The sequence below is a fragment of the Miscanthus floridulus genome, chromosome 4 (genome assembly GCF_019320115.1).
Source record: "Miscanthus floridulus cultivar M001 chromosome 4, ASM1932011v1, whole genome shotgun sequence".
Taxonomy (NCBI): Eukaryota; Viridiplantae; Streptophyta; class Magnoliopsida; order Poales; family Poaceae; genus Miscanthus; species Miscanthus floridulus.
This window is the reverse complement of record NC_089583.1, coordinates 14,940,804-15,010,688: the sequence shown is the minus strand read 5'-3', so window position 1 is coordinate 15,010,688 and position 69,885 is coordinate 14,940,804. Positions and strand designations below refer to the sequence as shown.

The 69,885-nt window shown below is 47.1% G+C and overlaps 1 protein-coding gene and 1 pseudogene across 1 annotated transcript; both read right to left on the bottom strand.

Annotated features, from left to right (window-relative positions):
* Positions 1-13,089: 13,089 nt before the first annotated feature.
* On the bottom strand, positions 13,090-14,469 carry LOC136551003 (D-amino-acid transaminase, chloroplastic-like; annotated as a pseudogene).
* A 1,246-nt stretch (positions 14,470-15,715) lies between these two features.
* LOC136548097 (uncharacterized) lies at positions 15,716-41,098 on the bottom strand. Its single transcript, XM_066539737.1, is given in 4 exon segments — positions 15,716-15,795; positions 38,391-38,634; positions 39,380-40,211; positions 40,978-41,098. Coding segments are annotated over 3 exon segments (1,179 nt in total). The 3' UTR covers positions 15,716-15,795; positions 38,391-38,408.
* Between the last annotated feature and the right edge of the window lie 28,787 nt (positions 41,099-69,885).

The window sequence follows — 69,885 nt, the reverse complement described above, 5'->3', positions numbered from 1 at the left end:
CAAGAATTTTGATCTATCTCTTTTCTTCAATGTTGCTCCCTCTTTGTCCATGTCCATGTCCAATCTCTACTTCTTGTCTCAATCTTTCCCAAAGCTTTCATATCTTTGTACAATCTCTCCCCCTTTGTCATCAATTTCCATAAAAGGTGTGCTTCTCATGATGCAAAGGTATGCATTTGGGGTAGATGGTTCAGGCTTGAATCTTTCATTTTTGATGGACATCACTTGATTATTGGAATGCCACCACTTGTAGATACCTCTTGTAACTTGTACCACTTGTATCTAGTGTAAGGCTTCTTGAGATACCACACACAGAATCTTTGATCTTGATATCAATTTGTGTGGCACCTCCCCCTATGTGATAGCATGGGTCATCCATTTGATAAACTTGAGCTCTTGTAGGTGAGGGATGCATTCTTCATTTGATGATCACTTAATATTGAGGATCACTTGTGGAACCATCGTCTTGCATGATTGATACCATGTGTAGATGTGATACCACTTGAAGGAATCTTCTAGTATGGAACCACTTGTTGGATTTATCAATAAAAACCATTTCTTGAACATTTGCTATCTTTATGAGTATCACTTATAGGATATCACTTGTGAGTTGATCTAGACATCACTTGTAGATTCTTGATGAAATACTTGAGTCTAGATACCACTTGAAACAAACAAACAAACAAACTAGATATCCATTTGCATTGTTGTCTTGTGCTTGTACTCTTATCACTATCATGAGCTTCTATGGTTGACTTGAACTAAATTGATTTGCCTAAGCTTTCAAGTCCGGTTTGAACCAACGACAAGCTTCTTCACACCTCTTGCAAGGGTTATCTTGCCAATATTGTACTTGTCACTTGTTGGCAATCCAAATTAAATCAAGTACTTGGGTTTACTTAGCTCATGAACAAATTCATATACTAACCACTAGATCAATTAATCATTCAAGCAATAGTGGTAGGCTATGAATGTAAACATTTCATTTGTTACGCATGATCCTATGAAGTATGTACTATATGCACTAACCGCATACTAGTAAGGGATGAAATGATCATGCACATTATAATGATACCTTTGCTATGTCGGAGTAGAGGATAGTCATATAAATTCCAATTCATTACTCCAATAGCAATTCGAAGTCCAATTATAAGCTTGGTGAAGACCAATAGATACCATTTTGAATTCCATTCTTCACCCATATGAAATTAATACCACTTATGATCAAGTGCACTTTCTTGTTGTGGTTGACTTGCTTCATCTTTTGATCAATGCTTACATAAGAGCATCAACGTGAGAATATCAATTGAAATATTATGATTAGCTCTCTTTTGGGTGTTGCTTGTTTTTCTTGGTCAACCCTTTTGATTGCTTCAACTAAGCATCTCAAATATTTCTCGGATCACCACTTCCATATTAGCCTTTCAAGTACCACACTTTGTTTACCTACTCATAGGCGGCAAGCCCCTACAATAGGGAAAAGTGGCCTCTCTCCAAGAACCATTCTTGATACTCACTTGAAATAACTTGATTGATTGTTCCATGTGATGGACTTAACTTGATGAGTAACCTTGATTCCTTCTTTAAGTCCTTTTCTTTCTACTTGTTTAAGTCCTTTTCTTTCTACCAAATGATTTCCAATAGTCACTACAACTTAAACTTCATCTTCATCTTGAGTTTGCTCTTGATCTTCCAATTTCAGTATCCAATGTGTGCAAAGTACACTCCACAATCAAATGGCCTTGTACTCTTTGCTTGTAATGCTTAAAGATCATCTCAATACCAAACTTAGGTGCCTCAATTACTTATAAACATGTTTCCAACTTAAGGACCTTTCAAGCAAAGTGACTCTAGATCAATCCAAAATTTATCACTTTTCTAGCAGATTTTGTACTCTTCAAATAAAAATGCATATCTCCCAAAATACAAATCCAAATGCCACAAAATTTGGTGAAGATGTTATTAACTAAGTTATATAGCAGCTGTAAAAAAAATTTAGATTCATTTGAGCTCTAGATTGCTACCAGATTTCAATTCTTCCACCACTGCTACATGCTGAAAACTGCTGCACTATAGCTGACAAGATTCACTCCAAAACTGAAGCATCTCTTATCCAATTCTTATAAAATTTGTAAAAAATCTTATACCATAAGTCTAGAGCATGTACACCAATTTTTATGCCAATCCAATAAGTTTTGATCACTCAAACATGGCTAAGATCACAGCTGGCTCAGATTTTGCAATATAGGACAGATTTCAATAATTGAGCTATACTTCATCAAATATGAATCAAACTTGAAACTCACTTGTTTGAATACTTTCACAAGACATAAGTCCATTCAATCCATTTACTAAATATCATCTTATGAACATATCCAACACAAATCAATTATCCAATTCAATCATCTTATAGCAAGCAACATTGCATATTTATCCAATTCAATCAACTCATATGCACCCAAATGAAATGATCAATAAGAGATATACCTTGGTTAGCTCATGATCATCCAACTAGCAAGCTTTAACTCAAACATTTGTAAGCCATCTAATATCTCTAATGGATCATCAACAACTTGAATATGACCCTTGTATGTTGTAGCACTTTTGGACTTCACTAATTGTTGACTTGGCATTGGGATAGGAATGCACTAAGTTTCATAACTTGACTCTATATGTGATGATCAATGTGAAATCAATTGAATAAAGTCTCCAATGCCGATGGTACCTACAATCAATCATCCATCTTTTGATGGTACCCAAACAAGTTTGGGTCCTCTCAAGTTAGGAGCAACATACTTAGGCAATGCCTTAGTATGAGTAGCGGGATGTTTTGCAATAGCAACCATAGAGGTACCATTACCATCCTTTCTAAGCACATCATTATCAACAATTGAAATAGGCTTATAAATGTTACCTAGAGGGCATAAATGTGCCATGTGTCCCCTTTCCCGGCATGAGTAGCACTTTCTCTTTGATTGAGCCTTCTCTTCCTTGCTCATATGGTGCTTCTCATTGCCTTGCCTCTTATGAATTTCTTGAGCCTTCTTCTCAAGCTTGGTAGGACACTTAGAGGCAAAGTGTCCCGTACTTCTACACTTGAAGCGCTTGATGTGAGCATAATCTTTCTTCTCTATTTTCTCTTCTTTGTTCTTGCTCATTTGCTTTGCATCTTGATTCATCCTTAGATGCATTGCTCTTTCTCTTGCTTTTTCACCCCTTCTAGTTTTTTTCTTCTTTGTCACCAAATCACTACCATCATGGTTGGTCCTGATTTGCTTTTGGGGTGTCTTTTCTTGCTCAACTTGTGGCTTTGGTTGAGGCTCTTCTAGTTGCTTCACCAATTGCTTGGTTGGGCATATTGAGGTAAGATGACCCCAAGTGCGACACTTGAAGCACTTCACATGCTTGAGCCTCTCTTCTTCTTTTATCTTCTTGAGCTTCTCAATGTTAGGGCAACCATTTGCAAGGTGTCCCGCTTCATGACACCGGTAGCACATGGTATGAGAGAGCTTTCTTTGTTGTAGCTTCTTCATCTGTCTTTCTCTCTTTCTTTCACCCTTTGTCATCTCCTTGAAGCCAAGGCCACACTTGTCACCATAGTTTCTTTGAGTCTTTAACATGTGCTCAAAGGTGACTTTTGAGTTGTAGCACCTCTCTATCTTATTGCTCAAATTCTTCACTTCATTTTTCAGCTCATTGTTCTCCTTTAAAAGGTTAGTCTCACAAGACATAGAAGTAGAACAAGCATCTATATGTGAAGAGCATGGCATATCTAATAAATCATCACAAGAGGTGGATACATGCTTCTTGCCTACATCACAAGGGTTAGCAACAATATGTGATTGATCATTGAACCATGTGATGAGCTCTCAATAGTTTTAGATTTTTCATTTGAAAGTTCTTTAGTGAGAAAAGCATAGTCTTGTACCAAGTTATCATGAGCAACACTAAGTTCCTCATGAGCCAATTTCACCTCCTCATGTGAAAAAGTAGTAACATAAAGTAGATGCTTTTGTTGTTCACATGTGTTCTTTAGAAAAGAGTTATCATTTTTCAATTTCTCGGTTTTAGCCATCTCTTTTTCTAAAGCTTTGATCATGCAACCATATCTATCTAGAAGCTCCTCATATGAATCAAGATCAATCACATTTGCATTAGATACCTTAGTGTCACCTTGTGACATGAAGCAATGTGATGTAGTTGGAGAGCTTGAAGAAACATCACTCTTATAGCCCGAGCATGATCCACCATTATCACCATCAAGTGTGCATGGAGTAGCATCATCATTGGCATCACTTGTAGCAGCATCATCAATCTAGTCAAGTGATTTTATGGTATGATCATCGTCATCATCATCACTTGAACATAAGGTGGAGCAATCTTCCACAATCACCAAGTCATGGTCATGCTCAACACACTCATGTGCCTCCTTGGGCTCATCATCATCAACGGAGACCATCCCATACTTCTCATTGAGATAACTCCAAATCTCATGGGCGGTCTTCATGTCAATGATCTCTCCAAATATGTTATCATCCAAAGATCTATATATAATGTCAATTGCTTGGGTGTCGAGATCTAGGCATTTCTCTTGTGCTTGAGTTAGATTATTTTCATCCAACACATGAGAAAAGACTACATCTACCATCCACCACATTTGAGGGCAAATAAACTTAAAATTGCGTATCATCCAATTTTTCCACCGTGCAAAGTGTGTGCCATCAAAAATATGTGGACAATCAACATCTAGCCCATAAGTCGCCATCCTCTTGGGTCGGTGAAGACCACAAATGAGAGACCTAGCTCCGATACCACTTGTAAGGTCAAGATGGTGGACTAGAGGGGGGTGAATAGTTATTTCTAAATTTAATCGAGTCGGCTAACTGAAATAAATGCAGAATTAAAGCTATCGATCTAGCCAAGACTACACCCCTCTATTTATGTTCTCTAGCACCTTCCAAAGATACTAATTAAGCAACAAAGGTGCCGGGCTAGCTAGAGTTCACCTAACCAATTCTAGAAGCAAGGCCACACAAACCTATGGCACTAGTACTTTAAGCAACAAGGGAGCTCCTACACATGCTAGTAAGCAAAAGCACAAAGCCACCCAAGCTCACTAGCAATGCTCAATAACAAGGCAACCAATTGCCAAATTAGAGAGCGCAAATACTAAGCTACACAAACTAAGCAATGTGACTAACAAGGTTACACAAACCAAATTAGCCACGCAAGGGATCCACTTCTATGCTACACAAGCAAGAAGGTAACTAGTGAGCTACACAAGCTAACTAAATACAAGAGCAACTACACAAGCACAATGTATATCAAAGTAATTACAAGCTTGTGTAACGAGGATGCAAACCAATGGGAAGAACAAGGCTGATACGGTGATTTTTCTCCCAAGGTTCACGTGCTTGCCAACACGCTATGTCCCCATTGTGTTGACCGCTCACTTGGTTGTTCGGCAGCTAATTGGCATCACCCGTCAAGCCCGCACATCGGGCACTGCAAGAACCTACCCCGAAAGTGAGGGTAGCTCAATGACACACTTTACTAGAGTTGCTCTTTGCGGCTCCCGCGGGGTGAGCACAATGCCCCTCACAAAGCTCTTCTCCGGGGCACCGCACAAGCTTCTTGCCCGCACATAGAGGAGGAGGGGTTCTCCCTGTTCGGGAGCGACGAGGATTGGGGCCGATGTCAGGGACGCTCTGAGGCTCTCTAGAGCCTACTGAGGTTCCTCGGTCCAGATTAAGCCGTCTATCTTTTTGAGGAGCTTGTAGAGTGGCATCCCTCATTCACAATGCCGAGAGATGAACTGGCTCAGAGTGGCTAGACAGCCGCTGAGCCTTTGCACGCCCTTGACGTTGCATATGGGACCCATGTTAGAGATGGCCATGATCTTTTCGGGGTTGGCCTCGATGCCGTGCTCAGATACAATGTATCCAAATAGCTTCCCCTTTGGAACTCCGAAAACACATTTCTTGGGATTCAATCTGATGTTGAACCTTCGGAGGTTCACGAACGTTGCGGCCAAGTTTGCGATTAGGTCACAAGCTTGAGCCGTTTTGACCACTATTTCATCAACATAGATGGCGATTGTTGGTTTCGGCCACTCGGCTTGATCAGGCTGATCAAGCGGGTCGATTTGGTTAGCGAAGCATTGTTACATGCACCTTTGGTAGGTGGCGCTAGCGTTCTTTAGGCCAAAAGGCATGGTTACGTAGCAGTACAAACCATACGGGGTGATGAACGAGGTTGCGAGCTGATCGGAATCTTTCATCGTGATCTGGTGATCGCCCGAGTAGGCATCCAGAAAGGAGAGGATCTCACAACCCGAGGTGGAGTTGACTATCTGGTCTATGCGCAGCAAAGGAAAGTGATCCTTTAGACACGCTTTGTTGAGGTCAGTATAATCAACGCACGTTCTCCACTTCCCGGTCTTCTTTTTAACAAGAATGGTATTGGCAAGCCAGTCGGAGTGGAATACCTCTCTGATAAATCTGACTGCCAGGAGTTTGGTGATCTCTTCGCCTATGGTCCTATGCCTCTCATCGTCGAAATGGCGCAGGCGTTGCTTAGCAGGCTTTGAGCCCAGGATGATGCGCAGTGCATGCTCGGCGACATCCCGTGGTATGCCCGGCATGTTAGATGGCTTCCATGCAAAGACATCACGATTAGCATGCATGAAGTCGACGAGGTCGCATTCCTATTTGGCCAAGAGCTGGGTCCTGATCCACACCATCTTGGTTGGGTCAGTGGGGTCGATTCCCACTGCCTTGGTTTCCTCGAGTGGACGGAAGGCCATTGAGTAGGTTGGTTTGTTGCAGTCTGGGACTGTTGGGGTCGATGACTCTCCAAGCCATGGGAGCTCGAATGAGTTGATGACCATAGTGGTGAGCTCAAAATGCTCACGGTCGCACGTGAAGGCGTGCGAGAAGGCACTGCTCATGGTGATGACGCCGTTTGGTCCTAGCATCTTTAGCTTGAGGTAGGAGTAGTTGGGGATTGCCATGAACTTGGCGTAGCATGGCCGCCCCAAGATGGCATGGCAGGACCCTGGAAAATTCACCACTTCAAAGGTGATGACCTCCGAGCGGAAGTTGGCTCGGTTGCCAAACATGACGGGCAGGTCGATCTGCCCGAGCAGGTATGCCTATGCTCCTAGGATCACCCCGTGGAAGGGAGAGCCCGCTAGGTGGAGTTTTGATCGGGGGATACGTATGGCGTCGAGGGTGTCGATGTAGAGGATGTTGAGGCCACTGCCTCCGTCCATCAGCACCTTGGTGAGGCGCTTCTTGCGGATGATGGGATCGACGATGAGTGCGTAACGTCCCGGTCTCACGACGTGGGAGGGATGGTCCCTCTGATCGAAGGTGATTGGAGATTCTGACCAGTTGAGGAAAGCAGGGGATGGCCGTCTCGGCGGCGCATGCCTCCCTATAGCGCACCTTGTGCTGGCACTTGGACTAGATGGCATCGGATCCACCAAAGATCATGATGCATTCCTCAGGGTTGGGGAAGCCGTCTCCATCCTTGCCTGTCGCGCCTCCTTTCTTGGCTGCCGCCTCTTTGTCGTCTCCTTCTTTCGGCCCGTCGGCCTATCGTAGGAAATGTTTGAAGAGCTCGTAGTCCTTGTATAGGTGTTTGATGAGGTAGGCATGGTTGGTGCACGAGCTATCCATGAGCTTGATGACGTGGTTAGGCAGTCCCTATTGGGGCTGCTTGCCCATGCGATCAGCAACGGCGACCAACGTGGTGTTGTCTGGTCGGCGCCGTTCCTTTTTGTTCTTCTTGCCCCTCTACGTGGAGGGGCCCTCGTCTTGGTCCACGCGCTTGACCTTACCTTTGTCCTGGCCTCCGTTGAAGACCGCTTCGACTGCCTCCTCGCTGGAGGCATGGTTAGTGGTGACATCGAGCAGGTCAGAAGCGCTATGGGAATGGTGCTCTCCAGATACGCCTGTCAAAGGCCTATGATCCTAGGCCCTTAGGGCTAAGACTCTGGTCATCTGGCCAGCGACCATGCTCGGGGCGCGTTTCACCACTCCCCTCGAAGGTTCTGCCGGGACCCATGTCGCCTGCCCTCATCGCCGCTCGATTGACATCATCTTCGTGTTGGGCCTGATTTCGGTTGCTGATGACGCTGCAAGCATCTTGGTGTGGACCGGGTCATTCACGTACCGGCGGACGGTGTAGAGCAGGCGCCAGGTCAGGCCACGGCGTGGCCGCTGCCTCCCGAGCCATGCTTGGCGGTTGTAGCGGCGAGCGTATGGAGCGATATGTCTGGCGCGTCCCCACTCCCCCGGTTGGGAGAGAAGGCGTGTGCTAGAGTCATGATGTGGAGCTTTCCGCCTGTTGAACAGCGGCGGCTTCTACCGCCGCCCGGAGGTTCCGACAGAACGCTCGCCCCTAGGGGTCAACGGGCTCAGGTACGCTGTGTAGAAGCATTGCCGTAGCAGCGATGTTCTGGCTAGCCCGAACGAACTGTGGGGGATCATTCCCCTCATTCATGATGTCATGTTGGACCTGGCGGGTGTGACCTTGGGCGCCGCCCGTCGGGTCATGCACATAGGGCGCAACGTGCTGCACCGAGCGTGCCGACGAAGGCGGCGGCTGGTTCTGTCGCCGTTGTCATAGTTCCTCAGCGTGCTCTTCCACAAACACGAGGGCCCCCGCACGCGGGTCCAGATGGGTGTGAGTCTACACAAACTCCTCAACCACCGGTAGTTGTCCCGGAGCGTCTACCATACCGCACTCCTAGGACGAACGGTGGCTAGGTGCCTCAATGCTAATGCTGGAGTCATCGCTCTCACCCTCGTCATCTGGGAGTTTTGTGGAAAGTGGTAGGAGCATAGTTTGCCATTCCCATGAATTCGAATGTGAGAGGGGATGGCGCTAGCGTCCTTCGGAGCCCTTGAGCGCACACGTCTGGGGGGCGCGAGGCCATAGGGGAACCGATCGTACGGTGTTTGCGGTGCGGTAAATACGATACCTCCGGATAATCGGTGGGAGAGAGTAAATAACAGTACGCACATTACTCACAATAGGGTTTGAGCAGAGAGTTTGCTTAGAATGAAGCATAGATGCCTCATCGTTGAAGTCGTCGTGTGTTCCAGAGCCGATAGAGGGCGCCCCTCCGACGGGCGCCAGAACGAGTGTCTCCTCGTGGAGGTGTAGTACATCGAGCCAGTCGGCGATGAAGTCTAGGATTTCAAAGAGGAAGGTCTGGGACAGCTCAAAGACGAGTGGAACCCACATCCCAATAGGTGGGAGTGCGAGAAACTCCAGTGAGCCAAAGCGAGTCGTATCGCTTGAGCCCGCCATGGCGAAGGTGGTGGAAAAGTGGGCCATCCGATGACCAAAAAGTGTTGAACGTATAGCATCTTCCCCACGGACGGCGCCAACTGTCGGTGCAAAAAGTGACCAACACATAAATATTTGAAGTTTTGTCATACGTTGTGATTAGAGGTGGCCTAGCACTCAATGACACAGGGTTTATACCGGTTCAGGCAACATGCCCTACGTCCAGTTCGAGTCGGTCGGTGAGTTTATTCCTGAGCCCAGGTGCTCAAAGTTTGCAGTGGGGTTACAAATGAGAAGGAGAAAGATGGGAGTACAAGAGGTTCGGTCGGACTCTGGTAAGAGGGACCGAGAGTGACGGGAGCTCCGCTATGTGCTAAGTGTTCGAGCGTATGCTCATGGTTTGAATTTGGTGGTTCTATTGTTGTGTACTAGTGAACTTGATCGATCTAAATCAACTTATCTGTTGGAAGAGAGCGCATCCCCTTTTATAGATGATGGGGATGGCTTTACAAGTGAGAGGGAGGGAGTGCGTTCGCTGCTTAAGTCTTGATGCTCACGCCGATAGGTACAAGACGATGGTAGGCGCCCATAATACTGTTGAATGTCATATGTACGTGGGAGTTTGTGTCGTCTTCTTCAGGTATGGCAGATGTCGGTACCTGTTATATTGTTGATGCCTAGAGGCATCTGAGGGGTTTTATCATGTTCCCTTGCTACAGTAAATGCCGGTGCCCACAACACTATCGATGCCTCAGAGGCACGTGGGGGAGCCTTACCGTATTTCTCTGGTATGGGAGTTGATGGCGCCCACAACACTGTAGGGGAAAATATCGGCGCCTACAACACTACTTGGGCTCTGCCATGCCAGGGAGGTCGCAGGGTACTATCATGTAGGTGTATAGGGTACGATCCTTGGTATTGTAGTTAACTTGGGTGCCCTATCTTACCTTCTCCGCTTGTTTCCCGGTCCTTACCAAGTGGGCGTCTCCGGTCGGTTGGTCCCAGTCGGCTCTGATTGTGTAAGCCGGAGCAAAGTTGTAAGCAGGGGTTTGGTGCATCCCTGATCGGAGAAGCGGGTCGAAGTCGGAAGTGGTGTTGGGCCAAGCCTTCCGGTCGGATAGGCCATCCGGAGGTGGGCTGAAGACCAAAGCGAGCTCTCTGGTCAGAGAGGCGGGTCGGAGTCAGAAGCGGGTGTCGTTCCTCCTCGGCCAGGCCTTTCGGTCAGAGATTTGGACTGTCCTTCTGGTCTATCGTTTAGGTACTTGTGCCAGCCCAAGAGCTGCGTGTCATTCATAGCGTTTGTCTGTTGGGCCGAGCCTTTGCTGGGAAGCTGGTCCATGAGGGACCTCGGGTTTATGAACCCGACAGTTTATATATATATCTTAACATTAGGTTTTCAACTAAATACATATCACGCAAGAAAAAGACTAATACTTGAAATTCCCCAATGGACCCCAAATATTCTAAGTAATGATACATACTCTCCAATGCTATATTATATATCCACATAGATGTCAAAGAAACCATTTAATTGGTTAGAGCAGCTTTTGTCATCATTTTTTACTAAAATGATTATTAGATAGAGTGGCCAACCAGAAATGAGCCAATGGACTTGCAAAGAATGTGGAATTTACGGTAGTAGAATTGGACTTTAATTTGTTTAAGTTTTTGTTAACTTATCAAAAAAACTAACGGTGATGGGCGTAATAGTAGAGTTATTACTGTAATAAAGTTTCAATGTTACTAGTATAATAAACGGACTTGCTAGTGCCCGAACGTCCGAGCTAGAGCGCTAGTGTCGGAGGGTACCCGCTCAGTGAGCGAGCAGCACCCCAGCACGTCGGGCTTGCGAGCGAGCGACACAATAGCGAGCCTGTGCCATCCCAGACGTCACCCGCGTCGCTAGTCGCTTCCCACGTTCATCCCATATGCAACACCCGATCTACTTTTAAAACATCCATATGTAACAGCTGCAAACATACAAAAGAAGACAGATGAAACACGTAAAATATGAGTCTGAAATACTTGCAAAAACACCTAAAAAACTTAAAAATCATTGCAAACATATGCAAAATCCTGATGAAACACTTGTAATAGACATATGAAATATCTGAAACACTTGAAACATATGATTGCAACATGCATATATATGCAAGAGCCTTTTACCTGTATGCCATTATAAAAGATGGTCCTGACCTATAGGCCGCTAAAAAATTTGATCGCACCTAGGTGCCAGTAGGTTTAACTTCTTTGTCTCACGTGCCATTTCGTCCACTTTAGGTGCTAACGGTGGCTAACTGTAGGATCTCTGGTTGGCCTAGAGAGGGGGTGAATAGGCATATCAAAACAAATATTCAAACTTTTATCAAATTCACCCTGCGGCACTGCCGCTCTGGAGGGCAGCACTGCCAGACTGCGGCACTGCCTGGCCAGAACAGCGGCACTGCCACACCTACAGACAACTTCGAGTCACAGTTCAAAATCCATGAACAAAAACTTAAATTGGAGAAATTTTCTAGCTTACTGCAGGTATGACAATCACAGATCAAGAGGTAGAAGTGGTAGAAACACCACACACAAGTAGATCGGCTAGAAACCCTAGAAATCACCTCAACCACAATATGTTATGCAAGTAATGTAAATTAAGCATAAATGACACAATGATTTATCCCGTGGTTTGGCTCGTCACCAAGACTTGCCTACCTCCACGTTGTTGAGGTTAGCCACTAAGGCTTAGGGCTTTCCAACCCTTCCTCGTTCTCAAATTAAGAGACTTAACTCTTGAGATGAGGGGTGAGTTTACTAACTTTCAGAGATGGTTACAAACCTCCCGGTGCTGCCACACAAGTTGGAAAACTCCACGAGTGACGCTCTAGCCGGCTAGGAGCCAAGCTCCAAGAGTAACAAACACAACCGCCGGCCAAAACTAAACCAAGTGCCCTTTAGAGTTGGAGAATCAATGGAGCTACTCTCTAATCGAGTTTTGGACCCTTTTTCCTCAAAGATTGATGGGGAAATCAATGGATTTGCTTGGGGGATTAAGGTCAACAATGGAGGAAGAGAGAGAGAGTGGCGCCTTTCTGTCTTGGACGAGCTAGAGTGAGGAAGAAGAGGCGGTAAGCCGTTGGGAAGGAAGAGGAAGGGTATAAATACCCCCTAGCCCCCAACGGTCACTTGAGTCGCGGCAGTGCCACGGCTTAAGTGCGGCAGTGCCTCTCTTCAAGTGCGGCAGTGCTACACCACGCAAGACAACAAGGGTAAGAGTGAAGTGTAGACTGTCTTGGCTGTGAATCTGAGGATGTATATGTATGTTTGAGTACTTGGTAGCACATATTAGCTAAAGCATTGGGTCCCCCTTTATAGTACAACTTTTCCTATACTTAAATTCAAAATATAAAAAAAATTAAACCTCCTTTGATTTTGAAGTCATTTACATTTGTAATTGGGGGCTCCTCCATTTCGTGTAGCATCCTCGAACATGAATTCCTTGCTTGTCATCTCGTTAAATCTCATTAGTTCTCTAATTGCGTGGTCATTAACACCAAAACCCACAATTAAGGCTTGATTGCACTTTCACTAATGGCATTGAGAAAAGACTTAAATGCCCTTAGGCTAGAGAAACGAAATAAAGTACTGTTTTCCCATGTGTCATTCCCTGGCTGAGTGTTTTGGCACCAAACTGATTGTCGTTGACCATTTTTTACCGCACTAATTTGTATTTAAATTATTTGCAATATTTTTTAATTTTGAATATCACAAATTTGAAAATCTCACACTCTTATATTAAACAACATATTCCTACAATAATATTTTCGATCTAGCTGGTATGACTAAAATCAAAATAAAATAATATTAAGATGCATGGCGCCAACTTCCTCGCGTCGCTGCACCCTGCACGCGCCTCCTCCTCGCGGCCGCTGGAGCGCCAACGCCGGCGCCGGACGATGACGGGTACGGGTCCGCGGCGAGCTCCTGCATTTCCACGGCCGAGTCGGCGGCGTCCACGGCACGTAAGTCACAACCGTTCAGGTTCAGCTTCTTGTAAATTGTAACGAACGACCGGGATTGCATTTCATTGTACGTATACGGGAAGGGAAAAAGGCGGCTTGCTGCTGCTTGTATGGAACGGCGATATATCCTGACAGGACCAGACTTCATGTCCTCCCACAGCAGATCAGACAGCGCCTGCATCAGCTGCCCAATCTTCCCTGCACCACCACGCATCGTTGTTCATAATAATTTCAGTCAATGATCCTTGATCCATGCATATGGTTCAGTTCATTCCATCAATTCAATCATTCAAATTAAGTACCGTATCCGATGGGTTTGCCGTCCCACTCAGACGACGGGCAGCACGGATAGGCCGCTGCCGACGAACGCCATCTCCACGCTGCGTTCGTCCTGGTGCTGACGCCGGCGAGCAGGCCGGACTCCACGAGCCTAGGCGCCAGCGCGAGCATCCTCTTGGCGGTGACGAACGCCACGTTCACCATGGGCCCCTCGCCCCCTCGTCGACGAACCCATCGTCGTCCGCCCACACGGACGCGCAGGCACCGCGGTCCTCGGCGTCCATGATGGACAGCACGTTGGGCAGGGAGTTGACGTTCTTCATGGTGGCGAACAGCGGCGGCTTCATGGGCACCGTCGCCGTCACAGCGCGCACGCCGTCGCGACCGCACTGCTCGTACTCCGATGCGATCACCACGCCATAGAAGGCCGGCCTCGGGCAGCCTCCGGAGAAGAGCAGGAAGTCGCCCGGCCCGGAGCTGAGCCAGTACCGGATGGAATCCGTGCGGAACCCAGAGCAGGAGGCGGCGGTCATCTAGATCAAGATGCGCCGCAGCGTGTCGCGCGGGAACGGCGGGGTGCCCACGCGCGCTGTGGCGGTCGACCAGAGGAAGTGGTCTAGGTGCGCGTCCAGCTCGTACAGGGCGCTGTCCAGGATCATGGCCGTGAAGACACCATGGCCCCGGTGCACCATGTGGTCGTCGATGGGGAGCACCATCCTGGCCCGATCCAGGATGATGCCACCGAACATGCTTGAGTACATGGCCGTGTACGGCGGAGGGCCTGACGCCACCGCCCATTTCTCTGGCGGCTGGAGGCGTGCATGCACGCGCCGGCGAGGCTCGTGGTGGCGGTCGCCACATCCCTGGCGCGCGCACTCGCACGAGCGGTTGGGTGGATCGGGTAAAGGAGAAGAGGAAGGAGAGGATAACGTACGAAATGGAGAGGGGAATTTTGGACATCTTCACGGGTAGGTCCCACATGTCAGAGTTCTTAAACTGTGAAAACCAAACATAATGGAGACAAAATGGCGTGTGGGACAAAGAAGTTAAGGTCAGTGGCACCTGGGTGCGTTCAAACTTTTTAGTGGCTCGTATGTCAGGACCATCTTTTATAATGGTATATAGGTAAAAGACTCTATATGCAACATCTAGATATACTTTTGCTACATCTAGATGAAAAACACTTGCAACATACGTCTGATACGGATAAAACATTTAGATCATACACTTGAAACATACGTGCATAGCCATTGCAACATGTGCAACATTCCGATCTACTTTTGCAACATTCCGATCTACTTTTGCAACATGGATACAAAACAATTGTAACATACCTCTGAAACAACTAAAACACATAAAACATATGTTTGCAATATGCGTTGGCAGTGCAACATCTCCTTGCTGCTTGGGAACAGAGGCTCTATTTCGTCTGCATAGAGCTCATTGGTGGCGCGAAGCTCGTCGCTTCGGTGGAGAGAAGGCCGCGACAGGTCCAGTAAAGAAGGCCGTGATGGATCTGGCGTGAGCTGTCATCGCTCCGATGGAGACGTATAAAATATCTAAAACACTTGAAACATATGCTTACAACATACATGTATATGAAACATCTAGATATATTTTTGCTATATCTAGATGAAAAACACTTGCAACATACGTCTGATACACATGAAATATTTAGATCATACACTTGAAATATACATGCATAGCCATTGCAACATGTGCAACACCTCGATCTAGTTTTGCAACATCCCGGTCTACTTTTGCAACACGGATACGAAACAATTACAACATACCTCTGAAACAACTAAAACCCAAGAAACATATATGCTTGCAACATGCGCTTTCAGTGCAACATCTCCTTGCTGCTTGGGAACAGAGGCTCTAGTTCGCCTATGTAGAGCTCGTTGGTGGCGCGGAGCTCGCCGCTTCGGTGGTAAAGACCACGACAGGTTCAGTGGTGGAGAAGGTCGTGATGGATCTAGCGTGAGCTGTCATCGCTCCGATGGAGAAGGCCGTCCCCACATTGGAGAAGGCCATGGCGGAAGGGAGGCGCGGCGGAGATGGAGGAAGGCGGGCGGCCACGACGGGCTGGAGGCTCGATGGAAATTGTGGAAAGGCGGGCGGCCGCGCTCAGACGCGGTGGAGATACCAGCTGGCGGGCACTCGGATGTTTTGGAGAACGCTGAGGCGGAGTGCGGTCACGGCGCTGCAGAATGGAAGCGTTAGAGTGTTGGAAGCCTTCTGGAGAACGAAAGTGTCCGAGTGTTGGAGTGGATACAACTGTTGGGCTGGTGTTGCAGCCCACGAATGGGAGCGTCCGGATGATCGGACGCCCTCGGCACAGTATTTTGGTATAACAAATCTAGATCTTTTGATGGCAATAATAAAACAAACATTTCCGTATAACAAATCTGGATCTTTTGATGGCAATAATAAAACCATAGATCGATCAGTTTACATAACTGACATTTTAGAACTATGATAGAGAAACAAAACGCATGCGATGACCACGTACACATCAACAAATTATTAAAAACAAATCAAATGGTAAAACCAAATTATTAAAAACACATCAACACTTTTCCGACTGTTTTCTACTTTTCTACTTTTCTACTTAAAATTCGGAATATCCCGAATTCGAAACACATCAACACAGAGGGCTAGCCGTGCCGAGCTCGCCAGTCGGGGCTAGCCATGTCGTGCTCTCCAACCGAGCATGTCCACGCCGCGTCGGCCTGGGAGGCGTGGGGGCGGAGCTGAGGCGCATCGTGTTGGCGGTGGCCGAGTTCGTCGGAGGTGTGCGGGAGGCAGCGGGGCCGCGGAGGTGAGGCGAGGGTGTGCGGGAGGCAGCAGGCTTCACCGAAGATGAAGGGGCAGCGGGCCACGACATCCTCTGTGTTGGATCTGCAGTCGCACCTGCCGCCAGGGCTGGGGCCTGAGTCCCGAGCGATTCGCCGCGTCGCGCAAACCGTGGCTACCCGCGCTCACTAGCCAGGGCTCCCGCGCTCGCCGGAAGCGAAGGAGGAAGGGAAGGAGGGAGGGAACGCCGGTCGCCTGCCGTGCCATTAGAGCCGCGTCCGTGCGACCGGAGCAGGTACCACCGCTGGGATAGGACGCGCCACCGCTGGGATAGGACCATTCCGCCGCCGGGGATGGGGCAGAGATGCCCGCCGCCGGCAGGAGAGGTTCTGGAGGGAGTAGCGGTGCGCGGGAGGCGAAGGAAACCGAGCGGGAGTCGAAGGATACATGCAAGGCTGCGGCGCGTAAAGTTACGTGGATGAGGGCGATGCCTCAGAGCCACGTGGGGGAGCCTTACCGTATTTGTCTGGTATGGGAGTTGATGGCGCCCACAACACTGTAGGGGGGAATGTCGGCACCTACAACACTGCTTGGGCTCTGTCATGCCAGGGAGGTCGCATAGTACTGTCCTGTAGGTGTACAGGGTACGGTCCTTGGTATTGTAGTTGACTTGGGTGCCCTGTCTTATCTTCTCTGCTTGTTTTCTGGTCCCTACCGAGCGGACGTCTCCGGTCGGTTGGTCCCAATCGGCTCCGATTGTGTATGCCAGAGCAGAGTTGTAAGCAGGGGTTCAGCGCATCCCCGGTCGCAGAAGCGGGTCAGAGTCGGAAGTGGTGTTGGGCCAGGCCTTCGGGTCGGAGAGGCCATCCGGAGGCGGGCTAAAGACCGAAGCGAGCTCTCCGGTCGGAGAGGCGGTCCGGAGTCGGAAGTGGGTGTCGTTCCTCCTCGGCCAGGCCTTCCGGTCGGAGCCCTTCTGTCCTATCATTTAGGTACTTGGGCAGGCCCAAGAGCTGCATGTCGTTCGTAGCATTCGTCTGCTGGGCCGAGCCTTTGCTGGGAAGCCGGTCCATGAGGGACACCGGGTTTATGAACCCGATAGTTTATATATATATCTTAACATTAGGTTTTCAACTAAATACATATCACGCTAGAAAAAGACCAATACTAGAAATTCTCCAATGGAGCCCAAATATTCTAAGTAATGATACATATTCTCCAATGCTATATTATATATCCACATAGATGTCAAAGAAACCATTTAATTGGTTAGAGCAGCTTTAGTCATCATTTTTTACTAAAATGATTATTAGATAGAGTGGCCAACCAGAAATGAGCCAATGAAATTGCAAAGAATGTGGAATTTATGGTAGTAGAATTTGACTTTAATTTGTTTAAGTTTTTATTAACCTGTCAAAAAACTAACGATGATGGGCGTAGTAGTAGATTTAATACTGTAAAAAAGTTTCAATGTTACTAGTATAATAAACGGACTTGCTAGCGCCCGAATGTCCGAGCTGGGGCGCTAGTGTCGGAGGGTACCCGCTCAGTGAGCGAGCAGCACCCTAGCTCGTCGGGCTTGTGAGCGAGCGACACAATAGCGAGCCTATGCCATCCCAGACGTCACCCACGTCGCTAGTCGCTTCCCATGTGCATCCCATATGCAACACCCGATCTACTTTTAAAACATCCATATGTAACAGTTGAAAACATATAAAAGAAGACATATAAAACACTTGACATATGAGTCTGAAACACTTGCAAAAACACCTAAAAACACTTAAAAATCATTACAAACATATGCAAAATCCTGATGAAACACTTGTAATAGATGTATGAAATATCTGAAACACTTGAAACATATGATTGCAACATGCATATATATGCAAGAGTCTTTTACCTGTATGCCATTATAAATATCTGAAACACTTGAAATATATGATTGCAACATGCATATATATTGCAGTTGACTTGGGTGCCCTGTCTTACCTTCTCCACTTGTTTCCTGGTCCCTACCGAGCGGGCGTCTCCGGTCGGTTGGTCCTAGTCGGCTCTGATTGTGTAAGCTAGAGCGGAGTTGTAAGCAAGGGTTCAGCGCATCCCCGGTCGGAGAAGCGGGTCAGAGTCAGAAGTGGTGTTGGGCCAGGCCTTCTGATCGGAGAGGCCGTCCGCAGGCGGGCTGAAGACCGAAGCGAGCTCTCCGATCGGAGAGCCGGGCTGGAGTCAGAAGCGGGTGCTATTCATCCTCGGCCAGGCCTTCCGGTCGGAGATTTGGACCGTTGTAAGGTCAAGATGGCGGACTAGAGGGGGGGGGGTGAATAGTCCTTTCTAAATTTAATTGAGTCGGCTAACCGAAACAAATGCGGAATTAAAACTATCGGTCTAGCCAAAACTACACCCCTCTATTTATGTTCTCTAGCACCTTCCAAAGATACTATTAGCAACAAAGGTGTCGGGCTAGCTAGAGCTCACCTAACCAATTCTAGAAGCAACCCCACACAAACCTATGCCACTATTACTTTAAGCAACAAGGGAGCTCCTACACATTCTAGTAAGCAAAAGCACAAAGCCACCCAAGCTCACTAGCAATGCTCAATAACAAGGCAACCAATTGCCAAATTAGAGAGCGCAAATACTTAGCTACACAAACTAAGCAATGTGACTAACAAGGTTACACAAACCAAATTAGCCACGCAAGGGAGCCACTTCTATGCTACACAAGCAAGAAGGTAACTAGTGAGCTACACAAGCTAACTAAATATAAGAGCAACTACACAAGCACAACGTATATGAAAGTAATTACAAGCTTGTGTAACGAGGATGCAAACCAACGGGAAGAATAAGGTTGACACGGTGATTTTTCTCCCAAGGTTCACGTGCTTGCCTACACGCTACGTCCCCGTTGTGTCGACCGCTCACTTGGTGGTTTGGTGACTAATTGGCATCACCCGCCAAGCCCGCACGTCAGGCACTGCAAGAACCTACCCTAAAAGTGAGGGTAGCTCAATGACACGCTTTACTAGAGTTGCTCTTCGCGGCTCCCACGGGGCGAGCACAATGCCCCTCACAAAGCTCTTCTCAGGAGCACCGCACAAGCTTCTTGTGGGCTTCGACGGAGACCACCACCAAGCCATCTAGGAGGTGGCAACCTCCAAGAGTAACAAGCACCAACGGCTTGCAACTCGATCACCTAGTGCCACTCGATGCAACCTCATGATGCAATCGCACTAGAATCGCTCTCTCACACAATCGGATGATCACTATCAAGCATATGTGAGATGGAGGGCTCCCAAGCACTCTCAAGCATGGACACAAAGTCCCCCGAGGTGCTCAACCTCAGCCATGGCTGAGACCTCCTTCTATTTATAGCCCCACGGGCTAAAATAACCGTTACCCCTTCACTGGGCATTTTTCGGGTTGACCGGACGCGCCAGTCATATTGACCGAACGTAGGACCTCAGCGTCCGATCAACGGATGCTCGCCACGTGTTGCCTCCGTTCAACCTTAGTTGCTTAATCTCAACGATCAAGTGATGACCGGACGTAGCTGCTCAAAGTGACCGGATGTAGGACCCAGCGTCCGATCACTTCCAGTAAGCGTCTAGAGGTGAAAATTTGTGACCGGACGCATCCAGTCGGTCACGATCGGACGTAGCATCAGCCTCTGGTCATTTCTCCTCTTCTCTATGCTGCCACGTCAGCAGGACCAGACGCAGCCACCCAGCGTCTAGTCATGAAGTGACCTAGCGTCTAGTCGAAGACCGACGCCTGTGCCTTCATGGCTGCCACTGACCAGACGTAGGACCCCAGCGTCCGGTCACTGCGTGACCAACGTCCGATGCACACTGAGAAACCCTATCTTTTCTATATAGGGCGTCGATGGCACCGTTGGACCGTCCGTACTCTATGGGCGGACACTCTGCCGGTGGAGTTTCGAATCTTTCTCAGCTTCGTTCCATCACCAAGTTGATCCACATCAACTCCAACTTCATCACCTTTCTAAATGTGCCAACACCACCAAGTGTACACTACCATGTGTATGTGTGTTAGCATTTTTACAATCATTTTCCAAAGGATTAGCCACTAAACTTGCCACGCCACTCAATCCTAGCGATGACGCAAAGTTAGATCACTCGAGTGGCACTAGATGATCGATATGCAAACAAGTTTGCCCCTCTTGATAGCACGGCCGTCTATCCTAAACCCGGTCATCAACTTCTCTACACACCTATGACCGGTGAAATGAAATGCCCTAGGTTATACCTTTGCCTTGCGCATTCTATTCCATCTCCTCTAATGTCGATGCAACACATGCACCAACACAATCAACAATGATATGATCCACTTCATATCATCATGTGATCATATTGGTTCATCGATCTTGACTTCACATGCTTTTCACAGTTGCTGTCGTCCATCGGCGTCAAGTCTTGCTCAAGCTTCACCACCACGCGGTCCATCACTCTAAAGCCTCCAACTTGCCCTTCACGCTTGCAACCGGTCCATCAATCCAAGTCATGTCTTGATCTTCTCCACCTTGATCACATGACTCAATGTCATGTCTCATTTGCAATGAGCTCCTTCATCATCACATGTGTGAGCTTTGCAATATCTCCGTGCCATTTTCATCTTCATGGCATATGTTGCTCACACACATGTACTTGTGGACTAATCACCTGTGTATATCATATAAACACAATTAGTCCACCAAGGTTGTCACTCAATTACCAAAACTACACAAGGACCTTTCAATCTCTCCCTTTTTGGTAATTGATGACAACTCTACAAAGATATGTAAATTAAGCTCTTTTGGATTCATGTTGCTTGCCCAAGCAATTTTACCATGTGTAAATGATTTTGAACAAGTACCACAAACCCAAAATGGTAGTATTAGCTCCCCCTACATATGTGCTAGAGTGTTTGGTTTGAAGCTCGCACATATGCATAGATTGAAATTGTGGGAGAGTAATTACTACCAAATGATGCTAAGGTGTATAGAATAAACCTTTGAAGCATGATACCAATCGGAGTTGCACCTTTAAGTTCATCCTTAGCACCATGGTTAGCTAGATATCACTTGGAAATGAAAACACTAGATACCTCGTGAGATCAATATTAAAAGCAAGGTACTAGCTGTGGCAGAACCTCCTAAGTTATAGGGCCCACATGCACCTGTCACTGTCCGACGACCTTTTGACATTTATGCATATGTTTCCAATAACTTAAAAAGACTGTCGGGTGTCCTCGGGGAACCCCGAATCATCCATGATTTCCGAGCAGGATCACGTTACAGAGTCATTGCAGTATTACAACATTTATTCAAATATCAAAACCAGAGTAAAAACAGCGGAAGTCTTACAATAACATAGTTTACAAACCAGTTGTTTCAAACCTCGTAACTAGGTTCGATGTTTATTACAAAACGAAATAGTGGAGTGGCATTATAATATAATACAAAACACACAAGGAGATTGCCCTGCCCAAGGGCCACACATTTACTTCTCATTGTCATCACAAGGTACAACTGTCATGCAGCACGATCCAAAACAGATCTGCTCATGAGGCTCACCTGCAACAAGGGTCAACGAACCCTGAGTACAAAAGTACTCAACAAGACTTAACCGAAATAAAACTGATAGAACTCAGGAATGCAGGTTCAGGGATTCAAGGTATGGTTTTAGCAATAATCGAAGTTATTTCGCGTAAAAGCTCTTTTAACAAAGTTCTTTATTTCAACAATTTAAACTTCATAAAATCATATACAAAGATGACATGATCCGTAATGAGATCATGAAACTTCATATCCAACACCTTCATCAACCATTCTCAAGTTCTAGTTATTAATACTACGATGATGAACAGTGAGTTGAGTCTCCATAACCGAGGAGCAACGACGATTCGAACCGATTAAAACCCAGCTGGGGATTCCAGACCACACGACATATGTAGGTCCCCGACCTACATATACCAACCTACCCTCAGATCCTCTAAAATAAGAATGGGTCCGCGCCACCCGAGAACACAGTACTCCACCATTCCAGCCTATGGCCACGTGGGTACACGCTATTCCCGCCATCTCTCCACTCCCAGTGCGCGAGTAGCCATTCTCGTAACAGAATCGCCAAGTTCAGGCTTACCGGAGTATGTGGTTAGTACTACAAATTCTCACCTCATGCAATTCAACAACGGACGTGCCTTAATTGACACAGGCGGAAAGAACCCGCTCACAAGACCTCCATGTCTTGTGGCTCACACACACCGAGTCCGCCCGATCTAGATTTATTACTCCACATTCCCATATCACATGCTAACATAATTAACCGATGTTCCATTTAAAACTTGCAGGTGGCAGGTAATCACCCGACTTTTATCGTTCTATGCATAGCTAAGCAAAACTAGGCATATACGAGTTTAAAAACTGGTAATATGGTAAATATGGAATAACAAGGATGGTAATGCACCAATTAGGCTCTTACTTAACTCCTAATCACTTAATGCAGTAACGGAAAGCAAAAGCAAAATTAATTTGTAAAACACAAGGTAGGGTTGTATGCATCCGGGGCTTGCCTTCGTTGATGGAAAAGTCCGGCTCCTGCGTCGTTTCACAAGTATTCGATCCGACCTCAACAGACGGATTAACCTCCTCAACAACTTGATTAACTACCGCGTGTTCACCTTCGTTCACTACACGTAATAACAATGCCATGTTTAACATGATGCGGAATTACGAAACATGATGCTCGATGATGGATACAAAAATTAAGAATTTGAATACAACTTTCCTTCGCGGTATAGTTGCAAGTCAAACAGACTAAATCTTTTTCGTAACACATACATCAATTGCCAAGGATCATTATCAACTAATGAGCCAAGGTCATCACTCAATCCAAAATTACAAACAAAACCTAAATCACTAAAGGTTACCATTTGCTTTTATGAATTAATTATTTAATTAAAATTATGAAATAAATCAACTTATTCTAATTGAGCTCAAAATTTTAGTAAATGTTCATTACATGATAACTAAGTGGCAAAACAAATTTCATAATTTTTGGACAAGTAAATAAGCCTAGAAAAATCATGGAAAGTCATTTATTAATTAATTGAGCAATTTTTATCATACCCCAAAAATACTGGAAATCAATATTTCAAATTTTTGTTATATAATATACATCATAGAGAATTCACACAAAAATTTTCATAATTTTTGGAGCTCTAAATAATTCTACACAAAAATAACAAATTACAGCACTACTCATTTAATTCTGAAAAATAGAAAATCCACTTAGAACGTTGAGTCACTGACACCCGGGTCCCACATGTCATCTTCAACCTCCGACGTTGACCATGGCAGTGACGGCTCTGACCGGCGATTTCTCGCCGACGGTGAGATCACCGACGACGACCAACGTACCAAAATGATCACCAAGTCTAGGCGCATCGATTTATGGCACTAACGCGACCAATTACGGACTGAACCGAGCACTACGTCGAGCATGGCGGCCACGACGGCGCTGCTGCACTACGCCGGCGATGGGAGACCTGTAAAGCTTAAACGGATGGCTCAGGAAGCACCAGCAGCTCACCCCGAACGTGTTGAAGCAAGGAGCGAGGTCGGAGAAGCAACGGAGAGGCGTGACGACGATCACGGTGATCACGGCGGAGCAAAACGTCGTCGGCGATGGTGTACCAGCGACTGCAGTGGTCAAAATGAACAACCAACTACGGAGTAAGCACCACAGTATCAAGACGAAACAGAATCAGCCAAAACCAGGGACGAAGATGCACCGTGGAGCTCTGGCCGCGGCGAATCGCGCTCGACGGAGGAGTTGCCGGCCGCGAGGAAGAAGACGATGCAACTCGAGTTCCTGACTTAGACTAGCTGAATTGGTGGGTTGGCTGGATGCGCAAGGATACGGCGGAGCTGGAGCACGCTTTGCCGAGATGGCAACGGCGCTAAGTCGACGGCGAGAGCTCGACAGAGCTGCGGCGGTGGCGACGGGAAAAACAGAGGAAGAAGAAAAACGACGACGACGGCGCCTCGGTTCAAATAACACGGCTCAGAAGCACAAGGAAGCTGCGCTGTGGCCTTCACCGCGCCAGCGCGACGCCAAAGACGGCCACGACCGCGCCTGGAAGCAAACCGAAGATCGCCGGCCATGTAGCTTCAGCGGTGGACACTGTTCATCCAAATTACAGAATTGCCATTCGCCAAAATTCACAAATTACTCTCAAATTTTCATAACAACTCAAAAATCTCCAAAAACAAAAGTTGTTCAAAATCAAAAGTTCTACAACTTTGCTTTTATAACCATCTTCTAATTCGGTCTAGATTTTGAAATGATCTTTTAAATTCAAATAGGGGATATTTAACGAATTACGCCTTTTTGAATTACTCAAAATTTTTCTAAACAACTTGAAAAACTCCAAAAATAAACTTTGCTTAACTTGCCAAGCTCTACACTTTTGCTTTTGGGATCAACCCCAAAATATGCTTAGATTTTGAAATGGATTTTCAGGGTAGGATTTAAATGCTGAAAATCGGGGTTTTCTCCAAAAATTCAAAAATCCAAACAAACTTTAAATTTAAGTCAAACAATACAATTCAACACATACCACAGGAATATAAACTCGTTTTAGTGTATGCATCTCAAAGTTTTCACCAAATTCCAAATGCTTTGCAATGCATATGATGATATGTCAGGTTTTAGTATTTTAAACACCCGAGGTGTTACAATCCTTCCCCCTAAAAGAAATCTCGCCCTGAGATTCAAAGCCATAGAGTAAGTAATGGAAAAGGAAATGTGTCGTGAGAACACATACCAAATCTGTCCATAAAACAGCTGAGGTCCCTATACAAAACACAACTTGTACAACCGAACTCAACTAACATTACTCTATTCTATATTGACGCTAGAAACTCTGGAAACTTTTCTAACAAGTAATCTTCTGATTCCCAAGTAGCTTCCTCTTCTGAATGTTGATTCCATTGTATTTTATAGAACTTGATTGTCCGTCTTCGAGTAACACGGTCTTTCTGATCTAACACTCGGATAGGATATTCGGAATAAGTTAAATCCGGTTCTAGTTCCACTCCTTCAACTTCAACATTCTGTTCAGGCACTCGGAGACACTTCTTCAATTGAGAAACATGGAACACATCATGCACAGCTGTGAGATGTTCAGGTAATTTCAAGCGATATGCCACTTTTCCATACCTCTCCAAAATTTGATATGGTCCAATGTATCGGGGTGCCAACTTTCCTTTAACACCAAAACGGTTAACTCCCTTCATTGGTGATACTTTCAGATATACAAAATCTCCTTTGTTGAATACCAATGGTCTCCGTCGTCTATCCGCATAACTCTTTTGGCGGGACTGAGCCATCTTCAGATTATTCTGTATTTGCCTAACCTTGTCTTCTGTTTCTTTCACAAGGTCAACTCCAAAGAATCTTCTCTCTCCTGGCTCAGACCAACTCAATGATGTTCTGCATCTACGACCATAGAGTGCTTCAAATGGAGCCATTCTAATGCTTTCCTAATAACTATTGTTGTATGAGAACTCGGCCAAAGGTAAGCACTCATCCCACTTATTGGAATAGTTAAGGACATAACATCTTAACATGTCTTCAAGTACTTGATTGACTCTTTCAGTCTGCCCATCAGTCTGCGGATGATAAGCTGTACTATACAGAAGTTTGGTACCTAACGAAGCATGTAAATGTTTCCAAAAGCTGGAGACAAATTGTGTACCCCTATCTGACACTATAGTCTTGGGTACTCCATGGAGACTCATGATTCTTGCCAAATACAGCTTAGCATATTGGATCGTAGGATATATGGTCTTGACTGGAAGAAAATGTGCTGACTTAGTGAGTCGATCTACAATAACCCATACTGAGTCAAATCCCTTTGATGTCTTGGGTAGACCAACAATAAAATCCATACTGATGTCCTCCCACTTCCAAGATGGAATAGGTAATGGTTGTAATTCACCAGCAGACCTCAACTGTATAGCTTTCACCTTTTGACAGGTATCACACTTCGCTATATATCTAGCAATCTCTATTTTCATTTTAGTCCACCAGAATCTTTGCTTCAAATCATGGTACATCTTGTTGCTTCTCGGATGGATAGATAACCTAGTAGCATGTGCCTCATCTAGAATTGACTGCCGCAACTCAGGAACTTTTGGTACCACCAGGCGATCCTTGAACCATAACACATCTTCATTGTCAATGTTAAAGCATTCCGCTTTTCCATTCTTGACTCTTTCCTTAATATGGGCTATACCCTTGTTTTCCTTTTGAGCGACAATAACTTGATCTCGAATAGTGACTTCAACAATTATGTTGGTCAAACTTCCTTGTTGAATTACTTCTACATTCAACTTTTCCATTTCTTGACATAAATTCAAACCCATTGTTCTCACTGTCAAACAATTGCAATAACTTTTGCGACTAAGGGCATCTGCAACCATATTTGCTCTACCCGGGTGATAATGTACTTCCAAATCATAATCCTTAATCAGTTCTAACCATCTTCTTTGTCGCATGTTTAATTCTAACTGAGTGAAGATATACTTTAAGCTTTTGTGATTGGTGTAAATATGGCACGTATTACCAAGCAGGTAATGTCGCCAAATCTTTAGAGCATGAACCACAGCTGCTAACTCCAAGTCATGGGTCAGATAGTGTTCTTCATGTTGCTTAAGTTGCCTAGATGCATAGGCAATGACTCGGCCTTCTTGCATCAACACACATCCAATACCAATACCTGAAGCATCACAATAAACATCAAACGGCTTCTCGATATCAGGTTGAGCTAACACTGGTGCAGTAGTCAACAGCCTTTTTAAAGTCTGGAAAGCCTCTTCACAATCTGATGACCAGACAAACTTGACTTGGTTCTTCAACAATTCAGTTATAGGTTTTGATACTTTAGAGAATTCTGGAATAAACCGACGGTAATATCCCGCCAAACCCAGAAAACTCCGAACTTGATGAACTGTGGTTGGCGGTTTCCAATCAAGCACATCCTTCACTTTGCTGGGATCAACTGCAACTCCTTCGGCTGACAAGACATGTCCAAGAAATTGCACTTCCTTAAGCCAAAAATCACACTTGCTGAACTTGGCATATAGTTGATGTTCTCTCAAGCGGGTCAGAACAATTCTGAGATGTTCCGCATGTTCTTCCTTATTCTTGGAATACACTAGAATGTCATCAATAAACACCACTACAAACTTGTCTAGCTCAGGCATGAATACTGAGTTCATCAGATACATGAAATGAGCAGGAGCATTTGTCAAACCAAAAGACATCACCAAGTATTCATATAATCCGTATCTTGTGGTAAATGCCGTTTTGGGAATATCTTCAGGTTTTATCTTAATTTGGTGATACCCTGATCTCAAATCTATCTTGGAGAAAACTTTGGCTCCGGCCAACTGATCAAAAAGCAAATCTATCCGAGGTAATGGATACTTATTTTTGATGGTCACTTCATTCAACGGACGATAGTCAACACATAACCTCAGGGTCTCATCTTTCTTTTTCACAAAAATTGCCGGACATCCCCAAGGTGAAGAACTAGGTTGGATAAACCCTTTCTCAATCAATTCTTGTAACTGAGTCTTCAACTCGGCCAATTCCTTAGGTGGCATCCTATAAGCTCTCCGAGAAATCGGAGCTGTTCCAGGTTGTAACTCTATATTGAACTGTACATCCCTATCGGGTGGTAGACCGGGTAAATCTTCAGGAAACACATCCGGAAATTCACACACTACCGAAATATCTCTAATCTCTTTGACAGCAGTCGCACAAATCTTGCCCACTGATCTTCTTAGGGTTGGAAGTTGGATGAGAAGTTGAGAATTACTATCAGGCAAACTTACTCTTAAGGTCCTATTCAAAACATCTATAACAGCCTTATGCTGATACATCCAATTCATTCCCAAGATTACATCTATATCCTGATCCTTAAGGATAATCATGGTAGTGGGAAAAATATGCCCACCCAGTTTTACGGGTACCTGGTATACCATTTCCTTAGTACACAGACGTCCCCCGGGCGACTGTATAAAGAAACTTTCCTTTGTTGCCCCAATTGAAATTTCATACTTCATGATAAATGTTCTATTGATGAATGAATGCGATGCGCTAGAATCAAAAAGTATAACTATAGGGTGATTGGCGACAGGAAACATACCCATCATCACTGGCTCTCCTTCAGGAATTTCCCCGGCTTGAATATAGAAAACCCTTCCTGTCTTCCTCTCATCTTTGCCCTTCTGAGCATTCTGATTATGGTTCTTGTTTGGTGCTTGACCTTGTTGTTGATTGGCAGGAGCCTTCTGATAATTTTGATTAGCCTGCCTAGGATATGGACAATCCCTGGAGAAATGACCAGTCCTTCCACAATTGTAACACGGATAGTGGTGACCCTGGGATGTTGGAGCATTGCCACCAGAAGCATTGGTTGACTGTGAGTTCGGATAGGTTATAGCAGGACGGACATTTGACGGTTGCCTGGCTTGGAACTGCGGCGGACGATAAGGAGGACGATTATGATGTACTGGATGATAAATCACCCTCTGCCTCTTCTGGTTTCCACCAAAAGGTCCAGACGGCACATTCTTTTTCTTCTTGAGCTCCTTATGCTGCCGATACTTTGCCTCTGAAGCAATTGCAATATTTACTGCCTCATGATAAGTGATATTCGTACAGGCTGTCATCATTGTCTGCAGTTTGGTATTCAGACCTCTCATGAACCATTTCTTTTTCTTGGCATCCGTATTGACATGTTCAGATGCATACTGCGACAGATGATTAAATCTTCCCACATACTGCATTATGGTTTGATCTCCTTGCTTCAAAGCAAGGAATTCATCCAGCTTCATAGCCATCACTCCTTCCGGGATATAATGGGCTCTGAAAGCAGTGCGAAATTCTGTCCAAGTTAACGGAATGCCTGCGGGTTGCATGGCCATCAGATTTGCATACCAAGCACCAGCTGCACCTCTAAGTTGCTGGGCAGCAAACACTGGTTTTTGAAACTCTGTGCAGTGAATAAGATCAAATTTCTGCTCCATGGTCCTAAGCCAGTCATCAGCCTCCAGTGGTTCATCTGCCTTGGTGAACACCGGGGGTTTTGTATCTGTGAAATCCACATAGGTAGCCTCATGCCTGTTATAATTGCGGCCACGGTTTCCATGCATCTGATTCTGATTACTTTGAGCCATCTCATGAAGCAAACGAGAATTTTCCACAGTCACATTGACTAATGCAGCGATAGCATCACCCAGATTGGTTGGCATCGGTGGCGGGTTAGGGATATCATCATCATCTTGTGAAGTACCAGGAATATGCGATCCCCGCGTACGACGCATCTGCTCATAACAAACCAAACTTTATTCACAAGCCTTTATTGAATTGCACAAAAGCTTACTCCAGACACATTACATAGGGTTTACTACTATAAACACCAGAACCTGTAAGTACCAAAACAAGATACATAACTTAACTATAACTAACTATTATACAACTCTACTCTTTTCTGTGATTACTTCATACTTCAGGCTCGGTATCCATTCCGGAATTATTACCGCCTTCATCATCACTTTCATTGATCATTACTAATTCTTCAGGATCTTCTTCTTCTTCCTCTCCCGATTCATCATCATCGGCAAGGATGACACCGGGGTCCATGGCATCAGCTTGGGGTTCATGATTTGGATTTAGTAGATTGCTAAGCCTATGAACTTCCTCATGTAGATAGGTATTATGTTCTTCTAAATCTTCTACATAGAATTCTAGCTCATGAGTTCGAGCTCTAGCTACATCTTCCCTATGCCAAGCTTCATTCCTTCCCTCCACCGTACGAACTAACATACGTTCGCAGTTCCTGTGCGCGGTGGTGAGACGCCTCAATTGATCCTGTAATTCTCCTACCTGTATAGCATCCAAAGCCCTATCTCTAGTAGCTTGTGCTAACTCTGTAGAAATCCTCTATATCTCTGCCTGAGGATCAGGCCTAGAGCTGCTACTGCTAGCACCATCATTCCTAGGGGCAAGTTGGTGACGAGGAACTCCTTTGGGTCCAGTGGACTTACGGGGCGTCATCTTGGTACGAGCCATACTGTAGGAAGCCAATTTAATCCAAGTAAGACCACTTGATCAAAGTCTAAAGAGCAGCTAGAATAGATTACATTACTCAAACCAGACTCACTACTCAACTCCAGACTCAGAGGTGAAGGAAGTAACAAGTGAATTAATCATGATGCATGAATCGTTCTTACGAACAAAACCATCAAAGCTTATAATACACATAAACAACATTTGTTTTTATATAGGGCATAATAAGATTACTACTCCACCATACAAGACCTTTTTAATCAAATAAGGAATGGTGAGAAAGAAATAAGATAAGTCAGAAGCAATTTGGACCAAATTAACAAGTTAAGTTTAGTCATCCCAAATAGTTTTGAAGTTTTTGTAAACCAATACGACAAAGACTTTGTAACGATCGCTCTGATACCATTCTGTGGCAGAACCTCCTAAGTTATAGGGCCCACATGCACCTGTCACTGTCCGACGACCTTTTGACATTTATGCATATGTTTCCAATAACTTAAAAAGACTGTCGGGTGTCCTCGGGGAACCCCGAATCATCCACGATTTCCGAGCAGGATCACGTTACAGAGTCATTGCAGTATTACAACATTTATTCAAATATCAAAACCAGAGTAAAAACAGCGGAAGTCTTACAATAACATAGTTTACAAACCAGTTGTTTCAAACCTCGTAACTAGGTTCGATGTTTATTACAAAACGAAATAGTGGAGTGGCATTATAATATAATACAAAACACACAAGGAGATTGCCCTGCCCAAGGGCCACACATTTACTTCTCATTGTCATCACAAGGTACAACTGTCATGCAGCACGATCCAAAACAGATCTGCTCATGAGGCTCACCTGCAACAAGGGTCAACGAACCCTGAGTACAAAAGTACTCAACAAGACTTAACCGAAATAAAACTGATAGAACTCAGGAATGCAGGTTCAGGGATTCAAGGTATGGTTTTAGCAATAATCGAAGTTATTTCGCGTAAAAGCTCTTTTAACAAAGTTCTTTATTTCAACAATTTAAACTTCATAAAATCATATACAAAGATGACACGATCCGTAATGAGATCATGAAACTTCATATCCAACACCTTCATCAACCATTCTCAAGTTCTAGTTATTAATACTACGATGATGAACAGTGAGTTGAGTCTCCATAACCGAGGAGCAACGACGATTCGAACCGATTAAAACCCAGCTGGGGATTCCAGACCACACGACATATGTAGGTCCCCGACCTACATATACCAACCTACCCTCAGATCCTCTAAAATAAGAACGGGTCCACGCCACCCGAGAACACAGTACTCCACCATTCCAGCCCATGGCCACGTGGGTACACGCTATTCCCGCCATCTCTCCACTCCCAGTGCGCGAGTAGCCATTCTCGTAATAGAATCGCCAAGTTCAGGCTTACCGGAGTATGTGGTTAGTACTACAAATTCTCACCTCATGCAATTCAACAACGGACGTGCCTTAATTGACACAGGCGGAAAGAACCCGCTCACAAGACCTCCATGTCTTGTGGCTCACACACACCGAGTCTGCCTGGTCTAGATTTATTACTCCACATTCCCATATCACATGCTAACATAATTAACCGATGTTCCATTTAAAACTTGCAGGTGGCAGGTAATCACCCGACTTTTATCGTTCTATGCATAGCTAAGCAAAACTAGGCATATACGAGTTTAAAAACTGGTAATATGGTAAATATGGAATAACAAGGATGGTAATGCACCAATTAGGCTCTTACTTAACTCCTAATCACTTAATGCAGTAACGGAAAGCAAAAGCAAAATTAATTTGTAAAACACAAGGTAGGGTTGTATGCATCCGGGGCTTGCCTTCGTTGACGGAAAAGTCCGGCTCCTGCGTCGTTTCACAAGTATTCGATCCGACCTCAACAGACGGATTAACCTCCTCAACAACTTGATTAACTACCGCGTGTTCACCTTCGTTCACTACACGTAATAACAATGCCATGTTTAACATGATGCGGAATTACGAAACATGATGCTCGATGATGGATACAAAAATTAAGAATTTGAATACAACTTTCCTTCGCGGTATAGTTGCAAGTCAAACAGACTAAATCTTTTTCGTAACACATACATCAATTGCCAAGGATCATTATCAACTAATGAGCCAAGGTCATCACTCAATCCAAAATTACAAACAAAACCTAAATCACTAAAGGTTACCATTTGCTTTTATGAATTAATTATTTAATTAAAATTATGAAATAAATCAACTTATTCTAATTGAGCTCAAAATTTTAGTAAATGTTCATTACATGATAACTAAGTGGCAAAACAAATTTCATAATTTTTGGACAAGTAAATAAGCCTAGAAAAATCATGGAAAGTCATTTATTAATTAATTGAGCAATTTTTATCATACCCCAAAAATACTGGAAATCAATATTTCAAATTTTTGTTATATAATATACATCATAGAGAATTCACACAAAAATTTTCATAATTTTTGGAGCTCTAAATAATTCTACACAAAAATAACAAATTACAGCACTATTCATTTAATTCTGAAAAATAGAAAATCCACTTAGAACGTTGAGTCACTGACACCCGGGTCCCACATGTCATCTTCAACCTCCGACGTTGACCATGGCAGCGACGGCTCTGACCGGCGATTTCTCGCCGACGGTGAGATCACCGGCGACGACCAACGTACCAAAATGATCACCAAGTCTAGGCGCATCGATTTATGGCACTAACACGACCAATTACGGACTGAACCGAGCACTACGTCGACCATGCCGGCCACGACGGCGCTGCTGCACTACGCCGGCGATGGGAGACCTGTAAAGCTTAAACGGATGGCTCAGGAAGCACCAGCAGCTCACCCCGAACGTGTTGAAGCAAGGAGCGAGGTCGGAGAAGCAACGGAGAGGCGTGACGACGATCACGGTGATCACGGCGGAGCAAAACGTCGTCGGCGATGGTGTACCGGCGACTGCAGTGGTCAAAATGAACAACCAACTATGGAGTAAGCACCACAGTATCAAGACGAAATAGAATCAGCCAAAACCAGGGACGAAGATGCACCGTGGAGCTCTGGCCGCGGCGAATCGCGCTCGACGGAGGAGTTGCCGGCCGCGAGGAAGAAGACGATGCAACTCGAGTTCCTGACTTAGACTAGCTGAATTGGTGGGTTGGCTGGATGCGCAAGGATACGGCGGAGCTGGAGCACGCTTTGCCGAGATGGCAACGGCGCTAAGTCGACGGCGAGAGCTCGACAGAGCTGCGGCGGTGGCGACGGGAAAAACAGAGGAAGAAGAAAAACGACGACGACGGCGCCTCGGTTCAAATAACACGGCTCAGAAGCACAAGGAAGCTGCGCTGTGGCCTTCACCGCGCCAGCGCGACGCCAAAGACGGCCATGACCGCGCCAGGAAGCAAACCGAAGATCGCCGGCCATGTAGCTTCAGCGGTGGACACTGTTCATCCAAATTACAGAATTGCCATTCGCCAAAATTCACAAATTACTCTCAAATTTTCATAACAACTCAAAAATCTCCAAAAACAAAAGTTGTTCAAAATCAAAAGTTCTACAACTTTGCTTTTATAACCATCTTCTAATTCGGTCTAGATTTTGAAATGATCTTTTAAATTCAAATAGGGGATATTTAACGAATTACGCCTTTTTGAATTACTCAAAATTTTTCTAAACAACTTGAAAAACTCCAAAAATAAACTTTGCTTAACTTGCCAAGCTCTACACTTTTGCTTTTGGGATCACCCCCAAAATATGCTTAGATTTTGAAATGGATTTTCAGGGTAGGATTTAAATGCTGAAAATCGGGGTTTTCTCCAAAAATTCAAAAATCCAAACAAACTTTAAATTTAAGTCAAACAATACAATTCAACACATACCACAGGAATATAAACTCGTTTTAGTGTATGCATCTCAAAGTTTTCACCAAATTCCAAATGCTTTGCAATGCATATGATGATATGTCAGGTTTTAGTATTTTAAACACCCGAGGTGTTACACTAGCATTACTTGAAAAGCATACCAAGTGTCTAGCTATCATCCTATGCATGCTAGTTTTCATTTCATCAATCAAATTCTACAACTAGCATACATCACACAAGCATGCATATTGAATTTAAGAACTTATGCAATACAAGCAAGCACATGAATATGCACATGTCAAATGCAATCAATCAAAGTTCATGAGCTTGCTCCCCCTACTTGTGTGCTTCTCTTGTCCAAGAATTTTGATCCATCTCTTTTCTTCAATGTTGCTCCCTCTTTGTCCATGTCCATGTCCAACCTCTACTTCTTGTCTCAATCTTTCCCAAAGATTTCATATCTTATCTCTCCCCCTTGTACAATCTCAATCTCAAAGCTTTCATATCTTTGTACAATCTCTCCCCCTTTGTCATCAATTTCCATAAAAGGTGTGCTTCTCATGATGCAAAGGTATGCATTTGGGGTAGATGGTTGAGGCTTGAATCTTTCATTTTTTATGGATATCACTTGATAATTGGAATGACACCACTTGTAGATACCTCTTGTAACTTGTACCACTTGTATCTAGTGTAAGGCTTCTTGAGATACCACACATAGAATCTTTGATCTTGATATCAATTTGTGTGGCACCTCCCCCTATGTGATAGCATGGGTCATCCATTTGATACACTTGAGCTCTTGTAGGTGAGGGATGCATTCTTCATTTGATGATCACTTTTGAGGATCACTTATGGAACCATCGTCTTGCATGATTGATACCATGTGTAGATGTGATACAACTTGAAAGAATCTTCTAGTATGGAACCACTTGTTGGATTTATCAATAAAAACCATTTCTTGAACATTTGCTATCTTCATGAGTATCACTTATAGGATATCACTTGTGAGTTGAACTAGACATCACTTGTAGATTCTTGATGAAATACTTGAGTCTAGATACCACTTGAAACAAACAAACTAGATATCCATTTGCATTGTTGTCTTGTGCTTGTACTCTTATCACTATCATGAGCTTCTATGGTTGACTTGAACTAAATTGATTTGCCTAAGCTTTCAAGTCCGGTTTGAACCAACGACAAGCTTCTTCACACCTCTTGCAAGGGTTATCTTGCCAATATTGTACTTGTCACTTGTTGACAATCCAAATTAAATCAAGTACTTGGGTTTACTTAGCTCATCAACAAATTCATATACTAACCACTAGATCAATTAATCATTCAAGCAATAGTGGTAGGCTATGAATGTAAACATTTCATTTGTTATGCATGATCCTATGAAGTATGTACTATATGCACTAACCGCATACTAGTAAGGGATGAAATGATCATGCACATTACAATGATACCTTTGCTATGTTGGAGTAGAGGATAGTCATATAGATTCCAATCCATTACTCCAATAGCAATGTGAAGTCCAATTATAAGCTTGGTGAAGACCAATAGATACCATTTTGAATTCCATTCTTCACCCATATAAAATTAATACCACTTATGATCAAGTGCACTTTCTTGTTGTGGCTGGCTTGCTTCATCTTTTGATCAATGCTTACATGAGAGCATCAACATGAGAATACCAATTGAAATATTATGATTAGCTCTCTTTTGGGTGTTGCTTGCTTTTTTGGTCAACCCTTTTGATTGCTTCAACTAAGCATCTCAAATATTTCTTAGATCACTATTTCCATGTTAGCCTTCTAAGTACCACACTTTGTTTACCTACTCATAGGTGGTAAGCCACTACAATAGGGAGAAGTGACCTCTCTCCAAGAACCATTCTTGATACTCACTTGAAATAACTTGATTGATTGGTCCAAGTGATGGACTTAACTTGTTGAGTAACCTTGATTCCTTCTTTAAGTCTTTGTTCTATCTACTTGTTTAAGTCCTTTTCTTTCTACCAAATGATTTTCAATAGTCACTACAACTTAAACTTCATCTTCATCTTAAGTTTGATCTTGATCTTCCAATTTGAGTATCGAATGTGTGCAAAGTACACTCCACAATCAAATGGCCTTGTACTCTTTGCTTGTCATGCTTAAAGATCATCTTAATACCAAACTTAGGTGCCTCAATTACTTATAAACATGTTTCCAACTTGAGGACCTTTCAATTAAAGTGACTCTAGATCAATCCAACATTTGTCACTTTTCTGGCAGATTTTGTACTCTTCAAAGAAAAATGCATATCTCCCAAAATACAAATCCAAATACCACAAAATTTGGTGTAGATGTGATTAACTAAGTTATATAGTAGCTGTAATAATTTTAGCTTCATTTGAGTTCTAGATTTCTACCAGATTTCAATTCTCCCACCACTGCTACATGCTGAAAACTGCTGCACTATAGCTGACAAGATTCACTCCAAAACTGAAGCATCTCTTATCCAATTCTCATGAAATTTGTACATAATCTTATACCATAAGTCTAGAGCATGTACACCAATTTTTATGCCAATCCAATAAGTTTTGATCACTCAAACATGGCTAAGATCACAGCTGGCTCAGATTTTGCAATATAGGACAGATTTCAATAATTGAGCTATACTTCATCAAATATGAATCAAACTTGAAACTCACTTGTTTGAATACTTTCACAAGACATAAGTCCATTCAATCCATTTACTAAATGTCATCTTACGAACTTATCCAATATAAATCAATTATCCAATTCAATTATCTTATAGCAAGCAACATTGCACATTTATCCAATTCAATCAACTCATATGCACCCAAATGAAATAATCAACAAGAGATATACCTTGGTTAGCTCATGATCATCCAACTAGCAAGCTTTAACTCAAATATTTGCAAGCCATCTAATATCTCTAATGGATCATCAACAACTTGAATATGACACTTGTATGTTGTAGCACTTTTGGACTTCACTAATTGTTGGCTTGGCATTGGGATAGGAATGCACTAAGCTTCATAACTTGACTCTATATGTGATGATCAATGTGAAATCAATTGAATCAAGTCTCCAATGCCGATGGTGTAGGGTTATGAGGATGCTACGCTAGCTAAAAAACAAAAATTCAACCTCATAAACCAGGATCTACTGCTAGTTATAGATCACGGGATTACCACTAGACGCACAGGTGCCGCGGAAGCGACTCAATGTAGTCATACGCATCGTAGCAGTGCCGTGCAGTTGCAAGATCGTCCGTACGTCCGTCCCCTTCGTGCGGTTCATCCTTGTGCTCCAGATGCAGCACCTCCGAGGTATCCGCACGTATAGGGAGCAAGCATCGCGCCTCCGGACTGTTAGGTCCGTGAGGAGCAGTAGGCGTGGGCGTAAGATGGGCGGCGACGGCTGCCAAATTGGCGTGGGATACCTAGCCCCGTTGCCCACCCTACTTATTTATAGGCGTCCCTAATGGGCTCCTGAGTTGGAGGCCCATTAGTAACCCTAAGCCTTGTCTAACTCGGATCCAATCCGAATTAGGCTTCCAGCCCTTTAAGCGTGCGACCCTATGGGTTCACGCACACATAGACATGGCCCAAGTACTCCTACTCGGCCATTAGTTGATAGCGGCCTCTAGCAAGGCATGTCAACTCCTATGCGTACACAAAGATCATATCAGACGAACCACCACAAAACCACATACTTGTTATTCCCTTGCCACACGATATTTGGTCCAACTCATAGGTTAACACTTAACCCAAGCACGGCCATGCATTTCTTAATCTAATCATTAGAGTGATCCAGTGATATCTCTCTCATATAGAGAGGGGCAAATTCCATCTTATTATCTATGTCTCATAGCATGTTTCCCAACAAACTCGAAAAAACACCTTTATAACTACTATGTTCCGGAGTAGCGTTTGATAGTCCCTGAGTAGGTCGTTTCAAAACAAATCAAATGGTAATACCTACACTTTGCTTGACCAACTACTACTTGACCCCCAAGAGGCTTCCCCTGTACAACCCAACAACGCTACACAATTTTCCAAAATTGACCACATCCTCACAGCCGCCGGTCCATGGATTATACACCCGCACCACGCTATTGGGGTATCGCACCCAGAACGCAGTTCGTCCATCGTCCAGCACCATCAACGGCTGCGCCATGATTTCGCCGTCGCCACGGAGAATCTTCCCTAGAGGAAGAGGCTCCACTCTCAGCTAGGGATGAAAACGGTCGGAAAACCTCTCAACCGTTTTCTACTTCTACATTTGAATACGAAAACGAAAACGAAAGCGATAAAGCCGGACACGAAAACGAACACGAACTTACGGAATATCAAAAATTTCGAAAACGAACTAATTCGAGCGAAATTATGTCGAACACGGTCGGTATACGAAAAATCAATACGGAATATTGACCCGTAGGACCAAGTGCATAACAATTAACAAGTACATAATAATTAACAAGTCCTACAACTTTCTTAAAAAGTATCTCCATTCGACACGATGTAAGGAAGATTTGATTTTTTTTAAGGCAACAAGCGCTGGTACGCGATTAATATATCGCTGACTTTGTTTAATTTTTTTGAACATCTTCAAGACATCAAATGAAAAAACTAAGAACTAAAAAGTTGTAGATCTCGTCGAGAGCTACAATTTTCATATAAAAATCATCTTCATCCGAGATTGTATGAAAAAGATATGATTTTTCTAAGGTTAGACTTGCAGTGGCCCAAATTTGGTTCAAACCGAATTTCGAAACCGAATTTCGAATTCGGGATATTCCGAATTAAAAGTAGAAAACTAGAAAACGGTCGAAAAAATGTCTAAACCGTTTTCATTCCGATTTCGAATTTGATGTTCCGAATTTCGAACCGAATTCGAATTTGTCCGAAAATACGAATTCGATGGGATTAAATATAGAAAACGATACGGTTCGGTATGGGATATTTCCGTACCGTTTTCATCCTTACTCTCAGAGCCACGTCCCCCTGTCCAGGTCCGTCGTCAGCACCCATATTTCCATGGCGTAGGACAGGTAGTCATGGTGCACAAACACCAGGCAGCCGTTGAGCTCGACCAGGCTGAGGCTGTCGCTGCAGCAGTTGCGCTTGTCGGAGGAGAGCGGGCACTGGAGGAGCGTCGGCCTCCACTCCTCCGTCGCCAGGTCGAACGAGGCGATGACGTCGTACTCGGCCCTCTGAGGGATCAAGAAGTGGGCGACCCCTCGCGTGACCGCCCAGTGCCGGGAGGGCGCCGTGCCGACGACCACCGGAGGGCTCGGCGCCGGCCTCCAACGCTGCTTGCTGCTGCCGAGGGTGAGGATCTCGCATGGTTGCTTGGTTTCGCCGTGGCCAGCGGTGTAGACGCGGAGCACCTTGTGCTCTCCCGTCGCGGGGACGTGCCCGAACACGTACGCCGACGAGGTGTTCTGGCCGTTAGGTGCCGTGTAGGCTGGGATGTTGGTGACATCGCCGGTGGCCGCGTCGAGCACGCTGACGGCTGCCGTGCCGCCGGTGCCGACGAGGCAGAGGAGGCCGCCGGTGACGCCGAAGTGGCCGTTGCCTTGGCGGTCCAGCCGGGCGACCGTCGCGCCTGACGCCACGTCCACGAGCTTGACGTCGACGCTGGAGATGTCGGCGGCGCTGTAGACGGCGGCGACGAGGAGCGGATTCGTCTTGCTGGTTGGCCGTCCGACGGTGCGGAGGCAGCCGAGGAGCTTCGTAGGCGGGCGCAGCTGCCCGCCGTCGTCGTCCGTGGGGAGGACGGCGGCCCCGTTGTTGGGCGGTGCTAGCAGATATGCTATCGAGTCGAGTCGAGTCGAGTCAATACTCGATCGAGAACCAGAACTGGTGTGATATGATTGTGTCCGTGCGCTCTTGTGGTGGCTTATTATAAGGACCGGCTGGGTGTCCTTGAGGCGAGTCCGAGTCAGCGAGCCTCACCGTCACCGACTCTCTCAAGACTGAAGTCTCGATCCCCTTGCCCTCACGTACGTTCCTCTCGCCATATATATCCGCTTCGGAGTCGACGCCTGGATCTGGTGTAGCCACCGCACGACGCCCGTACGCAGGCTCGGACTCGGTGGCGACCCGAGCCCGAACAACGCCCACCGCTGCGAGTCCGACAGCCCCGTCGACGCGAGTCTGAACGCGTCCAGGAGAGACAGCGCTGAGTGTCTTTGTGAATCTGATCATAGTTTGTCACGATCTCACACACTCGAGTTCGGATTACGAAAATGTGGCATGTCGGCCATATATTACAGTACATCAAGCCGAAAATGTGGCTTGTGAGTCGAGCGGGCCGGGCCTCGTATCACAAATTCAGCAGCCTAGGCCTCGTCTTCTTCTTCTTCTTCTTTTTTTGATCGGTAGGCCTCGTCTTCTTCAGTCTTGATGCAGAGTCACTGTACTGGGATTGGCGATAAGTTTCAGATACAGTAACATCCAAGTAAGTAAGATCAAACACTAATCTGACTCGTCTTGCAGGCAGGGCGGGTTTTTATCGGAGCCCGCATGTCCGCCCCGCAAAATCATGCTTTGCGGCAGATGCGGACCAGCTGCACCATTTTCGCGGCATGATGTGTGCTGTTCCGCGAAGCCCATTGGACATGAGGGCAAGCCCGCAACGTCCCGCAAGAACCCGCAACGATTGTTAGTTAGCTCCTTCGCTGCCATGTCCGTGCGAGTCCTTACGATGTTGCAGATGAGCTCGTAGCAGCAACAAATCTAGCTAGTGTGCTTTGCGGGCCTTGCGGGTTTGTTGTATTAGCCACAGAGTCCGGTGGATCACGGCGGAGGGTCACAGTTGTGCTCGTGGGCAGCCACAAACCCGCTTAATTAGTTTGTGGCAAGCTTAGTGGGTAAGTGGCCGTCCGCAACCCGCCCCGACTGCAATCCAAAATCTTACTAATGGATGCGACGTAGTAATGTAACTAAGGTCGAATAACCATCATAAAAAAATAGTGAAATCTACATTGACCTCTGTTGCTGCAAACTTCCCTCAACATGAATTTGTGTGTGATTATGCTCAAAAAAAAGATAGAAAAAAAAGAGTTTGTGCGTGTTCAGAGTTACTAATATGCGGACAGAAGCTATGTCTCCATGGTCCCATGTTTACAAGCGATTTCTTCTTATTAAGGCCCCAAGCTTCGGCGGCCGCTCAGCACATCCACGGTATTAACCTCTCCAAACCTATGTTGCTCCCCGGCGCCTCGAAGCGGCCACGTCACCCGTTAATTGCACAGCGAGCCACGTCGCCCGAAATTCCCTCCATGTAGACATGGTTGAGCCACGTCGCCCCAAATTCGCGTCCAATAAATTGGTGCCTCCCCTTCTTAAAAAAAACTCCCACGCGCCGACTGCATGGCTTCCCTCCTCTCGCACCACGCCGCCTCCGCCGCTCGCGCCTCCCCTTCCCCTTCCTCTCCCTCTCCCTCTCTCTCTCTCTCTCGATGTGGTGGTGCACCCGCCGGGCCCCGCCGCGGCTGTCTGCACGTGTTGCGCGTGGCGGAGCCGCCGGTGGCCACCCCTGGCACGGTGCGCCGCGGGAGAGCCCCGTCGTGGCGTGCCCGGCGCAGGCTGCACCGCACGCCGCGGCGCTGGCGGGCAATGCTGGTGGCCGCGCCCGCCGGCCGTCCCTCGCTCCCCTGCGTGGCCTCTGCACGTCGTACGCGTGCCTCCTCCTCTGTCTGTCTGCTCACTGGTTTGCTGCCTCCCTCTCTCGCACACACACTCTCTCTCTCTCCCCTTACTCTAGTGCACTAAATCTAGAGGCTTTTACTTGTGTGTCATTATAAAAGTTTATAATTACCTACAAGCCATTAAAAAAGTTGAGTTCTCACAGGTGCCACTGCTCTGAACTCTTTTGCCCTCCACTCCACTTCTGTCAGATTTGGCTCTACCGGTGTCAAACTGTGGGTGTGAAAAGTCAAAAATACCCTCAGGTCTAAATATGCAATTAATTTTTTTAGCATCTTAATAATCTCAAATGAAAAAACTCAAAACTAGAAAGTTGTAGATCTCGTCGAGATCTAAAATATTTTTATAAAAATTATCTTCATTTGATTCCGTACAAAAAATGTGATTTTTCTAAGACATTAATAATATCAAATCATATTTTTGTACATAATTAAATGAAAATAATTTTTATATAAAAATTGTAGATATTGTTGAGATCTACAAGTTTCTAGTTTTTAGTTTTTCATTTGAGGTCATTAAGATACCCAAAAAAATTAATTGCATATTCAGATCTGATGGTAATTTCGACTTTTCGCAACCGCGGTTTGACACTGTTAGAGCCAAATCTGACGGAAGTGGTGTGGATGGCAAAAGAGTTCACAGCAGTGACACCTGTGAGAACTCAACTTTTAGTGGCTTATAGATAATTACCCACTTTTATAATGGCACGTTGATAAAAGCCTCCTGAATCTACCATGTACGGTTCTCTTCATGCCGTCCCGCCGTCGCTGTGCCTTGGGCTGCTGTGCTGCCGTTGCGCCCAGGCGCGTGCCGCCGCCCGCTGCGTGGCCGCGGCCGCGGCCACCGCACGGGTGCGCCGCGGCTTCCGCTCCGCGGTGTCTTTGCTTCCTCCGCCTTTGGCCTCGCCGGCGCGGCCTCCACGCGTCTCCCCAGTTCGTGCCAGCTGCCTCCGTCGCCTTGCTGCCCTGCCGTTTGGTGCGTTCCTATGGGCATGGGGTCTCAGGGGGGCAAAGGAAAAGAGTTTGCATTGGAACTGAGATTGCAACAAGCCATCTTTGCTGTTTCTGCATGAGCCAACATCTGGGCTGGATGTAACTACAGCTCGAAGGATCGTTCAGCTTCTTCATGACATAGCGCAGGTGATGTGGAAGTAACAAGTAATGCCGGATAAAATGTCATCCGTTCAGTCCATATTTAATTTTGTTATTTTTTCTGCAGGATGGGAAGACAGTAATCGCCACAACTCACCAACCATCTAGCAGGCTGTTTCATAGGTTCAACAGGATTATCTTCCTGGGCAAAGCAAATCTAATGATGTCTCAAAGTTTGTTCAGCAAATCGATGAAACCGTGGGGTTTTTGCAGCGTACTTCAGCATGGCCCTGTAGGTGGTTCAGCATGATGCCTGCTACTTTCCCGTTTCAGTTTCTTCCTACTATGGTCAGTCTCTGTTTCCTATGCTTTATGCCCATGGTTTTCAGGATAGGATCATATCAAACACAAGTGAATGGGGATGTATGTTGCAAGCAAAAATAAAATCGTTTCGTCCTGCAAAAATGCAATACAGTGTGCATAATTACAGTTCCCACATGGACATGGTGATGTTCTGAATGAATGCAATGATGAGGAGGTGCTATATTCTTAGTGGTGATTCAAACTTATGATTTCTTTGATTCCTGTCCTGGCCTGCTCATATCTCCTTAGATCTTAATGCCTTTCAACCTTTTGTTGATTCGCATGAGCTGTATTTCCCCTTGATTGTGATCTGTTTTCATTGTGCCTTACATCTCCACCCAAAGAATAATTTTAGATTGTAAGTAACAATATATATTTTTGGATTGTGGAATCCCTTGATTTGATAGGTTGACAATTATAGGGAGGGACATATTATAGATCTCACTCTTGTCAACAAAGTTGTTGATATCTATATATTGAACTTGGTTCTAACTCTAGATCCAAACTATACAACAGGCACTGTGCCTTTGTTAACGCTAAAATGGATTGCTATTCTATGAAGGCCCAGGCCTAGATTGTGGAGGACACTTGCCCTGAATACATGGTCGAGGTAGTTGAGGTGCTCTTGAAAATTCCATTTCATCCTGCTGATTGGTTTCCCATTACATAGGCAGACGAGTGTTTACAAAAAGAGAAGCAATGAGTCGCGCAACACTTACATGCTTGCTAATACTGAACCGAGGTAGATGGAGGTTTGCGTAAGGCTATTTTTTAAAATTTATCTCACTTAATTATTATAACATGAAAAGCGTTTCTAACCACATCGAGTGCAGTCATTCTCTTTGGAACTGAAATTATTACACAATTGTAACAGAAAAACCTTGCAGGATGTGCAAGGAGAATTCGTACCTACGCATATAGACCAAATTCTGAAGAAGCAGAACTCTGGATGCAAAGTGTTGCTCTGTCTTGAAAAAGTTTCACTTCAATGAAGTAGGCATGTCTTTGTTCAAACGGGCAATACATGCTGCTGCCAGAGAGAAGGTAATTCATATATAGATGGTTCATCAATCATCAAGTGATTAGTAGTCATGAGGGGAAAAAATGTACCGTGCTTGAATAGCTAGCACTTGATTTATAGGTTGCAGAGGTCCCGATGGACATATCACATTAATTCTCATTAGATACGCTAAGAAAAAATAAATCCAAGAAATTCTCACAGTAGCCAGAAACTTCTAGCCTTTAATTTAGTAGACTCTAATCATCATCACCCATAATAGACATTAGATCTATTATATTTAATGAAAAAATACCCACATCTATGATTATGAAAAATACATAAAGTAATCCTCTACTTTTGCATCTAAATTACCCACATCTACCATTATAAAAGATAATTCAAAATCAGTTTATAAACTATCCATGTCTGCCATTACAAAAAAATTCAAAATAACCACCTAAATTTGCACTAAATTACTAACATTTTGCTATTATGAAACATAATTCAAAATAACCTCCTAACATTGCATCTAAATTACCTAGCTTTGTCATTATGAAATATAATTTAAAATATAAAGTAATCAACGATTCTATATTTAATTTAAGGTACCCACCTATGTCATTAAGAAACACATGATCTAAAATAGACCTAAATTTGTATCTAATTACCCATGTCCTCCTTTTATGATAGATAATTCGGTAACCTCATTTTCATCTCATTACTACAAGAACTAAATATCACCTTAAATTTACATCCAAATTATCAGCATCTTCTATCACAAAAAGTGCAATCTCAATTCAAGCTCTATCACTTCTCTTAAGCGTCATGGTGTAGGTTTTAAATGATTTCTTATGTTATTGTAGTATTTAAGAACACACTCTACGATTTAAAATCTTTATTTTAAAAAGTGCCAAAATAAGAGTTAATAAAAGATACAATAAACACAGTAGTTTCACCTAATCTTGGGGATAAAAAAATCTATAGAGGTCAATAAGAATAGTTATTTTAAATATTAGTAATTTGATTTGAGCACCCTATATATAAAACAATAATACACATATAATCCTGTCATATAGCAAATTCAACATGCTCAACGCCAAGGTGCAAGCTGAGTTTCTAAGAGCATCTCCAAGAGTTCCCTACTTTTTTCTCCTAAAAACTTGTAGTTTGGCAACTCCTAAAAAGATTTGGGGAGGAAAAAAGAAGGTCATCTCCAAGAGTTTCTAATAAATGACATCTAAAAAATCAAATTTGGGGCCCACATGAATTATGTTGCGGCTTTTTTTCTTTTCCATGCATCTACCTCCTCTCACTTCCGGGCGGACCCCACGTGTCATAGACAGCAACATGCATCTTCCTCCTCTTGACAGCAGGGATGCCACACTCACCCGCTGGGGCAGGCCGCGCTCTCCCCCTGGGGCTGGCCGTGCCGCACTCGTTGGCCGGGGCTGGCCGTGCCGCGCTCTCCAACTGAGCCTGTCCACACCGCGTCAGCCTGGGAGGCATGGGGGCGGAGCTGAGGCACGTCGTGTGGGTGGCGGCCGTGTTCGCCTGAGGTGGAGGGGCAACGGGGCCGCAGAGGTGAGGCGATGAAGGGGTAGTGGGCCGTGGCGTCCTCTATGCTGGATCAGCGGTCGCGCCTGCCTCCAGGGCTGGGGCCTGAGTCCCAAGGGATTCGCTGCGCCACGCAGACCGTGGCTACCCGCGCTTGCCGGCAACGAAGGAGGAAGGAAGGAGCGAGGGAGGGAACGCCGGTCGCCTGCCGTGCCATTGGAGTCACATCCGCACGACCGGAGCAGGCGCCGCCGCCGGGATAGGACGCGCCACCGCTGGGATAGGACCGCGCCGCCGCCGGGGATGGGGCAGAGATGCCCGCGGCTGGTAGGGGAGGATTCGGAGGGAGTAGCGACGCGCGGGAGGCGAAGGAAACCGAGCGGGAGTCAAAGGATACGCACTAGGCTACGGCGCGTAAAGTTACGCAGATGAGGGGGGATTTTTTTCAACTCCTAAAATATTAGGAGATTGTATTAGGAGTTGTTGGAGATGGATTTTTTATGGATCTTTCTAAAAAGTTAGGATTAGGAGGAGGTTTAGGGAACTCTTGGAGATGCTCTAACTTAACATGTGGAAAACGATGCTACTGGGACCTAAACTTTTAATGAAAAATAATTTTTGAATAAAGGATATACAATACTAGAATTTCTACTTAACAAGTCAAAAATTACAACTTAATTAAAAGTCAAAAGTTAAACTATAGATTCATGAAGCCACCGAAAAGGATACAATAAGAGTTTATGTCGGTGTAGAAAGTGACCAACATATAAATATTTGTAGTTTTTGCCGTACGTTGTGATTGGATGTGGCCTAGCACTCAACGACACAGGGTTTATACTGGTTCAGGCAACGTGGCCTACATCCAGTTCGAGTCGGTCGGTGACTTTATTCCTGAGCCCAGGTGCTTGAAGTTTGCAGTGGGGTTACAAACGAGAAGGAGAAAGATGGGGGTACAAGAGGTCCAGTCGGACTCTGGTCAGAGGGACCGAGAGCGACGGGAGCTCCGCTATGTGCTAAGTGTTCGAGCGTATGCTCGTGGTTTGAACCTGATGGTTCTGTTATAGTGTACTAGTGAACTTGATCGATCTGAATCAACTTATCTGTTGGAAGAGAGCGCATCTCCTTTTATAGATGAAGGGGATGGCTTTACAAGTGAGAAGGAGGGAGTACGTTCGTTGCTTAAGTCTTGCTGCCCACACCGACGGGTACAAGATGATGGTAGACGCCCATAATACTGTTGAATGTCAGATGCACGTGGGAGGTTGTGTCGTCTTCTTCAGGTATGGTAGATGTCAGTACCTGCTATACTATTGATGCCCAGAGGCATGTGAGGGGTTTTATCGTGTTCCCTTGCTATGGTAAATGCCGACGCCCACAACACTGTCGATGCCTCAGAGGCACGTGGGGGGAGCCTTACCGTATTTGTCTGGTATGGGAGTTGATGGCGCCCACAACACTTTAGGCGAAAATGTCGGCGCCTACAACACTGCTTGGGCTCTGCCATGCCAGGAAGGTCGCAGGGTACTGTCCTGTAGGTGTACAGGGTACGGTCCTTGGTATTGCAGATGACTTGGGTGCCCTGTCTTACCTTCTATGCTTGTTTTCTGGTCCCTACCGAGCGGACGTCTTTGGTCGGTTGGTCCCAGTCGTCTCTGATTGTGTAAGTCGGAGTAGAGTTGTAAGCAGGGGTTCGGCGCATCCCCGGTCGAAGAAGCGAGTCAGAGTCAGAAGTGGTGTTGGGCCAGGCCTTCTGGTCGGAGAGGCCATCCGAAGGCGGGCTGAAGACCGAAGCGAGCTCTCCGGTCAGAGAGGCGGGCCAGAGTCAAAAGCAGGTGTCGTTCCTCCTCGGCCAGGCCTTCCGGTCGGAGATTTGGACCGCCCTTCTGGCCGGTCGTTTAGGTACTTGGGCCGGCCCAAGAGCTGCGTGTCGTTCGTAGCGTTCGTCTGCTGGGCCGAGCCTTTGCTGGGAAACCAGTCCATGAGGGACCCTGGGTTTATGAACCTGACAGTTTATATATATATATATATATATATATATATATATATATATATATATATATATATATATATATATATATATATATATATATCTTAGCATTAGATTTTCAGCTAAATACATATCACGCTAGAAAAAGACTAATACTAGAAATTCCCCAATGGAGCCCAAATATTCTACGTAATGATACATATTCTACAATGCTATATTATATATCCACATAGATGTCAAAGAAACCATTTAATTGGTTAGAGCAGCTTTAGTCATCATTTTTACTAAAATGACTATTAGATAGAGTGGCCAACCAGAAATGAGCCAATGGACTTGCAAAGAATGTGGAATTTACGGTAGTAGAATTTGACTTTAATTTGTTTAAGTTTTTGTTAACTTGTCAAAAAAACAAACGGTGATGGGCATAGTAGTAGAGTTAATACTGTTAAAAACTTTCAATGTTACTAGTATAATAAACGGACTTGCTAGCGCCCGAACGTCCGAGCTAGGGCGCTAGTGTCGGAGGGTACCCGCTCAGTGAGCGAGCAGCACCCAGCACGTCGGGCTTGCGAGCCTGTGCCATCCCGGACGTCACCCACATCGCTAGTCGCTTCCATGTGCATCCCATATGCAACACCCGATCTACTTTTAAAACATCCATATGTAACAATTGCAAACATACAAAAGAAGACAGATAAAACACTTGAAATATGAGTCTGAAACACCTGCAAAAACATCTAAAACACTAATTAAGCAACAAAGGTGTCGGGCTAAGACTACACCCCTATATTTATGTTCTCTAGCACCTTCTAAAGATATTAATTAAGCAATAAAGGTGTCGGGCTAGCTAGAGCTCACCTAACCAATTCTAGAAGCAAGGCTACACAAACATATGCCACTAGTACTTTAAGCAATAAGGGAGCTTCTACACATGCTAGTAAGCAAAAGCACAAAGCCACCCAAGCTCACTAGCAATACTCAATAACAAGGCAACCAATTGCCAAATTAGAGAGCGCAAATACTTAGTTACACAAACTAAGCAATGTAACTAACAAGGTTACACAGAACAAATTAGCCACGCAAGGGAGCCACTTCTATGCTACACAAGCAAGAAGGTAACTAGTGAGCTACACAAGCTAACTAAATACAAGAGCAACTACACAAGCACAATGTATATGAAAGTAATTACAGGCTTGTGTAATGAGGATGCAAACCAACAAGAAGAACAAGGTTGACATGGTGATTTTTCTCCTGAGGTTCACGTGCTTGCCAACACGCTATGTCCCCGTTGTGTCGACCGCTCACTTGGTGGTTCGGCAGCTAATTGGCATCACCCGCCAAACCCGCACGTCGGGCACCACATATATCTACCCCGAAAGTGAGGGTAGCACAATGACACGCTTTACTAGAGTTGCTCTTCGTGGCTCCCACGGGGCGAGCACAATGCCCCTCACAAAGTTCTTCTCCGGAGCACCGCACAAGCTTCTTGCGGGCTTCGACGGAGACCACCACCAAGCCGTCTAGGAGGTGGCAACCTCTAAGAGTAACAAGCACCACTAGTTTGCAACTCAATCACCTAGTGCCTCTTGATGCAACCTCACGATGCAATCGCACTAGAATCGCTCTCTCACACAATCGGATGATCACTATCAAGCATATGTGAGATGGAGGGCTCCTAAGCACTCTCAAGCATGGACACAAAGTCCCCCGAGGTGCTCAACCTCAGCCATGGCCGAGACCCCCTTCTATTTATAGCCCCATGGGCTAAAATAACCGTTACCCCTTCACTGGGCGTTTTTCGTGTTGACCGGACGCGCCGGTCATATTGACCGAACGCAGGACCTCAGCGTCCGATCAACGGATGCTCGCCACGTGTTGCCTCTATTCAACCTCAGTCGCTTAATCTCAATGGTCAAGTGATGACTGGACGCAGCTGCTCAAAGTGACCAGATGTAGGACCCTAGCGTCTGGTCACTTCCAGTAAGCTTCCAGAGGTGAAAATTCATGACCGGACGCGTTCGGTCGGTCACGATCGGATGCAACATTAGCGTCCGGTCATTTCTCCTCTTCTCTATGCTACCGCGTCAGTGGGACCGGATGCAGCCACCCAGCGTCCGGTGATGAAGTGACTCAGCGTCCGGTCGAAGACCGATGCTTGCGCCTTCACTGCTGCCACTGACCGGACATAGGACCCTAGCATCCGATTACTGTGTGACCAGCGTCCAGTGCACACTGAGAAACCCTATCTTTTCTATACACGGCACCGGTGGCACCGTCGGACTGTCTACAATCTACGTGCGGACACTCTGCCGGTGGAGTTTCGAACCTTTCTCGCCTTTGTTCCATCACCGAGTTGATCCACATCAAGTCCAACTTCATCACCTTTGTAAATGTGCCAACACCACCAAGTGTACACCACCATGTGTATGTGTGTCAGTATTTTCATAATCATTTTCCAAAGGATTAGCCACTCAACTTGCCACGCCACTCATTCCTTGCGATGATGCAAAGTTAGATCACTCGAGTGGCACTGGATGGCTGATATGCAAACAAGTTTGCCCCTCTTGATAGTATGGCCATCTATCCTAAACACGGTCATCAACTTCTCTACACACCTATGACCGGTGAAATGAAATGCCCTAGGTTATACCTTTGCCTTGTGCATTCCATTCCATCTCCTCCAATGTCGAGGCAACACATGCACTAACACGACCAACAATGATATGATCCACTTCATATCATCACGTGATCATATTGGTTCATCAATCTTGACTTCACTTGCTTTTCACCGTTGCCTTTGTCCATCGGCGCCAAGTCTTGCTCAAGTTTCACCACCACGCGGTCCATCGCCCCAAAGCCTCCAACTTGCCCTTCACGCTTGCAACCGGTCCATCAAGCCAAGTCATGTCTTGATCTTCTCCACCTTGATCACATTACTCAATGTCATGTCTCATTTGCAATGAGCTCCTTCATCATCACATGTGTGAGCTTTGCAACATCTCCGCGCCATTTTCACCTTCATGGCATATGTTGCTCACACACATGTACCTGTGAACTAATCACCTGTGTATCTCATATAAACACAATTAGTCCACCAATGTTGTCACTCAATTACTAAAACTACACAAGGACCTTTCAATCGCCCTTTTAGCCTATCGTTTAGGTACTTGGGCCGGACCAAGAGCTATGTGTCATTCGTAGCATTCATCTGCTGGGCCGAGCCTTTGCTGGGAAGCCGGTCCATGAGGGACCCCAGGTTTATGAACCCGATAGGAGCCCCCAAGCCCCCGAGCGATTTGGGTAGAATCATTTGGGGAATTTTTGTCTCGACGGCGGGTGCGTGTGAGCGCACCCGCGGGTGTAGCCCCCGAGCCCCCGGGCGATTCGGGCAGAATTGTCTAGGGGATTTTTTGTGTTGCCAGCGGGGGAAGTTTTTGTTTCGTTAGTGGGTGCGCACGAGCGCACCCACGGGTGTAGCCCCTGAGCCCCCGGGTGATTCAGATAGAATTGTGGGGGGTTTATCAGTGGGCTTGTGTGCTTGTATTTTAGTTGAGTTAGTTTGTTTTTTAGGGACCGAGTGAGACGGAGCTCGTGGATCCTGGCGTCGATGCACGCCGTGGGATCGGGCGAGTTGGAGTCTTGGATTCTAGCGTCAGTGTGCACCATGGGATCAGATGAGTCAGAGTCATGGATCCTAGCATTGGTGCACGCCGTGCAACCAAAGTAGTTAGTTTTTAGGGATCGGACGAGATGGAGCTCGTGGATTCGGGCGTTGGTGCTCATCGTGGGATCAGACGAGTCAGAGTCATGGATCCTAGCCTTGGTGTAGCCCATGTAGCTAAGGCAATTAGTTAGTTAGTTTAGGGATCGGGCGAGTTTGGGGTCATAGACCCAGGCGTTTGGTGTGCAATCAAGGCATAGCCGAGGGATGGGGCAAGTTTAGGGTCGAAGACCCATGTGTTGGTGTGCAGGTGTCTTGAGCCCCTAAGCCCCGTTGGGCTTGGTAGGGGTTGGTTTTGAGTTTTGTGCGTTACCCTATCCTCGGTTTCTCACAACTGTGGGACTGAGTTTTGTCGCTTGCCTCAATCGCTCAGGCTCGAGCGATGTGCTCGGTGAGCTCATTAACGGGTATGATTGAGTGGAATCTGGGTCCATCATTCGTGATGGGGGTCGGCATAGCCCTCTTGTGACATTCCACTGCTCCTTTACCTACAACCCGGCAGATGCCTGGGTCATTCCGGAGACCGACCCAGGTGGCCTACTGGGCTCCCCTCGATGGAGATTCTGTGGGCTTGGCGAGAGGTTTAGTATCGAACAAGAAGGTTGAGATGACCCTGTCTGCTTTGGGGCAGACTGGGCGAGGGCCGCATGGGGCTTATCTGCGTTTTCTCCCCTATCTCTGTTTGACATGGGCTAGCCTCGAGCCCTTTATGGGCCGGCCTTCCAACCCCGATTGGTCATTGCTCATGTTGAATGAGGCAACTGCCGCTTTGTGACGCAACATGGAGCGTTGTGATGCATTTCGCTTCATATGCGATGCCTTAGTTCTCGAGCCCCTGGGCGATTTAGGGCCTGAATCATTCGGGGGGCACGGACTTATGGAATGAATGTGTGTATGGATGTATGAAATGATTATAAAGAAATAGCGGGGGTCAGTAGTGTTACCTTGATGACTCGAGTGACGGGGTTTGAAGAGCTCCAATCAGAAATATCCGACCGGGACCCATGCTTGTCGTTCGTGATGGAGTTGGCATGGGCTACACGGGGCATCCCTTCACTCCTTACCTGCCTCTCGGTGTTTTCCTAAGCCATTCGATCGACTTTAGGAAGCCCAATGGTCTCTCCTGGTGGAGATCCCATCGTTTGGGTTTTTCCAAGTCCCGCCTGGGGAGGCGGAGAGCCACCTGCACATGGTGACGCTTTGCTTTTCACCGAGAGTGCCTATATGTCGTGATGGTTCCTAAGTGAGAGAGAGGGTAAGCGAGGGGGGGACCTATAGATCCTTTCATGAATCTCGAGCGCGATGTCGAGCTGGAGGTTGCCCAAGGCGGTGCTGGCCGTCTTTGCCTAAGGAGGGGTGGCTTCCATCGAAGGTGGTGGCGCGTTGGATTCATCTACGAGGCCTTTTTCGGGATGGAGCCATGTGCGGATTTTTTCCCGGTGGATCTTCACTGGGCGAGCCTTGTCGGAGGGGAAGTTGCCTAGGATCATGCTGGTGGTGGGTTCAGTGCCTGCAGCTGCTCAGGTTGGCCAGTTCATAAAGTTTGATTAGATCTCTTCTAGCCATGGTGGCCATACCTCGGTAGCAGTGTCCCTGCCCAGGAGCTGCCTCGACTGCATGAGAAGGTCAGGAGCTCCATGCTCTTCTACTGAGCATCTATGTGTGTGATGCCCTTGAGGTACCCGTTGCGCTCACTGAAGTCAAGGGAACGGAACCGGGCGGGTCCCTTGAGGTACCCGTTGCGCTCGCCAAAGTCGAGGGAGCAGAACCAGGTGGGGCCCCTGTGGTGGTGGTTATGCCCGGTAGTGTGTGCCATGGCCTCTCCTTTGGCATCAGGCAATGTCGTCGACAGGCCGCAGTAGTATTTGGAGTTCATGGGTGAGCCCCCATGTGAATAGTTTTTTGTATCAATGAATACATTAGTTCTGTTTTTGTGATAAAACCACTATCCATTCCTTGTTTTGATCCTAGCATAGTTTTTGTTTTGATCCTTTCTTTTTCGCACCTGCCTGTTAGTTCTGTAGGCTGCAACTTTTGAGAACCTGGTCATGGCCCATGGGGCTCAGTTGCTTGTAACCGTAGGTTGTGGCAGGGTGTGTTCGGTTAGGAGTAAGAACAAAGTCACATAGGGCAATTGCAGGAATGGAATGTGCTTCCGTTCGGGGACGAAGTTGTTACCATGTGATAGTAAAAAAGAGAGGTAGTATTTATTATTGTGCCCCCATGGAGCCCCCGAGCGACCTGGGCTGAAAGTGTTCGGGTTGGGGTGCTTTGCAGGAGCAAGTGTTGACTAAAAAGCGGTAATACCAAATTTAGGGGATAAACGACGTAGCTGTTCAATGTTCCAAGTGTTGGTGAGAACATTGCCATTGTCGTCCTCTAGTAGGTAGGTGCCTGGTCAGATCACTTCGGTCACTGTATAGGGTCCTTCCCATGGTAGAGAGAGTTTGTGTTTTTCCTTCGTCGATTGGGTCTTCCGGAGTATGAGATCACCAACTTCAAGGATCCTCCCCCAAATCTTCCTTTCGTGGTACCTATGGAGAGTTTGCTGGTAGCGAGTGGAGTGGATGGCGGTCGTCTTGCGGGCCTCTTTGAGTAGGTCGACTGTGTCTTGCTGAGCCTCCACAGCTCGGTCACAGTCGAAAGCCTTCACTCTTGGGGCGCCGTGGTCGAGGTCGGAGGGCAGCACTGCTTTAGCTCCATAGGCCAGGAAGAAGGGTGTGAACCCTATGGATTGGTTCGGGGTCATTCTTAGGCTCCAGAGGATCACTGGGACCTCTGCAACCCATTGCCCGACGTACTTGTTGAGTCAGTTGAAGATGCGTGGCTGAAGTCCTTGGAGAACCATGCCATTGGCATGCTCGACCTGACTGTTAGTACATGGATGTCCGACCGAGGCCCAGCCGATCCTGATGCTATATCCATCATTGAAGTGTAGGAACTTCTTTCTAGTGAAGTTAGTCCCGTGGTCAGTGATGATATAGTTAGGAACATTGAATCGATAGATGATGTCGAGGAAGAATTTGACTGCCTCTTCTGAGCGGATGTTGGTGATGGGCTTGGCCTCTATCCACTTGGTGAACTTGTCGATTGCTATGAGTAGGTGAGTGAAGCTGCTCGTGCCCTTTTTGAGGGGTCCTACCAAGTCGAGGCCCCAAACCATGAATGGCTAGGTTATGGGGAGGGTTTGAAGTTCCTGTGAGGGCAAATGAGTTTGCCAAGCATAGAATTGGCATTCCTCACACCTGCGGATGACCTCCTCTGCATCTCGTAGTGTGGTAGGCCAGTAAAAACCTTGGCAAAAGGCTTTTCTGACCAGTGACCTTGGGGCCGCGTGATGTCCGCAGATCCCAGCATGGACCTCAAAGAGGAGCTGCTTCCCCTGGTTGGTGGGGATGCACTTCATGAGCACCCCCGATGGACTCTGTTTGTAGAGTTCATCATCGAGCGTGATGAAGGTCTTGGTGTGTTGAGCGATCCATCGGGCTTTAGTCCTTTCGGGTGGGAGAACCTCCTCGAGGAGGTAGGCGAGTAGCGGCGCTCGCCAGTTGGTTTGATCGAGTGCCAATACCGCGATGTCTGCGGGTGATGTCATCATAGAGGCACTGGGGTCGGAGCCCCTGAGCGCTGGCTTGGTGTTGGGGTTGGAGCCCCCGGGTGCTGGCTTGGCATCGGGACGTGTCTGGATCAGACCTTCTAGGACGCGGGTGGATGGCTCATGGAGATCGTTGATGAAGACCCCGCTCGGGGATGGATCCCGCCTGGCGGCCAATTTTATGAGAAAATCAGCGGCATCGTTGTCCTTTTGGGAGACATGATGTAGCACGATTCCCTGGAATTTGTCCTCGAGCTTGCGCACCTCTTGGTAGTATGCTACCATGATGGGGCTTTTGCAGGAGGACTCCTTCATGACCTGATCGATGACCAGCTCTGAGTCGCCACAAATGTAGAGTCATGTAGCACCAAGTTTGATGGTGATGCATAGTCCATTGATGAGGGCCTCATACTCTATGGCATTGTTTGAGGCTGAAAAGTGGAGGTAGATGGCATAGCAGAGCCTACTCCCGTCTGGGGAGATCAGAACCACTCCATCCCCCGATCCAGGCTCCATGACGGACCCATCGAAGTACATTGTCCAGTACTCGTGGGTGATGTCTGGGGTCGGTAGCTGGACCTCCATCCATTCAGCAACAAAATCCATGAGAGCTTGAGACTTAATGGCGGTATAGGGGATATACCCGATGTCATGGCCCATGAGTTTGGGTGCCCACTTGGAGATCCGTTTCGCGGCGTCGTGGTTGCGGATGATGTCTTCGAGCAAGTATGAAGTGACAACCGCGACTTCGTGGTCGGTGAAGTAGTGTAGGAGCTTCCAGGATGCCATCAGAACGGCGTATAGGAGTTTCTACACCTAGGGTACCAGACCTTGGGGTCGGTGAGTACCCCCCCAAAGAAGTATATGGGCCGCTGGACCTTAAGGTGGTGTCCTGGTTCCTCCCTCTCGACGACTAGGGCGGCGCTTACCAAATGGTTGCTGGCCGCGACGTAGAGGAGGAGGGGTTCTCCCTGTTCGGGAGTGACGAGGATTGGGGCCGACGTCCGAGATGCTTTGAGGCTCTCTAGAGCCTACTGAGGTTCCTCGGTCCAGATGAAGGCGTCTGTCTTTTTGAGGAGCTTGTAGAGTGGCATCCCTCGTTCACCGAGCTGAGAGATGAACCGGCTCAGAGCAGCCAGACAGCCGGTGAGCCTTTGCACGCCCTTAACATTGCGTATGGGACCCATGTTAGTGATGGCCATGATCTTTTTGGGGTTGGCCTCGATGTCATGCTCGGATACAATGTATCCTAACAGCTTCCCCTTTGGAACCTTAAAAACACATTTCTCGGGATTCAATCTGATGTTGAACCTTCAGAGGTTCACGAACATTACAGCCAAGTTTGCGATTAGGTCGCAAGCTTGAGCCATTTTGACCACTATGTCATCGACATAGACGGTGATTGTTGGTTTCGGCCGCTCGGCTTGATCAGGCTGATCGAGCAGGTCAATTTGGTCGGTGAAGCATTGCTGCATGCACTTTTGGTAGGTGGTGCCAGCATTTTTAGGCCGAAAGGCATGGTTACGTAGCAGTATGAACCATATGGGGTGATGAATGAGGTTGCGAGCTGATCGGACTCTTTCACCGTGATCTGGTGATAGCCTGAGTAGGCATCTAGAAAGGAGAGGATCTCGTAACCCGAGATGGAGTTGACTATCTGGTCTATGCGCAGCAAAGGAAAGTGATCCTTTGGACACGCTTTATTGAGGCCAGTATAATCAACGCACGTTTCCACTTCTCGGTCTTCTATTTAACAAGAACGGTATTGGCAAGCCAGTCAGAGTGGAATACCTCTCTGATAAATCTGGCTGCTAGGAGGTTGGTGATCTCTTTGCCTATTGTAACACCCCTGGTGTTACGAGCATATTTAGCACCGCGATTTAGGCCCATGTCAAATTTCTGAAACGAGTTTCTCGGATTTTGATTTAAAACGTACTCGACATGATGAGTGAATTCTGTGTGATTTAGTTTCGTAGACTCGAATCAACGCCCAAGTCAAATTTCTACGTGCGGGAAGATATTTAGGAAATATCGGGCAACAGATCTAGCCAATAGATATCGAACGATCAGTTCTTTAAAAATTCAGCATGACGAGCAACTTTTATAAATTGAATAAAAGTCATTAATAAATAGAATGATATATATAATATATATATATATATTCATGGGTTTATTTTGATAAGTATGAACTGACGAGAGAGGGTGTAGTAGTTTCTTTTGTTTTCCTGGCATGCAGCGTACTCGCCTGGCGCTGCTGTTGATTGCTGTCTCGTTCTCATCGTGGCTCTGCGTTTGCAAGGTCCACTCATTCGTTCGCATCCATGCTTGCTGGTCTCTGCGGCCTCAGTCTTGTCCATGCCAAATCCTACCGGCCGCGCTAGGTCACGTTAGGCCGAATCAGTCCTGCCTCCGTTGTCTCGCTGTTGTCCTGATCGTAGCTCCGTGTCTGCCGTGGCTAGTGAGCAAATTTCAAGTCCCGACGTGCCAAGGAAAATCTGGCCGGGTCACCTCCGTGTCGGCAACGTTGCTCCTCTCTCTTTCTCTTTCTTTTTCTACAGCCGAGAGGAGACGTCTCTGCTCCAGTCCGTCGTGGCCGGGCGATCTCTTTTTCCCTCTGTGCCGCGTCTAGGGCAGGGCCATCTATGTCGGTGCTGGCCTTTCTCATGTGCCTTCCTGAGCCACAGCACCTGCCAAGGCTGACCCTCCCGCCATCGTTCTCCCTTCTCCTCCCGTGCCCTACGCGCTGGCGCTCCCGCAGCCGCCATGGCCACACCACTGTAGCCGCTTGCTTTGGGCCGAGCGCGCGGGCCCCCTCTGCCGCGCCGTTCTAGCTGCCGCAGTGCGTCAGAGCCACCGCACCCCACGCGTCCCACACCGGCGCCCTCCTTTTCTTCTTCCCCGCGTGCGCGTGCACGCCGTGCCGCGCCGTCACCACCCGGGCCGCAGCGCTCCGCCGTCGTCTACGCCCGGCTCCCTTGCTGCCTTTGCGGCGCAGCGCTCCCGAGCACGCCGTGGCTCCTCTGACCTCCGCTGGCGCCTGTGCTACTCCCCGTCCACTGCTTGCCCCGTGTCAGATCCTCCAGCGCCACCACACCGTAGTCGCCGATGCGCCTGGAGCCCCCGCTATGTCCCCTGCGCCACTGCCACGCGCGATTTCCCCCTCCCCGCTACCTCGGAGCTAGCTGCATCCTCCGTGCCTGCGCGCCCGAGCCACCCTACTGCGCGTGGCCGTCTTGACCGTGCCATCGCCGCGGACAATGCCGCCTCCACGGCCCCGCCGTCGTCTGTGCCGTGGCCCCTGCCCTGGGTCTACACCGTACTGCGTGTGCGGCCAGTCCGCTGCGTCCCACCACTAATCCGTTCCGTCTCCTTGCCGTCATCAACGAGCACGCGGCCGGGTTTCGCCGCCGGCCGGTCGCTTTGCTCCGTGCGCTCTGTTCTTGGGAAGAAGATGAGGTGAGCGAGGATATAAATCCAAGACGCAGTTTTATACGAGGTCCCTTTTTGCGAAATACATGACTCATTGAACAATACTATGGACCTAGGATTGATTAGAGAAAAGTGTAGGGGTCGTTTCGCTATTATGCCGTCACCATCGTGCCCAACCCGTGTTGGGCCGGCTCACTAGGCCGGTCTGCCGTGACCGCGCGCCTGGGCCATTCACCCACGTTGGGCCACCGCTGCCTCGCTGGGCTGGCCAGTTACCACTCCCGCTGGCCGCCTACGCCGATTGGGCCCACGTCCGCTGGGCCGCTTTTGGTTGCAGGCCGTGCGCACGGCTTGCTGGGCCGACCGTGTCCGCACGCCTGGGATGGTCTGCTCGGTCCCCGCTTGGGCCAGCATGCTCTCGGCTGCTGGGCTGATAGGGCGCGGCCGCCGGTTCTCTATTTTCTAAATGTTTTGCTAATATATGTTTCTAGCTAACTTGTAAAAGCGAGATAAAATTGTGTAAGTGTCCAAAAATAGTGAAACCAGTTTTGTTAGTTTTCTAAAATCATGGTCTACAGAGTAATGTATTTTGTTCACATAGGTTTGGTATGCTTTTTAGGTTGCCCTAATTATTTTAACATGCTTAATATGGTTAAAAGGAGAACTTGTAAGAATTTCCATGATAAATTAGTGATAGTATTAACTCTAAAAATTTTATAGTAAATTACTAATATCATTAGCTGCTCACTGTAATTTTTGTAGCTACGGAATAATTAGTTGCTAGATAGAAAATGATGTCCCATTGCGAATGAAGACTAATTCGATCGGATAAAATAAAGAAACAACTTGGGTTTATATAACTAAAATAATTAGTGGGAACAAACGCCTTATTCGACAACAGGGATACATAGACCAGCGTTAGAGCTATCCCATTAGCTTGAGAGGCGTACGTCGTATTTTATGAGTCACGATTGCAGTTGATTAATTACATCTTTACATTTCATCGCATGCATATTATATAGGTACGATGATGGATCAACGGATCGATCGAAGGATGATTGGGAATCCGAAGATGGTGGAATGGTATTCTCTCCAGGAGATGATGCAATGAGCTTTCTATTCGGATGATGGTGGATGGTCTGAAGATGCAGATACTAACTGAAAGGTCCTAATGGCTAGAGGGGGGGGTGAATAGCCTAATAAAAATTTCTACAACAACACTTAACCAAATGGTTAGACAATTATGAGGCGAAGCGAGTGTTGCACTAGCCTACTTAAAATGCAAGCCACTTACCACAATTCTAGTTTAGATAGTGTCTATTCACACAATAGCAAAGACACTATCCTATGTTAGTGTGCTCTCAAAGACTAACTAAAGAGCCACACCAACCAAGCAAGCAAGCTCTCACAACTAGCTACACTAAAGAGCTTGTCAACTAGTTTGCGGTAAAGTAAAGAGAGTGGTTAGGATAGTTATACCGCCGTGTAGATGAAGAACCAATCAATCACAAAGATGAATAACAATGAAGACCAATCACCTCGGAATCAATGATGAAGACAATGATTTTTTACCGGGGTTCACTTGCTTGCCGGCAAGCTAGTCCTCGTTGTGGCGATTCACTCACTTGGAGGTTCATGCGCTAATTGGCTTCACACGCCAAACCCTCAATAGGGTGCCGCACAACCAACACAAGATGAGGATCACACAAGCCACGAGCAATCCACTAGAGTACCTTTTGGCGCTCCGCCGGGGAAAGGTCAAGAACCCCTCACAATCACCACGATCGGAGCCGGAGACAATCACCACCTCCGCTCGACGATCCTCGCTGCTCCAAGCCGTCTAGGTGGCGGCAACCACCAAGAGTAACAAGCGAAATCCGTAGCGAAACACGATCACTAAGTGCCTCTAGATGCAATCACTCAAGCAATGCACTTGGATCACTCCCAATCTCACTATGATGATGAATCAATGATGTAGATGAGTGGGAGGGCTTTGGCTAGGCTCACAAGGTTGCTATGTCAATGAAAATGTGCAAGAGGCTACCCTTGAGCTGGGCATGGGGCTATAAATAGAGCCCCCATCAAATAGAGCCGTTATACCCCTTCACTGGGCAAAACGCGCTCTGACCGGACGCTCCGGTCAAACTGACCGGACGCTGGCCCTCAGCGTCCGGTCGCCCGATGGACGCCACGTGTCATCTCCTTCAAACGCTGTTCGTCAGATCCCAACGGTTATGACGCTGACCGGACACTCCGGTCAAAACTGACCAGACGCTGAAGGCCCAGTGTCCGGTCATTTCCAGTAAGCTTCCCGAGGCATGTTTTTTCGACCGGACGCGTCCGGTCCACCTTGACCGGACGCAGACCAGCGTCCGGTGCTCAACCCTACCTACTGTGCCGTCTGACAGCTCGACCGGACGCAGCCTTTCAGCGTCCGGTCGCTGAGTGACCCAGCGTCCGGTCAGTAGACCGACGCCAGCATCATTTCGACCAACTCCATTTCAACTCTAACTTCTTCACCCTTGCCCAAATGTGCCAATCACCAAGAATTTTGCATCCGACGCAATAGAAAATAGACATTTCATTTTCCCGAGAGGGGACCCAAACCCATCTCAACCCTACAACCACCTTGTGCACATGTGTTAGCATATTTTCACAAATATTATCAAGGGTGTTAGCACACCACTAGATCCTAAATGCATATGCAATAAGTTAGAGCATCTAGTGGCACTTTGATAACCGCATTCCGATATGAGTTTCACCCCTCTTAATAGTATGGCTATCAAACCTAAATGTGATCACACTCTCTAAGTGTCTTGATCACCAGAACAAAATAGCTCCTATGGTTAATACCTTTGCCTTGAGCTTTTTGTTTTTCTCTTTCTTCTCTTCAAGTGTAAGCCCTTGATCATCTCCATGCTATCACCATTGTCATGTTATGATCTTCATTTGCTTCTCTACTTGAAGTGTGCTACCTATCTCATGATCACTTGATGAACTAGGTTAGCACTTAGGGTTTCATCAATTCACCAAAACCAAACTAAAGCTTTCACTAACTTTTTAATATATCTTACCCAGGCAAGCCCCGGTGCATAACCCCTACTTTTCTGTAGTTTAAATTATATATGTGCATTAAGTTTTAAGCAGTTGAATGAAACCCACCTGCATATATATCTTTATCCTATGAGTCTTACTAGTATGACAGGATCATGTAGAATGCTATGCTACAGGACTCCGGTAGAAGTCGAGTGGTTGCCTGTCACTCGCGAGATATAGGAAATATATTATTGATTTATCTTCACTTGGAAAATATAAAGATGGTGGAAGGGAAAATGGTGATCGGGCAGGGATATGGTTTGGGTATTGGTGGGTGTAAGAAGTTGTGTTGCCGCGGAGGCGGGTCATAGATTGCTTACACCATTTTTCCCTGTCTGGTCGGTTAAGGACCGATTGTTGCATATTATCGGGCAACAGATCTAGCCAATAGATTTCGAACGATTGGTTCTTTAAAAATTCAGCATGACAAACAACTTTTATAAATTGAATAAAAGTCATTAATAAATAGAATGATGTGTGTGTGTGTGTATATATATATTCATGGGTTTATTTTGATAAGTATGAACTGACGAGAGAGGGTGTAGTAGCTTCTTTTGTTTTCTGGGCATGCAGCGTACTCGCCTGGCGCTGTTGTTGATCGCTATCTCGTTCTCGTCGTGGCTCCGCGTTTGCAAGGTCCACTCATTCGTTCGCATCCATGCTCGCTGGTCTCTACGGCCTCAGTCTTGTCCATGCCAAAACCTGCCGGCCGCACTGGGTCGTGTTAGGCCGAATCAGTCCTGCCTCCGTTTTCTCACTGTTGTCCTGATCGTAGCTCCGTGTCTGCCGTGGCTAGTGAGCAAATTTCAAGTCCTGACGCGCCAAGGAAAATATGGCCGGGTCACCTCCGTGTCGGCAATGTTGCTCCTCTCTCTTTCTCTTTCTTTTTCTGCAGCTGAGAGGAGACGTCTCTGCTCTACTCCGTCGTGGCCAGCCGATCTCTTTTTCCCTCCGTGCCGTGTCTAGGCCAGGGCCATCTGCGTCGGTGCCGGCCTTTCCCGTGTGCCTTCCCGAGCCACAGCACCTGCCAAGGCTGACCCTCCCACCATCGTTCTCCCTTCTCCTCTCATGCCCTGCGCGCTGGCACTCCCGCAGCCACCATGGCTGCACCACTGTAGCCGCTTGCTTTGGGCTGAGCGCATGAGCCCCCTCTGCTGCGCCGTTCTTGCTGTCGCAGCGCATCAGAGCCGCAGCACCCCACGCGTCCCGTACCGGCGCCCTCCTTTTCTTCTTCCCCGCACGCGCGTGCATGCCGTGCCATGCCATCACCACCCGGGCCACAGCGCTCCACCATCGTCTGCACCCGGCTCCCTTGCCGCCTTTGCGCGCGCAGCATGCCCGAGCATGCTGCGGCTCCTCTGACCTTTGCTGGCGCCTGTGCTACTCCCCGTCCACTGCTTGCCCCACGTTAGATCCTCCAGCACCACCGCACCACAGTCGCCGATGTGCCTAGAGCCCCCTCTACGTCCCCTGTGCCACTGCTGTGTGGGATTTCCCCCTCCCCGCTACCTCGGAGCTAGCTACATCCTCCATGCCTGCGCGCCCGAGCCACCCTGCTACGCGTGGCCGTCTTGACCGCGCCACCGCCCCGGACAACGCCGCCTCCATGGCCCCACCGTCGTCTGCGCCGTGGCCCCTTCCCTGGGTCTGGGCCGCGCTGTGTGTGTGGCCAGTCCGCTGCATCCCACCACTAATCCGTTTTGCCTCCTCACCGTTATCAACGAGCACACGACCGGGTTTTGCCGCCGGCCGGTGGCTTTGCTCCTTGCGCTCTATTCTTGGGAAGAAGATGAGGTGAGCGAGGATATAAATCCAAGACGCAGTTTTATATGAGGTCCCTTTTTGCGAAATACATGACTCATTGAACAGTACTATGGACCTAGGATTGATTAGAGAAAAGCATAGGGGTGTAAGAAGTTGTGTCGCCGTGGAGGCAGGTCATAGCTTGGTTACACCGTTTTTCCCTGTCTGGTCGGTTAAGGACCGATCGTTGCATATGACCCTAGGCAGGTCACAGACTTATTATCCTGAGCACATACTTGTGTATGGGCGCTTGGAAGACTTGTTGCTCTCTTATCATGGATCCGGCTCTTTCTGGACCGACTGTTAGGGTTTGTTTTGGTGGAGGAGGTCCTTGCACCGCACTAAGTCTGGGACTCAGGGGTGGGGGCTTGGAGTCCCAGTTTGGACAGGGACCTGGACACCCGTGACAGGAGAGTGACGGGTTGGTCCGGCTTATGCCTGGGGCACAAGCGGGGCGTGTGTTTTTAGGGTACCCAGCTGAGGGCATTGATTCGTGAATCGCCGGGCTATCCGATACGGCTTGTCTACGGTTTAGCATCGTAGTAAGAACTGAAAGATGAAGGATGGAAGATGGACAAAGGAAATCTGATTGCTTACCACCTGCTTGAAAGTAGCACAGGTGCTTACATAGAATGGTTAGTTAATGAACCAATGCGGCTATTAATAAAGAATCGAATATAAGGACGCATGGTTAGTAATGCTTCCTGCAAATGCAACCCACAAGCCAGATAGCCTTGCATATCCTTGGAGTCTTTTCTTTTCTCCTATCAGGTAAGTCTTGCTGAGTACAATTGAGTACTTAGGGTTTTATTCCCCCTGTTGCAGGTGACAGGCGGATGCTAGAGCTGACCTTTGTGTGTGGATACCTCCTGGTGGGCTCAGCGAGGATTCCTTTACGCTGCGGTCATAGTTGTTATTTATAACTCTCACCAAATGTTTTTATAACTAAAAGTTTATAATCTGTTGTCATAGTTGTTATATAACAATTCCTCAATATGTCTTGAATAGATATTTATTTCCGCTGTAATTCTGATCACATGTTTATATTCCGATGTACATTAAATTATTCATAACTCTGACAATATGATTACATTCCACTGTTATAAAAATAAATGTTATACTCTGATGTACATGTAAAGTGATGTAAGAAATCGTTAAGAATGATGTAAGCTTTATTCTCTCATTTGTGATCCTGATGGCAAAAATGTGGATTTTCGGGTTCTCCCCTGGGGTGTGCCCGACGGAATCGAGTAATTTAGTGTTCTCCCTCGAGTGCTTAGTGTCTAATGGAAGACAAGCACTCCTATGAGGCATTAAATTAGGCGGTTCTACCACACCTATGGCCCTGCGCCTCTCATTGTCGAAACGGCGTAGGCGTTGCTTAGCGGGCTTTGAGCCCGGGATGATGCGCAGCGCATGCTCGGCGATGTCCCGCGGTATGCCCAGCATGTTAGATGGCTTCCATGCAAAGACATCATAATTGGCATGCAGGAAGTCAACGAGGTCACATTCCTATTTGGCCAGGAGCTAGGTCATGATCTGCACCATATTGGTTGGGTCGGTAGGGTTGATTCCCACTGCCTTGGTTTCCTCGAGTGGATGGAAGGCCATCGAGTTGGTTGGTTTGTTGCAGTCTGGGACTGCTGGGGTCGATGACTCCTCGAGCCGTGGGAGGTCAAACAAGTTATGACCATAGTGGCAAGCTCAAAATGCTCGCGGTCGCACATGAAGGTGTGCGAGAAGGCGCTGCTCATAGTGATGACGCCGATTGGTCCCTGCATCTTTAGCTTGAGGTAGGAGTAGTTAGGGATTGCCATGAACTTGGCGTAGCACGGCCGCCCCAAGATGGTGTGGTAGGACCCTGGAAAGTCCACCACTTCGAAGGTGATGACCTTTGAGCGGAAGTTGGCTCGGTTGCCAAATGTGATGGGCTGGTCAATCTGCCCGAGCGGGTGTGTCTACACTCTTGGGATCACCCCATGGAAGGGAGAGCCCGCTAGGCAGAGTTTCGACCAGGGGATACGCATGGCGTCGAGGGTGTCGACGTAGAGGATGTTGAGGCCACTGCCTCTATCCATCAGCACCTTGGTGAGGCGCTTCTTGCGGATGATCGGATCGACGATGAATGGGTAACGTCCTAGTCTCGTGACGTGGAAGGGATGGTCCCTCTGATCGAAGGTGATCGGAGATTTTGACCAGCTGAGGAAGCAGGGGACGGCCGTCTCAGCAGCGCATGCCTCCCTATAGCGCACCTTGTGCTGGCACTTTGACCAGATGGTGTTGGATCCACCGAAGATCATGATACATTCCTCGAGGTTGGGGAAGCTGTCTCCGTCCTTGCCCACCACACCTCCTTTCTTGGTTGCCGCATCTTTGTTGTCTCCTTCTTTTGGCCCATCGGCCTGTCATAGGAAATGTTTGAGGAGCTCATAGTCCTTGTAGAGGTGTTTGACAGGGTAGGCGTAGTTGGTGCACGGGCTATCCATAAGCTTGATGAAGTGGTGAGGCAGTCCCTATTGGGGATGCTTGCCCATGCGATCAGCCACGACGACCAATGTGGTGTTGTCCGATCAGCGTCGTTCCTTTTTGTTCTTTTTGCCCCTCTATGTGGAGGGGCCCTTGTCTTGGTCTGCGCGCTTGGCCTTACCTTTGTCCCACCCTCCATTGAAGACAGCTTCGATCGCCTCCTCGTGCAGAGGCATGGTTAGTGGTGGCGTCGAGCAGGTCGCGGGTGGTATGGGGCTTCTGGCAGCCAAGCTTGTGGATCAGGGACTCGTAGGTTGTCCCAGAGAGGAATGCGCTGATGATGTCCGTGTCGACGACATCAGGGAGGGAGTTGCATCATAGGGATAACCTACGAATGTAATCCCATAGGGACTCGCTGGGCTCCTGCTGGCAGCTCTTGAGGTCCCAGAAGTTACCAGGGCGGACATACATCCTCTTGAGGTCCGCCCAGTCATGGATGCTGTCGTGCGGGAGAAATTCAAGCCATGTCCGAACATGTTCCCCTACGTAGATGGGGAGATACTGAATGATGAAAAAGTCATCATCCACCCCTCTGGCTCGGCAGGAGAGTTAGAAATCTTTGAGCCAAATACCAGGGTTTGTCTCCCCGGTGTACTTGGTGATGTTGGTGGGCGATCAGAAGCGTTGTGGGAACGGCGCTCTTTAGATATACCTATCAAAGGCCGTGGTCCCAGGCCCTCAGGGCTGAGACTTCGGTCGTCTGGCCGGCAACCATGCTCGGGGCGTGTTTTGCCACTCCCCTCGATGGTTCAGTCAGGACCCATGTCGCCTGCCCTCATCGCCGCCCGGTGGACGTCATCATCATGCTAGGCCTAATGCCGGTTGCTAATGATGCTGCGAGCGTCTTGGTGTGGACTGGGTCGTTCGTGTACCGGCGGTCGGTGTAGAGCAGGTGCCAGGTCGGGCCACGGCGTGGTCGCTGCCTCCTGAGCCACGCTTGGTGGCTGTAGCGGCGAGCGGATGGAGCGATCCGTTTGGCGCGTCCCCACTCCCCCGATGGGGAGAGAAGGCGCGTGCTGGAGTCACGATGTGGAGCTTTCCGCCTGTTGAACAGCGGCAGCTTCTACCACCGCCCGGAGGTTCCCACAGACCGCCCGCTCCTAGGGGTCAATGGGCTCGGGAACGCCGCATAGAAGCATTGCCGCAGCAGTGATGTTCTGGCTAGCCTGAGCGAACTATGGGGGATCGTTCCCCTTATTCATGATGTCATGTTGGACCTGGTAGGCGCGACCTCGGGCGTCGCCCACCGGGTCATGCGCATGGGGCGCAACATGCTGCACCGAGCACGCCGACGCAGGCGATGGTTGGTTCTGCCGCCGTTGTAGTAGTTCCTCGGTGTGCTCCTGCATAAACACGAGGGGCCCTGCATGTGGGTCTAGACGGGTGTGAGTCTGCACAGACTCCACAACCACCGGTGGCTGTCCCGGAGCGTCCGCCATACCACACTCCTAGGATAGACAGTGACTAGGTGCCACATCGCCAATGCTGGAGCCATCACTCTTACCCTCGTCATCTAGGAGTTCATGGAAAGTGGTAGGAGCATAGCTCACCATTCCCATGAATTTGGATGTGAGAGGGGATGGCACCAGCGTCCTTTGGAGCCCCCGAGCGCACGCGACCAGGGGGGACACAAGGCCGTAGGGAAACAGATCGTATGGTGTTTGTGGTGCGGTCAATACGGCCCCTCTAGATAATCAATGGGAGAGAGTAAATAACAGTACGCACATTAGTCATAGTGGGGTTTGAGCAGAGAGTTTGCTCGAAATGAAGCGCAGATGCCTCATCGTTGAAGTCGTCGTGTGTCCCAGAGCTGATGGAGGGCGCCCGTCCGACAGGCGCCGGAACGAGTGTCTCCTCGCGGAGGTGTAGAACGCCAAGCCAGTCGATGATGAAGTCTAGGCTTTCAAAGAGGAAGGCCTGGGATGGCTCAAAGACGGGTGGAACCCACATTCCAATAGGTGGGAGTGCGAGGAATTCTAGTGAGCCAAAGTGAGTCATATCGCTTGAGCCCGCCATGGAGAAGGTGGTAGAAAAGTGGGCCATCCGATGACCAAAAAGTGTTGAACGTACAACGTCTTCCCCACAGACGACGCTAACTGTCGATGCAAAAAGAGACCAACACAAAAATATTTGTAGTTTTGCCATGCGTTGTGGTCGGAGGTAGCCTAGCACTCAATGACACAGGGTTTATACTAGTTCAGGCAACGTGCCCTACGTCTAGTTTGAGTCGGTCGGTGACTTTATTCCTGAGCCTAGGTGCTTGAAGTTTGCAGTGGGGTTACAAACAAGAAGGAGAAAGATGGGGGTACAAGCGGTCTGGTCGAACTCTGGTCAGAGGGACCGAGAGCGACTGGAGCTCCGCTATGTGCTAAGTGTTCGAGCGTATGCTCGTGGTTTGAACCTGGTGGTTCTATTGTTGTGTACTAGTGAACTTGATCGATCTGAATCAACTTATCTATTGGAAGAGAGCGCATCCCCTTTTATAGATGAAGGGGATGGCTTTACAAGTGAGAGGGAGGGAGTATGTTCGCTGCTTAAGTCTTGCTGCCCACACCGGCAGGTACAAGATGATGGTAGGCACCCATAATACTGTTGAATGTCAGATGTACGTGGGAGGTTGTGTCGTCTTCTTCAGGTATGGCAGATGTTGGTACCTGCTATACTGTTGATGCCCAGAGGCATGTGAGGGGTTTTATCGTGTTCCCTTGCTATGGTAAATGTCGGCGCACATAACACTATCGGTGCCTCAGAGGCACATGGGGGAGCCTTACCGTATTTGTCTGGTATGGGAGTTGATGGCGCCCACAACACTGTAGGGGAAAATATCGGTGCCTACAACACTACCCGGGCTCTGCCATGCCAGGGAGGTCATAGTGTACTATCCTGTAGGTGTACAGGGTATGGTCATTGGTATTGCAGTTGACTTGGGTGCCCTGTCTTACCTTCTCCGCTTGTTTCCCGGTCCCTACCGAGTGGGCGTCTCCAGTCGGTTGGTCCTAGTCAGCTCTAATTGTGTAAGCCGGAGCAGATTTGTAAGCAGGGGTTCAGCGCATCCCTAGTCGGAGAAGCAGGTAGGAGTCAGAAGTAGTGTTGGGCCTGGCCTTTTGGTCAGAGAGGCCATCCGAAGGCGGGCTAAAGACCGAAGCGAGCTCTCTGGTCGGAGAGGAGGGCCAAAGTCGGAAGCGGGTGCTGTTCCTCCTCGGCCAGGCCTTTCGGTCGGAGATTTGGACTGCCCTTCTAGCCTGTCGTTTAGGTACTTGGGCTGGCCCAAGAGCTGCATGTCGTTCATAGCGTTCATCTGCTAGGCCGAGCCTTTGCTGGGAAGCCGGTCCATGAGGGACCTCGGGTTTATGAACCCGACAGTTTATATATATATCTTAACATTAGGTTTTCAACTAAATACATATCATGCTAGAAAAAGACTAATACTTGAAATTCCCCAATGGAGACTAAATATTCTAAGTAATGATACATATTCTCCAATCCTATATTATATATCCACATAGATGTTAAAGAAACCACTTAATTGGTTAGAGCAGCTTTTGTCATCATTTTTACTAAAATGATTATTAGATAGAGTGGCACCCAGAAATGAGCCA